At 39.6% G+C, this 72,089-nt stretch overlaps 6 protein-coding genes and 1 pseudogene across 6 annotated transcripts; 3 read left to right on the top strand and 4 right to left on the bottom strand.

Annotated features, from left to right (window-relative positions):
* Positions 1–1,042: 1,042 nt before the first annotated feature.
* LOC138942959 (uncharacterized) lies at positions 1,043–1,657 on the top strand. Its single transcript, XM_070313456.1, has one exon. The coding sequence runs from the start codon at positions 1,043–1,045 to the stop codon at positions 1,655–1,657; it is 615 nt and encodes a 204-aa protein (XP_070169557.1).
* Positions 1,658–9,184: 7,527 nt separating this feature from the next.
* Positions 9,185–12,378, top strand: LOC138942958 (uncharacterized). Its single transcript, XM_070313455.1, is given in 6 exon segments — positions 9,185–9,578; positions 9,666–10,195; positions 10,197–10,455; positions 10,509–10,565; positions 10,790–10,882; positions 12,155–12,378. Coding segments are annotated over 6 exon segments (1,557 nt in total).
* Positions 12,379–18,028: 5,650 nt separating this feature from the next.
* Positions 18,029–18,787, top strand: LOC138942957 (uncharacterized). The gene has a single exon (XM_070313454.1). The coding sequence runs from the start codon at positions 18,029–18,031 to the stop codon at positions 18,785–18,787; it is 759 nt and encodes a 252-aa protein (XP_070169555.1).
* Positions 18,788–24,086: 5,299 nt separating this feature from the next.
* Positions 24,087–48,084, bottom strand: LOC138942956 (uncharacterized). The gene is made up of 3 exons (XM_070313453.1): positions 47,412–48,084; positions 24,492–25,124; positions 24,087–24,226 (listed from the first exon to the last, which is right to left on the bottom strand). Exons 1-3 carry the CDS (start codon positions 48,082–48,084, stop codon positions 24,087–24,089), a joined length of 1,446 nt encoding a protein of 481 aa, XP_070169554.1.
* Positions 48,085–48,252: 168 nt separating this feature from the next.
* LOC138942955 (uncharacterized) lies at positions 48,253–48,837 on the bottom strand. Its single transcript, XM_070313451.1, has one exon. The coding sequence runs from the start codon at positions 48,835–48,837 to the stop codon at positions 48,253–48,255; it is 585 nt and encodes a 194-aa protein (XP_070169552.1).
* A 255-nt stretch (positions 48,838–49,092) lies between these two features.
* Positions 49,093–51,813, bottom strand: LOC138942954 (uncharacterized). Its single transcript, XM_070313450.1, has one exon. It carries the CDS (start codon positions 51,811–51,813, stop codon positions 49,093–49,095), a length of 2,721 nt encoding a protein of 906 aa, XP_070169551.1.
* Positions 51,814–68,425: 16,612 nt separating this feature from the next.
* The window catches only part of LOC138942952 (uncharacterized), a 5,667-nt pseudogene continuing 2,003 nt past the window's right edge, over positions 68,426–72,089 (bottom strand).

Genomic DNA, 72,089 nt, shown 5'->3' with positions numbered 1-72,089 from the left:
TTATTCGTATAGAATGCAGCGTAACCACTGGCGCGTACAGCAATGACAAGCGCGTACACACGATATATGAATTTTCACCGAGCGTGCCGCCAGGATATAAAATATCGGGAACGCCAGCACAGATCATTTATCTACCGATCGTTGCACGGAGCATTACTGATATAACGATTCGTATTGTTGATCAAGAAGGACATTTGCTCGATTTTCGAGGAGAGGAAATTACCGTAAGATTGCATATACGGCGGCGGCAAAAATAAAGCCTTTGACAAATGAAATGCTTGTGTTGAACAGAAGTACGGAGCACGCGAGAGACAATATCTTTGCGAGGGACAATATTTTTGCGAGAAGGCGAGTGACAATAATCAGATATCTGGTTACGCTAAAAAGAAGCTCAGCGCGTTGAATCGCGAGTTTTTAAAATCATTGGGATTCGTCGTACGAAATACATAACAATATGATTGACATCTTGAATACTGGAGATGAGCCGATCTTTGACGACCGTATCATCAAGATTGAGACTCATACGTACAATCCATACGCCAACACAACGCTTGGATATAGCGACGAGATACGGATACCGATACAACATCAAGATTTGTACACGTTACCATGTGAAAGTTTTCTATACGTCGAAGGAAAGTTGATGGTGCGTAAAGTAGCTGAAAAGGGAAGAGTGGTATTGGGAGACAATTGTGTCGCGTTTATGTTTGATGAACTTCGATATGAACTCGACGGTGTGGAGATTGACCGCAACAGAAACGTTGGAATAACTTCCACGATTAGAAACTATATCTCTCTAACAAACGAGAAAGGTAAAATCTTGGGGAATGCTGCGTGGAATATGTCACATAATGTTGTTGAATCTTACTTCAATTTTTGCGTGCCGCTAAATATACTATTGGGTTTTTGCGAAGATTATAAGCGAATTGTGATCAATGCTCGTCACGAATTAATTCTGATACGTTCGCGCAACGACAACAATTGCATATTTGGACATGCTTCGACTGAAGCTAATATCGAATTATTCAAGATACAATGGCGTATGCCATATGTAATATTGAGCGAGGTCAATAAACTATCCTTGCTGCGCGCGTGGGAAATCGGGCGATACTTGAATATCAGTTTTCGCTCTTGGGATCTATACGAATTTCCTCTATTGCATAATACAACCAAGCATTCGTGGACCGTGAAAGCCTCCTCTCAGCTGGAAAAGCCGCGATACGTGATCTTTGCGCTGCAGACTGGTAGAAAAAATGCTGTGTCAAAAGATATTACTACACTCGACGACTGCAAATTGACCAACGTTAAACTCTATCTAAACTCGGAATTATATCCCTACGCTGATTTGAATTTAGATTTCGATAAAAATAGATTCGCCCTCTTGTTCGATATGTACTCTCGTTTTCGCAAATCTTATTACGGGTGTGATAATGATGATGTGCTATTAAACATTTCAAAATTTCTACATTGCGGTCCTTTCGCGATTATCGACTGCTCGCGACAAAACGAGTCCGTCAAAAATTCCACCGTGGACGTGAGATTAGAGTTTCAGTGCAAAGAGGATATACCGACAAATACTACCGCCTATTGTTTCATCTTACACGATCGCGTTGTCGAATATTGCCCATTGACCAACGTAGTTCGTAAAATTACCTAAATCAGCAAATATCCCCTCCAATGTCAAAATATATAAAGATTGAGATTTTGACGATCGACAACAGTCGTACATCGTTCTTGCAATCGTACGGTAATATTATCAGCATGATCGCGCCAACGTTTGTGGATCTGCAGGGATTAATTATCGGGAGAAACTTTGTCGTGAAGGAAGTAGCAATATTGAGAAATTGATCTGTTCTCTCTCATTACTTTTTTGCAAATCCCGTATCATGGCGTGCGCTTACAAAATCTGAGAGATGTCAAGCTTCATGGCTAATCGGACATCACCATGGACTTCAATGGGAGGATGGAAACGTTCCATACAGCTTCGCTAGGCGTTTGATTACGAGAGCTGTGATGGGTGCGACGGAAGAGGAAGATGGAGCATCTCCTATCGTGTACGTTAAAGGATGCGAAAAACGAGAATGGTTGGTCGATATACTTGACGATGATGCGAGAAACGACGTTATTATTGAGACCTTGGATGCGGACTATAAAGATATCACTTCGTTAAATAAGCTAGATGTTACTAATACTATGCGCTGTGAAAAACATTTGAAAAATTGCGCTTTACAAAATGTATTTAAAATATTCAATTGGTGGACGAATCATCATAAAGATTCACCCAAACATTATTTAGAATAAACTATTGTTGAAATATATTTTATTCTCTTTTATTCTTCCCTTTTCCTCTTTCTTATCCCAGTATGCGAGTATTAAATTTCAGTACGTGACGTTACATAGCGGCGTCAGCCACTTTATCAGGCTACGGATGTTACATTTCAGTACATGCACATAGACTTTAAATATTTGAATGGTGTATAAATAATTGTTTTGTCGTTTAATTGTCGTTCGTTAGCCGTTTGATAGCCGTTCAATGGCTGTTCGATTGCCGTTTAAAGCCGTTCAAAAGCCGTTTAATGGTCGTTCGATAGTCGTTCAAAGCCGTTCAATGGTCGTTCGATAGCCGTTCAATAGCCTTTCGATTGCCGTTCGATAGTGGTTTACATATTATAATATATTATTCATATTTAAAAGACTTTAGATATTTGCTCGTGAAAACATGCTAACTTTTGTTTTCTTATCAAGAGCTGAGAGTAAGCGTTCTTCGTAAGTGATACATCTCCTACTCTAAAATGTTTGAGACAATGTCTATCCGTTATGTTCGTCACAAAGTGTTTGACGGTCAGAAGTGAGTGACATTTAAGTTAAAACGACGAATAAAAATGTTTCGTCTTAATCTGGTAAGTAGTGTTCAGTGTTTGGGCATGTGTGTGCGACATTATGTGTGATATGTATTAATTATTAATATTTTTCAGTTCGTACAAATTGATGTCATCCACCGCCGATATATGCGGTGGATGAGAGGAAATTTGCGTTGGGCGCACGCAAGCTTGTGGGGTGACACTCGAAGCCCGCGAGTGTGCATGCGTGCACCCAACGCAGTATGAGGACATTTTCTATTTACGGCCTCTTTTCGGCTTGGAGCCGTATGAAGAAGAGGAGAATTGGGAGCCGGAGGAAGAGGAAGAGGAAGAGGAAGAGGTGTCGGATGAGGAAGAAAATTTAGAGGAAGAGGTAGAGGAGGATTGGGAGGAAGAGCTTGCGGCTCCAGGAGGATAATGTAAGTATCTATTTAAAAAAATATTATATTAATATAAATTTAATTTTTAATATTTAATATTTTTCTGTTTCAGAAGGAGCGCCGCCTATATATATATATTTTTTTATTATTATTATTATTTTTATTTTAACACACACACACACACACACACACACACACACATTGTAATATACACACAATTATGAAATAAACTTATTATTATTATAATTATAATTAAAGTATCAATTATTTCTGCACCTTCTTCTTTCCTTTTCCTACATGCATACCTCGCGCTATCTCATCGGTACATGCATGCCTCGCGTTATCTCTCTTTATCTCTTTCTCCCGCGAACGTCATCCTTTTCCAACACCAATGCCACACCTACTCGCGGCATCGTACCTTCGCGTTCCCTCTTCCCCGCGGCCCCCGCACCAACCATTCCGCCGCGGTCCCCCTTCCCCTCTCCGCGGATCCCGCGCCTACCGTTCCGCCGCGGTCCCTTCCCCCTCTCCGCGGACCCCGCGCCTACCGTTCCACAGCGTTCCCCCTCCCCTTCACCGCGGACCCCGCGCCTACCGTTCCGCCGCGGTCCCCTCCGCCTCTCCGCGGACCCCGCGCCTACCGTTCCGCCGCGGTCACCCCCGCGTGACGTCATTCCCACCCTCATGACGTCATTCCCACCCCCGTGACGTCATACCCATCCCCGTGATGTCATACCCCCCCGTGACGTCATACCCCCCCTGACGTCATTCCCACCCCCGTGCCGGTTTCCCCTCACCCCTCACCCCCCTCAGAGGACCATGGCTTAGAACCGGCCTAGATACACTACTGATATCTGTTAACTAAATCTTTTCGTGTGTCTCACCTTTTCACGAGCCCGGATCCCGACCGAGCTCATCCACGCACTCGCGAAAAGTGACCCCGTTACAATGTTAATCATGGAAGCAATGCTGAAAACGAACATATGGAAATCTTAGTTCCTTGTAAGTAACTATTATATTGTAAGTAATTATTATATTGTAGAAAATTTTGCATATAATATGTTTAATATTGTAATATATGTACCTACTTTCTTACTTGTTACGGACCAAATGTAATACGATAGACAATATTTTACGGATTACAATAGCAAAACATGTTGTTTTATTTTTGTAATCAGTAGAAATTAAAAAATTTTTTTAAATTTTAGTTTGTGGTATAAAACAATTTTTCTTATGTTTATAGTTGCATATGATGGATCCAAATCTGATAATATAGAGAAATGTGTTAAGAAATTAAGATTCAGCACTACTGGTATGTATAACTCAAGCATATAACTAGAGAGATATCTGAAAAGTAAGGAGATCAATTGAAAACACGAAACACGATATAATAAACAAAATATTTCAGGAATATTATAGTAGTACCGACATAATACATATCGTTACTGTTATTTTGTAACGTTAATCCCATTCAATATAAAATATTTATTTTAATGTAGCATCAATGGTTTTCTCTCTGCAAAGAAGTTCTTTGAATATTTTTCGATAGTAATAAAATATTTTTAGATTATGTTGCTTTTTTGCAAGTAATGGTTTTTTTACATTTTCGACATTCTTTATAATTACTTTTTTGCAAGTAATGTTTTTTACATTTTCGACATCTTTTATAATTAATTTTTTTCGGATTATATATACTGTTCAGAAAATATCGCGACTTTTGCGCAATCTTATCACCATCATCTTACTCACTCTAGTCCTCTTTAGTGTTCTTTCTCTCTTCCTTTTCTCTCTCATACGCGACCTCAATCCAATCCCGATGCCGGTCTTATCAATCCAATCAGCATCACACCACGCTATCAGCCAATCATAATCAAGCTCTTAGGAGCTTTTCCGCGCTCCTGCGTCGATATCGACCCTTCCGGTGATCCTCGAGCATTCCTCGAGTAACGGTCTTTCATAACGCACGCTGTCTTTGGAAAAATCGACAAAGCTCTCGGAATTTGGTTGCTATTCGGATCGGATCTAGAAATCAATCTCACGGTGTTCGCAAGAATCTCAGTGCACGAAAGGACATTATCAACCGGCACACAGTGGGGAATTTCGGCGAAAAGCTAGCCAAAAATCAAAAAACGAAATTTAGATTTGGGATCAATTTTCTATGGAGATCAGTAAAGGACTATTCCCTGCATAGAATCCCGTTGTCCTTAGCCCCCCACTATTTTAAGTTGAGCAAGTATGTTAGTTGAAAGTAGACCTTCGCCAGCGACAGACGTTTCTCGCGCGTTTCGTTAATATTTTCAATATATTTTGAGTGGGAATAACTTTTTAGATAAAAGTGAGAATAAAGTTCTGCAAAATGGATGCTCTTCCTGGAGGTATGTAGAATATTTTATATTGTTTACATTTTTGAAATAGCGTTTACCATGTTAATTTACGACGTATAACCTTAATCCGATAAAGTTCCTACTTTCCTGAATAAATCTTTACTTCGTGTAGACTTTTAGTTGCAGATCCCACAAGATCCCATGTTCTTTCTTTTTTTTTCTATTAGCCTATACTATTAGCAATTAAAATTCGCAATAATTAGCTGCTAATATTTGCTAGCCTTGTTGTACGATATTTTTTTGTAACAGTATGCGCGTCCCGAAAAGGTTAGGTTGTCGCCCGTCTGTCATCGTAGGTAGTCCCGTTTAGTTGCAGATGTGCCCGGTTTGCTCATAACAATAGTGTTTGAAATCCGGTCTATAAAAATTATCATACCTGAGGTTTTAAGTGTCTTATATCGGGTGTTTACCAAATACAAACAAATTTCTCAGAACCGGTATTCAGAGCGCGAGTTTATTTTGAATATAACATTATGATATATATATGAATTTCGTATATAATATATAATAATATGCGCTTTTTTTCATGCATTTTTTACAGGATCTGGCAATCAGTTAATTACCTATAAAAGGAAAGAGATATTCCTTATTATGCAGAATTGCTTAAGCAATGAATTTAATAACCAAATTAAACATTTGGAACAGGAGTTGTCCGAACGAATTAACTGTCCTATTCAAATCCATCCAGATGCCAGATCACACATGTCAAAATTCTTCTTCAAACTGCGCACAAAATGGCAAGAGGCAAAAAGGAACATGAATTTTTTTCTTCAGAAAAATGAGACATGGCTAGAAGTAAATATGTCATTCCCTACACGTTCAAATACAGATAAATTAAGCATACGTGGTCGTCCCTCGCTGGATTTCAGTTCATGTAGTGAACGATCAAAACAGCGAAAGACTGAAGAGCTTCGTCGAACTTTTACAACTGAAGAATTGTCATACGCTACGCAAATGAGTCTTCGTTCTTCCGGAAATTTACATTCAGCACAAGTTGTACAGGACTTATTGCATGAGTGCTTATTGCATCTTTCTTATAAACTCAGCCTCAAAAAGTGGCAAGCACGAACGGAAGACGAAAAGAAGCTAGTTAGCCAACGTAAATCAGATATCCAAAAAGGCTTCAGATCAGAATTGGGGCTCATTGTAGATCGCCCAAAGCCTGGGTATAGTAGCACAAATGACGGAAATACTGCTCGACGCTTTTTTGAAAATTCGGCAATAAGCGCCTTGATAACTGGTTTAAACGAACAGATTATTAAGAGATTCCACATAATTCTGCAAACTATTTCAAGTGGATACGATATTAATATGGATAATTACAAAGAATACGCCCTGGAAACTGCGAGGATGTTTGTATCTGAATATCCATGGTACAATATGCCAACTACAGTTCATAAATTATTAATTCACGGTCCTCAGATAATAGCTTCCGCCCTTTTACCAATTGGGCAATTATCTGAGGAAGCTCAGGAAGCCCGAAATAAAGATATTAAAAAATATAGAGAGGGATTCTCACGAAAATGTTCGCGTGAAAAAACAATGGAAGATGTTTTGAATTGGCTGTTGGTGTCGTCAGATCCTTATATATCTAGTTTGAGGAAACTACCTCAAAAAAAATTAAAAGAGTTATTGCCTGAAGCTATTCAATTGCTGTCGAACGATAATATCGAGGATATTATTTCTGCTAATGATTTCGATTCGGATATATAATACATAATTAAAAAAATTGTAATAATAAAGTTTACCTACCCATATTGAGTCTAACATTATTTTTCTAGAAATTCTCGAATTTGATTCGTAATCGGCAACCTCTAAAATTCATTGATATTGATTTTCAGCCAAGATCGGATGAGTATTCGTAATTAGCGACCCGAAAACATTAATCTATCAATTTTTGTGCAATTCTGGTGAATATTTAATGATTTGGTCCGTTATATTGAGGCCGCCATTTTGTTTTTGAGAAATTAAACACCGGATTCGTAATCAGCGACCCCGAAAACATTAATCTATCAATTTTTGTGCAATTCTGGTGAATATTTAATGATTTGGTCCGTTATATTGAGGCCGCCATTTTGTTTTTGAGAAATTAAACACCGGATTCGTAATCAGCGACCCCGAAAACATTAATCTATCAATTTTTGTGCAATTCTGATGATTCTTCGATTTATGGCCACGTTTTGGCCGAAATTCCCCACTGTGCGGCAGACAATCATCGAATTGAGTGTAAGTGCGAATATTCGCGAGGTGCGGCTTGGACCAACGTACGTGTGCGTGGACTCTGAGTGTTCTTTCCGACACCCCCCGAAACCAGAGACTCCTCTGGTACATTATTCAACATATACCATCTAATTATATTTTATAAGAAATAATACTTATGTTTAGAAGAGCTATCGGAAGATGCAGGAGATACACGCATATTATCTATGTGTCAACAAGATGTCACGAATGAAAGAACTATCGATATTCTTACATTATATGGTGCGTATCAATTATTTTTTAGCTCTTATAGCTACTCTTCAGTTTTTTAAAGAAACAAATTGGACAGATTATATAATCTATGATAATATAAGAAAAATATAATAAATATATAAAGATATATAATATATAAAATATATAAAGGTATATAAAGATATAAAATATATAAAAGTATATAATATATAAAGATATATAAAATGGACATTGCTCTCATAATATTTATTTTGCTGCATGTGTAAAGTAAAAATATCGAGTAATGTTTACTAATAATATTCTTATTCTTTTTATAATATATTTAATATTTCTTTAAATATATGTTTAAAAAAATTTGAATACCGCAACTCTGTTATTTTCTTAGTAATTTTTTGCATCTTGATAGATCTGATTAATGAATATTGATGAATATTGAAGAAGCATACATTATACAGTACATTGATTGTATATATATATTTTTTAACGTCAACGGAATTGTATCTGTTACATATCAGAATCCGTTTTACATGTTTAACTAATTTTTTTTATTAGATAACGAGAAAGAATGTAGCGACAAAGAATCAGAATATGTACCTTCAGAACTAAGTTCACATAATAATGAATCTTCACAAAATAATGTGTTAAACAAAACGATATTATCCGCTTCTAGTTTTAATGCATCAGAAATTAATATTGTTGGTTCATGCAATGACGAACTAATGTATGTTGAAAACTCTAAGATAAAATCAACCAAACGAAACTGTTGCACTTTTTGCATGAAGTTGCAATCGCAACTGGCACGTCATTTGGAAACAGTACATTATAATGAACCTGAAGTAAAAAAATTTGTCATTCTGCCAAAAAAAAAATCCGGAAAGGAAAGAAATAATAAATACCATACGAAAGATGGGTAACTTTAAATTTAATACGAATTCCGAACTTAATACTGGGAAACTTATTGTATCCAGACGTCCGAATGAAAAAGTTAATAAAACTGCAACTGATTTTATTGCTTGTGCGAAATGTAAAGGTTTTTTTTGCCAAAAGTACAATACGCTATCACGCTCGAAAATGTTTGAACAAAGATTTTCGAAAGAATAAAAGCATTATGGTTATGGGCAGAAAAATTACAGGCAGAATACATCAACTGGCAAATGAGACTTTAAGAAATATGGTGTTTCCAGTAATGCGAGATGATATAGTTACACGAATTCTGAGATATGATGAATTGTTGATCTTATATGCTAATAAATTGTGCATCAAATATAAATCCCAACATCAACATGATATAATAAGAGCACGATTGCGCGTCCTTGGACGTTTCTTTTTGGCATTGAAGGAAATAAATAAAAATATAGACGATTTCCAGTCACTCTATCATCCAAAAGTATATGATGATTGTATTTTTGCAATTAATATAGTAGCTGGATACAATAATGAAAAACAACTTTATAAAACTCCTGCAGTAGCGGCTAATTTGTCAACCTTTGTTAAACATATAGGTAATCTTCTCATTACAGAATGTATCAAGAGAGAAGATGAAACGAAAAAGAAATTAGTTAAAGATTTTTTAAAATTATTACTTGTAGATGTTGGCTCGAGTATCAACAAAACTGTCTTAGAGACACAATCCACTTATAAAAGACATAAAAAGATAAATCTTCCGTCATTGGAAGATATCCAAATATTGTATACATATTTGGCGAAAAAAAGAACAGAAGCTTACGCAGCCTTAAAAGAATCTTTTTCATATAACAAATGGCTTTCTCTGGCAAAAGTGACATTAACTTCAATACATGTCTTTAATAGACGACGAGCAGGAGAAGTAGAACGAGCCCTTATTCAAAATTTCGAAAATTATGAAAAACTAAATGAAAATATGTACACTGATATATATAATTCATTATCGGTGAATGACAAAGAAATTGCACAAAAATATGTTCGATTCTGTATAAGGGGAAAATTAGGTCGTACTGTACCCGTTTTATTATCAAACGATCTTTTCGAATGCGTTAATTTAATTTTGAAATTTCGAAAAGAAGCTGATATACCCCAAAAAAATCCTTATATTTTTGGATTACCTGGTTTGAACAAACATAGATACAGATACCTTAGAGCCTAGTGTTTTAATGCGGAAATTCGCAAAAGATTGTAACGCCACTCATTCAACTACTCTGCGTGGTACAACATTGCGTAAATATATAGCCACACATTGCATTCAGTTAAACCTCAATGACACTGATGTTACGGATCTTGCTACATTTATGGGTCACGCGGATAAAATACATAGAGATCATTACAGACAACCACTAGCGAGCAGAGATATCCTTAAAATATCTCAATATTTAGAAGCTGTACAAGGAAATGTACAAGATATAAGTATACAAACGCACAGGATTCAAACGATGAATCTGATATGGAATCGGATATAGAACTCGAAAAGCAAACTAATTCAGAAGAAAATATTAGTTTTAACAATGATGAAATAGGTAATTAAAGTAATGTTTAAGTAGATATACAATCATAATAATAATGATAGTAAAATAAATACAATAATAATATAAATATAATAATATAATATATGAATATAATATAAAAAATATAAAATATTAATTGAAAATTCAATATTTTTACATTTTGTATATTTTGTGTTTTTGTATAATTACTCTTAATTTATTATTTTTGAAGGTTACAAAATAAATTATTATTTCAGATATAACAACATCATCAAATCATATAGATTGCCACGAAATTCAGAAAGATAAAAATGGCCAGAAAGATAAAAATGGAAAACGGAAACGAAGTAGTAAGTAGTTTTTCTTTTCATGCCTTTCCACAATCTTCTATTATACCAACATTATAAACTTTTCTTTTTTACCTTATGTCAAAATTCTTTCTCTATCAATTTTATCATTTCTAAAATATACTTATCAGGACAGTTGTAACAAAAAAGAATAGAAAAGAGTTCATTTTATTTAGCGATACAGTTTTGCTTTTATTTTATGCATTACATAGTAATTTAAAATAAAATAAAACTACAATATTTTGCGTTTAAAAAATATATATAGTAGCTATTGTACAAACGTTTAACATAAAAATTTTGATTCTAATAGATAATTTATATATATACTGGGTGTAACTAAACAAACGCATATGGACAATACTATCAGATACAGAACAACAATTTAAATCGAAAAGTCCTGAACCATTTTTTGATTTGAGCTTTCTTTTCGTTGTTATATGATATTAAAGTTAACTAATCAGCGCTTGTCTACAACGGAAAACAGAGAAGATACGGGGTCGGAGTAGGGAGACGGCTTTCTGGTGTATAGACAGGCGCTGATTAGCTAACTTTAACATCACATAACAACGAAAAGAAAGCTCAGATCAAAAAATGGTTCAGGACTTTTCGATTTGAATTATTGTTCTGTATCTGATAGTGTTGTCCATATGCGTTTGTATAGTTACACCCTGTATATATGTATATATATATATAAATATATAACAATATATGAGTGATTTAGAACAAAAATGATCCAAGTCACATTCTTAAGATTGTTAGAGAAACATTAATTTATAAATTGTATTCAAGTAAATTGTAATCTAATTATTTGAATCTAAAATTAACTTAAAATCTTCTAAATTAAAGAAATTGAGACTAATTTTTTAAGTGCAATGCTTAAATTATTTGTTTTCTCACAATGTTAGAAATGACTTGGATCACTTGTTTCAGTGATCTATTTATATGAGCATTGAAAAATTTTACTATATATTATATTTTATGATATTTATTTTTAAAATCTCTTCTGTTAATTTGACATTTGCGCTCATAATGTATCTTTTTTTTTACACATATTATTCATTCTGAGTATAGACATAAATTTGACAAAAGATTTAAAAGAAGAAAGTGCAATAAAATATATTGAAAATTCAATAATCTAATGTCGTTAAACATGGAATTAAAAAGTTTAAGTGTGGAATTAATATTAAACTTCTTATGTTGTATTGTAATAGTATAACAAATAATATAATATTTCTGTGCATATATACATGTATTTTTATAATATCTATATTTTAGCATCCCCTTATGGAAAAACAAAACGGGTACGATGGACCGAAGAAGAAAAAGAAACAACGCTTCAAGCATTTGCAAAATATATGGAAAATAAAACATTGCCATCTCTAAAAGAGATTCAGAAGATAAGGAATAAATATGGATCTCTTATTCGTCGTACATCGCCGCAGATCAAAACATGGTTGCATAATATGCAAAAAAAAAATACGACAATAATGGCGTTTTAAATTTTAAGAATTTTATATGAAATATTTATTATAATATTACATTTTAATTTATGTGTTATATCTAATTTGATGTTTGATTTGATGCTTGATTTGATTATTTTTGTATTTTCTTTTTTAATTATTTTGTGTTCATTAATATTGAAATAGTTTATAAGATATTCGCTATAAAAGCATTTTTATTTGATTTTTGTTACAAAACGTGATATTTAGTTTAAACTGTTGCAATGTGGCAATATAACTTAGATTACAATACTGATTTTATATTCTAAGGAATCCGTACTATTGAATATGTTGCTTGAGTTCATTAATTATATAATACTATTGTGCTTGATATTATATTTATTAATTTTATAATACTGTGCCTGATACTATTGTGCTTGAGTTTATGTTAAAGGCGGAAAATTTATATTTATAGTTTATATATGAATACAATTTTTTACATATTTCTTCACTCAAAAAAAAAGATAGAAAAAAAATATTATATATACATACCGTTATACTGTGATAAAGTGCGGATCTTTATTTATAAGTATATCGTTTGCAATTTAACATTATAACAAAATATAAATATCTAAAATATAATATTTATAATATTCATGATTCATAAAAAATAAATATTACATTTCAGATATTTTTATTTCGTATACCTTTTTAGATTGCTGATATGTTCTAAGTACAAATAGATTCGCAGTCATATATGTATGTAAATTTTATATACGAAAGAACTTTTCTATCTGTATTATAACGTTGTTTTCTATGTATAAGGTAGTCTTCTAAGTAATTAATCTGTAATTTTTTAACCAATATATGTCTTTTTTTAGGATTAGTCTCGATTAATCTTAATTATGTATATGTCATTCTATTAGTTTATATATTCTTTATCTAGATATCATTCTAACAAGAAACTTAATCTGAAAAATAAAAATATACTTTATTATAAACTATTTTCTGATACACTTCATAATTAATAAAAATAAATTTAAGTGTATACTCACAATACATAATATTGGTATATATCCTCGAGACGCACAACAAATAATCTTTTCCCCTTTTTTTTCTGCCACTTTTTTCGTTTCTGCCATCGGATGACTAATATGATCCACTTAGACGGCCATAAACTGATTTAAAATGTTCTTTTTCTTCTATTTTTTTTTACCATCAATGATTGTCTTTTAATTTAACCAATATATGTGTCCTTTTTTTAGGATTAGTCTCGATTAATCTCGATTATGTATATGTCATCCTAGTTAAATTTGAAAAAAGTAGCTTAAAAATTTGTTTAACATTCGGTGAACAACAAGGATAAGTAATGCATCATGCGCATCGTGCATGAAATGGAACGCAGCCTATATAGGACTCTAGTATGAGGAGAATACTCGATTGTGATTAGTCAATTTCTTAAGGCTTAGGGCTTATTACACCTATTGTAGATCCGGACTTATCAATATCATTATGTTATTATTGTTATTATTTATATATTATATATTTATATATTATTTATATATATTATTTATATATTACTTTCTCCTTTTCTTAATATTTACTTGGAAACAAAAACAGATTTTCATATAAAATTAATAGTTAATCCCATATATTTGTTTCTCCTAGAAATAATTGTGCAGACTACGCATATATACTAACCAAAAATACAAGCATACAAAAATTTTCTTGACAAAAGTAGTGCGATTTACGGCTATCAATTTTAACATACATTACATCACGAATCTCGTTTTCTTATCGTAGTTATATAGAAAATAAAATAGATTTTTCTATATCTTCATTCACGCCGATTAATCCTCGACTCAATAAAACAAAATTAATACTTTAAAAATCTCGTAAACTTTTTATATGGTTTATTACATCTTACACGCACTTTGGGTTAAGAAACGCACAGAGCGCATAAATAGATAAGCCGCATAAAAAGTTTATGGGATTTTTAAAGTATTCAGTTTTATTGAGCCGGGAAATGTAGATATATAAAAATCTATTTTATTTTTTTTGTATAACTACGACAAGAAACGAGACTCGTGATTATTACCTATGTCGAAATTGATATCCGTAAATCTGACTATTTGTCAAAAATATTTTTGTGTGTTTGTGTTTTTAGTTAATATATATATGCTGTCTGTAATTATTTCTAAGAGGAAAAAGAATATATAGTTAATTACACATTTTATATGGAAATCTGTTTTTGTTTTGTAGTAAATACCAAGAAAAGAAAAAAATATTATATAAATAATAAAACAATTAATTAATAAATAATTAATAATGAAATTGATATATATAATCCTATCTCTGATTGTTGGGATTACATTTGTAATATATCTAATGTAAGATATCTTGAGAATTTAGTGACGAAAAGTCGTTGGCCTCGCAATAGTGTGTGATCGCCTATCTGATTTACAGATAACTCGGGGTTGAAATATCGTTGATGCGAAAGCATGGTGACGTAGCGAGACGATTGTTCGTTTATCATGAGTTTTCGTGCGCGGACGGGAACAAACCTGTTGAAGCGTGTTACAGCGCGTGTCCTTTGTTTGGACCCTATTTTTTGAGCGTATATCAATTCAAGTCTTTAAGTACTTGGTCAACTGTAATAAATATTGTGTTCGGCCGTATAGAAAATTTCTTATTTCGAACGCTTTGTAAAATATTTCAATCTACTAGGTAGATTCAATTTACTACATTTATAACGGAAAACTCCCAAATTTTTAAGCTACTTTTTCAAATTTAAGTTATTTCAAACTAATTTATGGCACTTTGAGTGAATCATGCTGGCTATCCAGAGGCAGAAGCCCAAAGAAGTAGAGGGAACAAAATCGTTCGTTGTACGTCTCGAGAATGCGTCAATATCAGGTACCATGTATGGTGAGTATACAATTATTTAAATTTATTTTTATTAATATGAAATATATTAGAACTGATTTATAATAAAGTATATATTTTTATCTTTCAGAATAAGTTTCTTATTAAAACGATATCTAGGTAAAGAATATGTAAACTAATAAGATGAGGTATTCACAATTGAGATAATTAATCCTAAAAAAAAGACGTATATTGATTAAACTAAAAGGCAATCACTAATGCTAAATAGAAAGAAGAGAAAGAAATATGTGATAAACTAAATATCTTGTAAGTAACGTATAAAAAGAAATAAATGTATTATAAATATATTGATTTTTTATATGTATATAACATATATGAAAATAAATATATTATAAACCATTTTTAATATAAATATTCTTTACAGATGTTTTAAAATAAGCATTTCACTGTGTAATTGTCCAGATTCTTTGATTATTGGACGTATCCAGGATATCAGACCCACAGGTGTATCCCATTAATCTTGAATTAACCACCTTCACAAAGCCTTCTTAAAATCGTGCAACGCCTATATTTCCAGCAATGATGAGCATTATGTGTTTCCTGAAATAGCTCAGTGAAACTAAATCTAAGGTAGAAAGAATTTTTCTTATAATACTACTTTTAATAGGTAATCTAATGATCTACTTATAATAGATAGTAATAATCCCAGTAACTTCTAAGTATATTGATAATATCAACTAATATTTACTAGAATACTAGTTGATATTATCAATATACTTAAAAGTTACTGGAGTTATTACATCATAGTTGTCTTGAAAATCCCAGTCTTCCATAGAAATTACTGTTTCATCGTTTGCACTTGTGTCATCAAAATATAATATTGTAATAATTTCTGATATATACAAATATATAAATGATCACATATATATTAAGCATTTATAACAATCCATATTTACAAGACAGGACTTATACATAATGTACATATATTAGACGTATATTAGTACGTATATTAGACATATATTAGTATGTATATTAGATAGTGAGCCGCTGCTAAGAAACACCAAAACATAAATCAAGACCAAATTGATATAAACTTGCTACACTTTATGTTTATTTTTATATTTCAATCAATATTAATATTATTTTGTTTATTGATAGGATAAAAAGACACAAAACGACTACGACTATAATACTATATATGATTATAGGTTATATGTTGAAAATAAAACAGAATCAAGTGAGTGGAAAATTGACTATGTGAAGAAAAAAAGGAAAGAAAGATAAGAAAAAGAATAATGCTGAAAAGAATGATATCAAAGATGAAGCTACAGACAACGATTACTTATATGAAGATTACTTATATGTTTAAACAAAAGTTGATAAATTAACCACTACTGCAGGAGTTTTTAAAAATTATTATTATATCCAGCTATTATATTAAAATTGCAGAAAAACAATCATATATTCTAGGATGATAGAGCGTTTGAAAATCTTTCATACATTTATTTCCTTTAATTCCAAAAGGAAACGTCCAAGAACGCGCAATCGTGCTCTCATTGTCATGTTGATGTTGGAATTTATATTTGATACACAGCTTATTAACATTTAAGATCAGCAATTTGTCATCTAATTTGTGTAACTATATCATCTCGCATTATAGTTATAAAAAATGTCTACAGTGTCATTTATCCTTTAATTATTCTCAGGTTTTGTACTATTTTTGTATATGCATAATATAGTTGTATATTAAGAGTTAAATTAATATTCCTTTGTTTATTCATTATATCAAAATATCCATAATGTACTGTAGCATTTACTTTTTCTTCTTATATTTTCAGCAGAAGTATTTCTGTATACGTTTGGTAGGAACATTCTGTATGATATCTTGTTTATGATGTTTTCTATCTTATATTATAATTGTAATTAGCAATATCCTTAGTTTTCTTGCGACAATATTTTAAATTTTAGCATATTTTTTATTATGGCTTTCGTATCTTCTTGTTTTTCAAATACTTTTTTTTTAACTATATTTGAAAATATACGAACAAACCACAAAAACTCGAAATTTTAAAATTGAATATTGTAATACTTAAATACTGATAAAATTGTGTAACCTATAGTAAACTTTCCTTCAAGAATTTTATTTTTTTATAAGTTAAAAGTAATAGACAATTATGTTGCAATAAAATCTAAATACATAGCAATACACAAAGATAACCTCAGCATAAGTAAAATATTATTTTCTTTTATATTTGATAAGGTTATATGAATTGTCAGTTATATTATATATATATATATATATATATATATATATATATATATATATATATAATATAATCATATATATTAGGTATCATTGTATTTCAGTTCATTATACGTGTAGTAAAATATAACAACAATATAACGCGCTTTGTATATTATAAGCGCTGCAATTTGCATATTGTGTCTGCATTTCTTATATTTTACAATATACTTTACACCTGTATTTGCTTTTATGAACAACAGTTAATATTTTTATGATATACATATATATGACTTCCGGTTGGAGAGTGACGAAGGAAAGTTAGAGTAGTTATAGAAGGAAGGAAAGTGAGGTGATAATTGTGGAAGGAAGAGGAGAAAAACGGAGAATAGGGTGAAGTGAGAGAGAGGGTGACAAAAGGAAAGCAAGGAAGTGGAGGGAAAAGAGGAGGTGAAAGAAGAGCAGAGAAGAAAAGAGGAAAGTAGAGAAGGCGGTTTTAGGTTAGGACAGCAACCATTAAGGTGGAGGAGTGCGAGAAGCGGGAGCAGTAAAGAAGGTCGGAGTGCGTAGAGGAAGAGATAGATGGCAGCTAAGGTAGGTAGGCCCACGGGAAGTAAAAATAAACAAAAAGAAAAAACACTAGAAAATTTCGGAATGAGCAGAGATCCGGAGAAGGAAATGGAAAGGAGGATAGAAGGTATAATGAGGATTTGTAAAGAGGAAACAGTGTCAGAAATGAGAGAACACTGTGAGAAACTAATGGAGAAACTAATGGGAAATATATTAAAGGAAATGCAAGAAGAAAGAGAGGCGAGAGAAGAGGAAAGAAGGAAGTGGAAAGAAGAAAGGAAAGAGATGCTAGAAAGAATACAAAATTTAGAGATGGTACAAGAAAAGAAAGAAAGAGAAGAAAAGAAGAAGAACATAGTTATAAGAGGAATAAATATTGAAAAAACAAATATAGAGAAAAGAATAGAAGAATTTGTAAAGGAAAAATTGGGAGTAGAAATAAAGGTAGAGAAAGCATATGAGATAAAGGAGAGAGAAGGAAAGAAAGGGATAGTAGTGACAGTAGAGGAATGGGAGATGAAAAGAAACATAATGGTGAGGAGAAAGAATCTGGATAGAGGAATATATATAGACGATGACCTAACCAGGAGGGAAAGAGAGATCCAAGGAAGATTAAGAAGGAGGGCCAGAGAGGAGAAAGAAAAAGGAAAGGAAGTGAAAATAGGGTACAAGAAAATAAGTGTAAATGGAAAATGGTTTAAATGGAACGAAAAGGAAGATTGTTTAAATGAAGAGAAAGAGGAAGAGAAAGAAAGAAGAGGAAGGCAATAGGAAAAAGAGAAAAAAGAGAGAAGAGGAGAAAAAGGGGCAAGAATGTGTTTTTGGAATATAGCAGGAGTTACAAATAAAGATAAAGAGGTGTGGGAATACTTAAGCGGATTTGAGATGGTAGGGTTGATGGAAACGTGGATAGAGGAAGAGGGATGGAATAAAATAAAGGACAAACTGCCGAAAAATCTGGAATGGAAGTGTAGACCAGCAAAGAGAGAAAACAAAAAAGGGAGAGCAAAAGGAGGCATTATAACAGGAATAAGTAAAAGGATAACGACCTTGGAATACAAAGAATGGAGTGACAACATAGTGGAAAGGAGAATAAGATATGACGGGAGAGAGTGGAGAGTGATGACAGTGTACAGTCAGAATGTAAAAGAAACAATGCACACAATTTCAGAAGGAATGGAAGAGAACGAGGAAGACGTATTGTTAATAGGAGGAGACTGGAACGCCAGAACAGGGGAGGAAGGGGGTTGGATAAACGAAGCGGTAAAAAAGGAGAGAGAAAGAAAATCGAAGGACAAGGTAATAAACGGAGAAGGAAGAAGACTAATAAGTGAAATTGAAGAAAGAGGATGGGTGATTTTAAATGGAAGCAAAGGAGAAGAAGGAGAATGGACATATATAGGAGAAAACGGAACATCAGTTATCGATTATATAATAGGAAACCAAGAGGCTACAGAGGAAGTAGAGAGTCTGAAAATAGGAGAAAAAACGGACTCGGATCACGTACCGTTGGAAGCGACATTATATGGAACAAGGGAAGAAGAAAAAGAAATAGAAGAGGAGAAAGAAATAGAAAGAAGAGAATGGAAAGAAGAAACAAAGGAAGAATACTTGAGGAGCTGTGAGGAGTGGACCAGTAAAGAAGAGGGGATTGAAGAATTATGGAAGGAAATAAAAGAGAAAGTAGAGGAAGCAATACCAAAGAAGAAGAAGAGGAGACATAAATGGAAGATAGGAGATAGAGTATGGCATGACAAGGAATGGAAAAACAAAAAGAGAGAATTAAGAAGGAGAATGAGAAAATGGAGGAAGGGAGAATGTGAAACGGAGGAATATATAAAGATGAGAAAAGAGTACAAAGAATGGTGCAAAGAAAAGAAAAAAGAATATGAGAAACAGGAAGAGGAAAAAATAGGGAAGATCAAGTCAGAACAAGAGGCATGGAAATATATAAACAGATTCAGAAAAAGAAGAGAAGAGATAAACGAAGAAATAGGCGAGGAAGAATGGAAAAGGCATTTTATGGGGATACTGGAGGGAGAAGAGCAATTGGCAGTATTAGAGGAAAAGGAAGCGGAAAGGGGAGAGGAAGAGGAAGAGGATGAAATAACAAGAGAGGAATTGATAAAGCAGCTGAAAAGATTGAGGAAAGGAAAAGCGCCAGGAGAGGATGGTTTGGAAAATGAAGTGTGGAGATACATGCCAAGAAGTATAGGAGAAGCAATGTGGAAAATGATAAAGAAAATATGGAAGGAAGGAGGAATACCGGAGGACTGGAAGAAAGGAGTAATATGCCCCATATTCAAAAAAGGAGAAAAGAAGGAGGTAAAGAATTACAGAGGTGTAACACTGATGGACACAGCATATAAGATTTACGCTAGCATTCTAAATGAGAGATTAATGGGAGAGATCGATGGCAAATTAGAAGAAGGTCAATTCGGGTTCAGAAGAGGAAGAGGGGTTATGGATGCTGTATATGTATTAAATCACGCAGTGGATAGAGAGGTAGGAAAAAAGAAAGGCAAGGTCTTTGCATGTTTCGCTGATTTGAAGGCGGCATTTGATAGAATAGACAGAAAAATACTGAGAGAAAGGATGGAGGAAATTGGGGTATCGAATAAGCTGAAAAAGAGAATAATGGAGACGTATAAGGAAACGAAGAACGTAATTAAGGTGGGAGAGAAATATACAGAAGAGTTTTGGACTAGGAAAGGAGTTAGACAAGGTTGTCCAATGAGCCCGACGCTATTCAACATCTACGTAGCAGATCTGGAAGAAGAAATGGAAAGAGGACAGACGGGGGGAGTAATGGTAGGAAGAAGAAAGATATGGACGCTAATGTATGCGGACGACATAGTTTTACTGGCAGAGAGAGAAGGCGAGATGAAGGAAATGCTGGGGAGATTTAAGAAATATTTAGAGAAAAAAAGTCTAACATTAAGCTCGGAGAAGACAAAAGTGATGGTATTCGAAAAGGGGAAAGGAAGAACAAAGAAGAGGAGATGGAAATGGGGAGAGGAAGAATTGGAGGAAGTAAAAGAGTTTAGCTATTTAGGATACATTATGCAAAAAAATGGAGGAGCGGAGAAACATATCTTAGAAAGAAGAAGAAAAGCAATGATTGCAATGAAGAAAACGTGGAGCATAGGAGAGAGATTATTTAGGGAGGACTACATAAGAAGAATGAAGATGTTTGAAGCATTGGTGGAGAGTGTGAGTTTGTTTGGAGCAGAAATATGGGGATGGAGAAAAGAGGAAAGACTGGACGGAATTCAGAGAAAATACGTAAAATGGATACTAGGTCTGGAAAGGACAACGCCGAATTACATAGTAGTAGAGGAAGGAAAGTTAGTGAAAATTAAAGAGAAGGCGTTGAAAAGAGCACTGAAGTATGAAGAGAAAATAGGAACAACGAGGAAGAAACTGGTGGAAGAATGCTGGAAAGAGAGGAAGAAAGAGTGGGGGGCAGGAAGAGAAGGAAAATGGGCGAGAATAAGGAGGAAAATATTAGAGGAGGAAGGAGATGGTACTGAGATAAGAGAAGGAAGCAGAGAAGAGGAGGAAAACACAGTACAAAAAATAATAGGGAAGATAAGAGAGAAAGAAAAGGCGGAAAGAAGGAAAAAGATAGAAGAGTCTACGTACAACAGAGAATACAAGAAGATAATAAAAGAAGAGAGAGCAGAATATCTAAGTAAGAGAATGAAGCAAAAAGATAGAAAAACGATAGCAAGGTTCAGGTGCGGCAATGAAGCAAGAGAAAAAGAATACTGGAAAGCAGAAGAGGAAAAAGTATGCAGGCTATGTAAGAAAGAGGTAGAAAGCATGTGGCATGTACTCAAGGAATGTGAAAAGACGGGTCAGAAAGAGGAGATAGAAAAAGTGTTGGGGGAGGATGGACAAGGGCTGATAGTACTAAGGAGAATAGAAGAAGAAAGGAAGAAGGCGGCAGAGGAAGGATAGAGATGCGTTTATATTTATTTGTATATTTATTATTTTGATTTTGATTGTGTTTTTGATTCTTGATTTTATTTTATTTTATTTTATTGTAAAGTTTATCCAATTCTATTTTATATAGCTCCAGCGTCAATTGGAATTTGAATTTTGAATTTGATTTTGGTTTTAATTTTGATTTTGATTTTAATTTTAATTTTAATTTTAGTTTTAATTTTAGTTTTAGTTTTAATTCTAGATTTAATCGAGTTCCTATTAAAGGCAAATCTAAGTTTAAGTTTAAATTTAAATTGAAATTTATATATAAGCGCAGAGTGGATGAAGAAAATTGTGTAACCGGAAGTCCGTCCTAAGCCGAAAGGCAAGGACTAAGCTCAAATAAATAAATAATATATACACACACACATATATATATATATATATATATATATATATATATATATATATACATAACAAATATTTTAAAATTAAATATCTAATCAATCTCCTAAATTTGTTTTTCTTTCTCCTTTATTTGTATTAAATAAATTGATATCTTCAATAAACTTGTCTAGTATATAAAATTACATTTAATCTTAATATTTGATAAATGTTTTTTGCATCATACATAAATATTCTGTTTAGAAATTCAATATTAAATTTATTTTGCATATTTATGTTCAATTATATTATAGACAGATTGTTTCTAATATAATTTCATCAATTCCATTTAATATGCATAAAATGCATAAAAATTTAATTTTTCAGTGAGTGTTACATATAGTCTTTATAATTTTTAATCTTCTTATAAATTTGTTTTTTTTTTAAGTTGTTGAAAAGCTTACTATTTAAATTTATATTGCGGCCAAAGAGCCTGATGTCTGAGCGCACCGCAATTACTTTTCAAGGATTATAAATATGTTTTCTCGCGAATGCTATACATGGGCACAATCAGTAGCGCCATTATGTTGCGAGATGGCTCTGCGGCGAACTTTTTCCGCAGTCAAAATTCTGCCACGGAAGGCATATAAGGCGATTAAACGTTCAAAATAATAATTTTTCTGTTAAAAATACGTGGTTTGCGTGAATCATAAGGTCGTTATAGTTTTGATGTGTATAGACATAAATAAATATATATGTATTGTCCGTTGTTAGTTGCCAACTGTATATTTTAAAGACTTGATTTTTGATGAACAAATATTCGGTAAATTATTCTTGTTCGAAATAAATTTATATTGAAACGATTATAAATGATAAAGATTATTTTTAAAAATTGTACTATTTGTATTGATGCGTTTGTGTTGAACACAGGACCCAGTGATGCCAGAATTGAGACGCGAGCAACATGCAACCGAGGTGGAAGGGATAACACACAAGCGCAAACCGCGTACGTGTGAGCTCGGTGCTTCGGCTGGCTTCGGATAGCAGAAGAGGACAGATATACTGTTTTCTGTCTCTCTTCTTTCTATCGAGCCGGCAACTATAGCGACGGGCGTACGGCCGACGGCGACGAGCGATGTGACTCGCTTTTCGATTCTTTATATACATGAGCGTTAAATGTTTTTTTACAGCCTTTTTATGTCATATATCAAATGTTTTTTCCAATTTTCCTTCCTACATTATATATTAAATGATTTTTCACGCTTTCGATTTTATATATTTATATTAGACTTATAAGAGAAAATACATTATTATATTAAAACAATATTGCCTTACTTAATTTTTTTTTTATTTAAGTATACTGCATATAAAAGTATTCGAGTAAAATACTCGAAGATTGAACATTATATTAAACATTTCATATTCTACATATCGCGAAAAAAAATAATTTGATAGTAAAAAATTTTATTTTACTCGAGAAAACTATTTATTCGGTGAATTTTAATAACGTTTTTGTTTATATTTAAATCTTTAAGTTTCTTAAGTAAAATATATTTATTTATATTTGTTTATATTTAAATCTTTAAGTTTCTTAAGTAAAATATATTTATTTAGTAATGTTGGGGCCGTTTCTGGTGGTGGAAGTTCGGAGAGGTGAACACGGTGGAACAGCGTATAAATATACACGTTTTTAAACTGAGAGAAGCTTATTTAATACTTGAATTCCTTTGTGTTTTCTCACTACAATTAATACGTGTCAACGTCTTTGATCACAAGTCGCCATTATGGATCTTTTGTTCGCTATCGATAATCCTTCCGATCCATACAGTATAGATGGCGCCACTATACTGTGTGTGTCCTTACATATACTAGCGTAAGGACTAACATTCTGCCTCCCTTGAAAGGTTTAACCTTTCAACAAATAAATAGCCTATAAGCAAAGAACGGAGTCGTACATCCTTATATAAATAATAAAAATACCATATAATATGTCTTATACTCGGTAATAATATCGATATAACAAAAAAAAAACTCTTAACATAAACATAAACTCTTAACATAACTCTTAACACAAACAAATTTAACTTAAAACTAAACTTAAATTAATTTGTTGCCTCTTCGTCGATTGGCAAAATACATATTTTAGTTATCGCTCGCTTACATAATCCACGACTAGTTTGTATTGTGACTATTCGAGTAATTCCATCTATCCCGGGATGTATTTCTACGATTCGTCCCAGTGGCCATGTCATAGGACATGTGTTTTCATTTTTTAAGATTACCATTGTTCCCGGGCTTATGTTAACCGATGGTTGTTTCCATTTAACTCGTGGTCGTAACTGCGCGATATATTCTTTGGACCATCTAACCCAAAAATGTTGTTGTGTTTGACTGAGTAATTGATAACGCGTCAAACAATTTATCGATAAATCCATAAGATTATGTTCCGGAATCGCAGTTATAGCATCTCCTATCAAAAAATGACCAGGGGTTAAAGGTTGCAGGTCTGACGGATCGTTTGACAACGGTGTGATAGGTCTCGAATTTAAGCAAGCTTCAATTAAAGTCAGTACAGTATATAATTTCTCGAAGCTCAACGGCGTTGTGCCGATAATTTTTCGCATATGAGTTTTTGCCGACTTCACGGCTGCTTCCCACAATCCGCCTATATGAGGTGAATACGGAGGAATAAACTTCCAGCTAATAAACTGTTCTGCTAAATATTCATGTATTCGTTTTTGAGTCGTTTCTTCTAGCAAACAATTTTTAAGTTCTGTGAGCTGATTATTAGCACCTACAAAGGTAGTGCCATTATCCGAATATAAAGTTATACATTTACCTCTTCGAGCAATAAACCGTTTCAGTGAGTAGTGTATCTAGGCCGGTTCTAAGCCATGGTCCTCTGAGGGGGGGGGACCGGCGCGGGGGGGTATGACGTCACGGAGGAGGGGGGTGACGTCACGGGGGGGATGACGTCACGGGGGGTGACGTCACGGGAGGGGAGGGGGATGACGTCACGGGGTGGAAATGACGTCAGGGGGGTATGACGTCACTGGGTGGGAATGACGTCGGGTGGGGGGGTGAAGTCATGGGGGTGAGTATGACGTCACGGGGGTATGACATTACGGGGGTGGGAATGACGTCATGGGGTGGGAATGACGTCACGCGGGGGTGACCGCGGCGGCACGGTAGGCGCGGGGTCCGCGGAGAGGGGTAGGGGGACCGCGGCGGAACGGTAGGTGCGATGGCCGCGAAGAGGGGAAGGGGGACAGCGGCGGAACGGTTGGCGCGGGGTCCGCGGAGAGGGGGAAGAGGGACCGCGGCGGAACGGTAGGCGCGGGGGCCGCGGAGAGGGGAAGGGGGACCGCGGCGGAATGGTAGGTGCGGGGGCCGCGGGGAAGAGGGAACGCGAAGGTACGATGCCGCAAGTAGGTGTGGCATTGGTGTTGGAAAAGGATGACGTTCGCGGGAGAAAGAGATAAAGAGAGATAGCGCGAGGCATGCATGTACCGATGAGATAGCGCGAGGCGATGCGAGAGAGAGCATACGCGAGGCGGTGCGAGAGGGAGCATATGCGAGGCGGCGCGAGGCGATCACAGGCACGAGGGAGAAGGATAGCGTCCGCATTGGTTTTGGAAAAGGATGACGTTCGCGGGAGAAAGAGATAAAGAGAGATAACGCGAGACATGCATGTACCGATGAGATAGCGCGAGGCGATACGAGAGAGAGCATACGCGAGGCGGTGCGAGAGAGAGCATATGCGAGGCGGCGCGAGGCGATCACAGGCACGAGGGAGAAGGATAGCGTCCGCATTGGTGTTGGAAAAGGATGACGTTCGCGGGAGAAAGAGATAAAGAGAGATAGCGCGAGGCATGCATGTACCGATGAGATAGCGCGAGGCATGCATGTAGGAAAAGGAAAGAAGAAGGTGTAGAAATAATTGATACTTTAGTTACAATTATAATAATAATAAGTTTATTTCATAATTGTGTGTATATTACAATGTGTGTGTGTGTGTGTGTGTGTGTGTGTGTGTTAAAATAAAAATAAAAATAATAATAATAAAAATATATATATATATATATATATATAGGCGGCGCTCCTTCTGAAACAGAAAAATATTAAATATTAAAAATTAAATTTATATTAATATAATATTTTTTTTAATAGATACTTACATTATCCTCCTGGAGCCGCAAGCTCTTCCTCCCAATCCTTCTCCCAATTCTCCTCCACCTCTTCCTCTAAATTTTCTTCCTCATCTGACACCTCTTCCTCTTCCTCTTCCTCCGGCTCCCAATTCTCCTCTTCTTCATACGGCTCCAAGCCGAAAAGAGGCCGTAAATAAAAAATGTCTTCGTACTGCGTTGGGTGCACGCATGCACACTCGCGGGCTTCGCGAGTGTCACCCCACAAGCTTGCGTGCGCCCAACGCAAATTTCCTCTCATCCACCGCATGTATCGGCGGTGGATGACATCAATTTGCACGAACTGAAATATATTATTAATTAATACATATCACACATAATGTCGCACACACATGCCAAAACACTGAACACTACTTACCAGATTAAGACGAAACATTTTTATTCGTCGTTCTTTAAGTCACTCACTTCTGACTGTCAAACACTTTGTGACGAACATAACGGGATAGACATTGTCTCAAACATTTTATAGTAGGAGATGTATCACTTACGAAGAACGCTTACTCTCAGCTCTTGATAAGAAAACAAAAGTTAGCATGTTTTCACGAGCAAATATCTATAGCCTTTTAAATATGAATAATATATTATAATATGTAAACCACTATCGAACGACTATCGAACGGCCATTGAACGGCTATCGAACGGCTTTGAACGACCATTGAACGGCTATCGAACGGCTTTGAACGACCATTGAACGGCTTTTGAACGGCTTTGAACGACTATCGAACGGTCATTGAACGGCTATCGAACGGCTATCGAACGGCTTTGAACGACCATTGAACGGCTTTTGAACGGCTTTGAACGACTATCGAACGGTCATTGAACGGCTATCGAACGGCTATCGAACGGCTTTGAACGACTATCGAACGGTTTTGAACGACTATTGAACGGCTATCGAACAGCTATCGAACGGCAATCGAATGACTATAAACGACTATTGAACGGCTAACGAACGACAAAACAATTATTTATACACCATTCAAATATTTAAAGTCTATGTGCATGTACTGAAATGTAACATCCGCAGCCTGATAAGGTGGCTGACGCCGCTATCTAACGTCACGTACTGAAATTTAATACTCGCATACTGGGATATGAAAGAGGAAAAGGGAAGAATAAGAGAGAATAAAATATATTTTAACAGTAGTTTATTCTAAATAATGTTTGGGTGAATCTTTATGATGATTCGTCCACCAATTGAATATTTTAAATACATTTTGTAAAGCGCAATTTTTCAAATGTTTTTCACAGCGCATAGTATTAGTAACATCTAGCTTATTTAACGAAGTGATATCTTCATAATCCGCATCCAAGGTCTCAATAATAACGTCGTTTCTCGCATCATCGTCAAGTATATCGACCAACCATTCTCGTTTTTCGCATCCTTTAACGTACACGATAGGAGAAGCTCCATCTTCCTCTTCCGTCGCACCCATCATAGCTCTCATAATCAAACGCCTAGTGAAGCTGTATGGAATGTTTCCATCCTCCCATTGAAGTCCATGGTGATGTCCGATTAGCCATGAAGCTTGACATCTCTCAGATTTTGTAAGCGCACGCCATGGTACGGGACTTGCAAAAAAGTAATGAGAGAGAACAGATCCATTTCTCAATATCGCTACTTCCTTCACGACAAAGTTTCTCCCGATAATGAATCCCTCCAGATCCACAAACGTTGGCGCGATCATGCTGATAATATTACCGTACGATTGCAAGAACGATGTACGACTGTTGCCGATCGCCAAAATCTCAATCTTTATATATTTTGACATTGAAGGGGATATTTACTGATTTAGGTAATTTTACGAACTACGTTGGTCAATGGGCAATATTCGACAACGCGATCGTGTAAGATGAGACAATAGGCGGTAGTATTTGTCGGTATATCCTCCTTGCACTCAAACTCTAATCTCACGTCCACGGTGGAATTTTTGACAGACTCGTTTTGTCGCGAGCAATCGATAACTGCGAGAGGACCGCAATGTAGAAATTGTGAAATGTTTAATAGCACATCATCATTATCACACCCGTAATAAGATTTGCGAAAACGAGAGTACATATCGAACAAGAGGGCGAATCTATTTTTATCGAAATCTAAATTCAAATCATCGTAGGGATAAAATTCTGAGTTTAGATAGAGTTTAACGTTGGTCAATTTGCAGTCGTCGAATGTAGTAATATCTTTTGACACAGCATTTTTTCTACCAGTCTGCAGCGCAAAGATCACGTATCGCGGCTTCTCCAGCTGAGAGGCGGCTTTCACGGTCCACGAATGCTTGGTCGTATTATGCAATAGAGGAAATTCGTATAGATCCCAAGAGCGAAAACTGATATTCAAGTATCGCCCGCTTTCCAACGCGCGCAGCAAGGATAGTTTATTGATCTCGCTCAATATTACATGTGGCATACGCCATTGTATCTTGAATAATTCGATATCAGCTTCAGTCGAAGCATGTCCAAATATGCAATTGTTGTCGTTGCGCGAACGTATCAGAATTAATTCGTGACGAGCGTTGATCACAATTCGCTTATAATCTTCGCAAAAACCCAATAATATATTTAGCGGCACGCAAAAATTGAAGTAAGATTCAACAGCATTATGTGACATATTCCACGCAGCATTCCCCAAGATTTTACCTTTCTCGTTTGTTAGAGAGATATAGTTTTTAATCGTGGAAGTTATTCCAACGTTTCTGTTGCGGTCAATCTCCACACCGTCGAGTTCATATCGAAGTTCATCAAACATAAACGCGACACAAATGTTTCCCAATACCACTCTTCCCTCTTCAGCTACTTTACGCACCATCAACTTTCCTTCGACGTATAGAAAACTTTCACATGGTAACGTGTACAAATCTTGATGCTGTATCGGTATCCGTATCTCGTCGCTATATCCAAGCGTTGTGTTGGCGTATGGATTGTACGTATGAGTCTCAATCTTGATGATACGGTCGTCAAAGATCGGCTCATCTCCGATATTCAAGATGTCAATCATATTGTTATGTATTTCGTACGACGAATCCCAATGATTTTAAAAACTCGCGATTCAACGCGCTGAGCTTCTTTTTAGCGTAACCAGATATCTGATTATTGTCAAACGATACAGCAGCCACTCGCCTTCTCGCAAAAATATTGTCCCTCGCAAAGATATTGTCTCTCGCGTGCTCCGTGCTTCCGTACAACACAAGCATTTCATTTGTCAAAGGCTTTATTTTTGCCGCCGCCGTATATGCAATCTTACGGTAATTTCCTCTCCTCGAAAATCGAGCAAATGTCCTTCTTGATCAACAATGCGTATCGTTAAATCAGTAATGCTCCGTGCGACGATCGGTAGATAAATGATCTGTGCTGGCGTTTCCGATATTTTATATCCTGGCGGCACGCTCGGTGAAAATTCATGTATCGTGTGTACGCGCTTGTCATTGCTGTACGCGCCAGTGGTTACGCTGCATTCTATACGAATAATATTTACGCTAATAATATTTATTGGTACATCCGATTCGTGCCATTTCCGAGGCTGTAATATCGTATAACGATCGTTGTTGGGATTCGACGAGAATCCCAACAACGATCCAACGTTGCCCGGTTTACTAAAATTTATTCTATAGACACATTTGATTTCACTTTTTAGCGTATTATGATTAGCGCGAAGCGTTATTGGATATTCATCGTGTTCTTCGTCATCAACAATATCGTTGGAATCAACTACGCGTCGATGTCGTAAAATTGCATGTCGGAGATATTCGTTTATAGCGTGTAATTCGTACGATCCCTCGGGAATCGTAATTTCCTTATCGTCATCAAAATAAAATTTATTATTCCAAGAATTCACGTTCGATATCGTATGATACGTTTCAAAGTCCGTTAAACCAAGCTCGTAATCGCCATCGTCTAAATCTATAGCCGGAAAGTAACTTACAGCAAGCGCGCTACTCTTGCCGGTCAACGTAAGTGTAAGTGACATGCTGGAAAACTGTCAAACGAATACTGAGTCGCGATGGTGAATTGTCAGGCTTTAAATTTATATCGATCATCGACCGTTTGAAGAAATCCAAGACACAATTGTCCACAAATACTTTGATTATAATTTTGATAGGCCGTGTGATTGTATTCTATATTTGCAACATTCTGTCCAAAATATCGCACTAATTCCTTGGGCGGTCGCAGATTTTCAAAACTATCGAAATATACTACACGATCTCCCCTCTTTGCATACGCAACTCAATGAGTACCGGAACCATCGACCTCATCCAAATTGACGATACCGCTCTCATTTCGTCGTACACTGTTTATCGGTAAATTATTGCGCATGAAAACACCTCTAAAAAATTGTATACGTATACGTCTTGCAAGCTGTTCCAATTGTACATTGGTTGTTACACCGGCAGGCATTTTTATTTTGACATTTTTTTTTTTCTTGGCTGCTATTGAGAACCCTCGTCCACGCTTGTATGGAGCGAGATAAAGTCCGTGACCTTCCATGGCGCGATTATGACGCTGCATTTCTTCGAGCTGACGTTGCGTCGCCTTGCTATCGTTCACCGCCTTCGCGATTCCCGCTGCTCCGCCAGCCAACGAACCGAGAACTCCCAATAATGGTAAAATTGGTAAGATACCACCGCGCTTCGCTATAGGAAGTATTCGTTTTTTCGCAGTCTTTTTCTTCATCGATGATTTTTTTGTTTTCAGCCCCATACCGAATTTTGTCTTTGCCTTCATAGCCGCCCAAACAGCTGTAGCGGCTGCTCTTTCGCTAAGAGTCGAATCTCTCGCGGTAATACGCGTTCGCGCTTTTGGCGAGTATATTATCCGCAACGTGTCGTTGACCAAGATTGCTTCGGGAATAAGCTATGTCGTGCTCGCGACACGCGGCATCCAATGGATTGATACCTCGATCGCCTTTAGCCAATCGTGTTTCTAAATGAGTTCCTGGTCCGCAAAACTGATAGCCTGGAATATGTAATTCGATAGGAAGTGCGTTTATCGCACGATTTAACAAACCGCTATCTCTTATAATTTTTGCTGACATTTGTCACAATTTTTTATTAACGGTGTCGAAATGTGTTTGTTGCCACGACAAATTATAATGTCGCGTGCATCGACGATACTGTTGAACCTCTGAGTCAGCTTTTATATGTTCGGGAAGCTTGTCCCACAATTGTTCCACGTAGCTACCAAAGTCTCGCAGTAAAACAATCTTGGAGATAATCTGTAACTGCTCGGTGGTAAGCTCGAGAATATCGCTGTCAACCGATAGAAGAAGAAACATTTTTGAGACTGAGCGGTTTCGATTCGGTGCGCCTCTATAAATAGGGCCCCGATGACTCATTTTCCAAAATCTGATTTGAGATTTGCGAGAGCAGACATGCGGTTCGCGCGACAAGCGACGATAATCAAAGTGATAAATTTTGACGATAAAACACGAGTAATGTCCGAGAAAGAAATACGCAAGCATGGAAACATGCTGCCGACTACTATACGCGGTATCAGTTGCGGTCCTCCGAATTGCGGTAAGACTAACGTGTTGATAAGTTTGATAGAAAGTCCACACGGTGTACATTTCGAGAATGTATACGTATATTCGAAATCGCTTCAACAACCGAAATATCGATACTTGGAAAATTTGCTATTATCGATCAATGAAATTGGCTATTTTACATTCTCTAATAATAGTGACGTTATTCCACCGAGCGAGGCGCTTCCGAATTCCATTTTTATCTTTGACGACGTGGCGTGCGATAAGCAAGATACGATAAGAGAGTACTTTGCAATGGGTCGACACTCGAGCGTCGACTGTTTCTATCTTTGTCAAACGTATGCCAAGATACCCAAGCATCTTATACGGGACAATGCAAATTTACTGATTTTATTTAAACAAGATGGTACAAACTTGAAACATGTATACAACGATCATGTAAATACTGACATGTCTTACAGCGATTTTCGCGCATTCTGTCAGAAATGTTGGCAACACAAGTATGGATTTGTAGTGATTGATAAAGACAGTTTACAGACTAATGGAAGATATCGAAAAGGATTTAACGATTTTACAATACCCTAAAGTGGTTAGTCGCTATCGATACATCGATCGAACAACGTCTAAAAAATTTTCGTCCGAGCGCAACATGACGACGACGATTGACAGCGACGATCGTGAGAAGATTGCGAGAGAGATTGTAAAAACGAGCGAATCAATCCGCAAAAAATATCGTTCTTTAAAAACCGGTCAAATGCAGGAAGACGTCGCATTGGAGAGGCACTTTAAACCAATTATCAAACTTCTAAAACAACTTGTCGAAAATACAATCAATGTGGAATCTAATGAAGCGAAAATCGAACCATCGAGTATGCTCGAAGACAAGCATCTGAAAAAAGAGTCTGGAACAAAGCGAACAAGGTCAAATATATCATTGAACGGTTCGCTAATAACTTCTACTCCAAATCAATCGAAACGTAAGCGAATGAAACAATTATCGAATGTGATTACTTCTACTCCGATAAAAGATGTACAATCGAGTCAAATATTGCACGAAAGATCGTCTCCGTATGTGGAAGAAGTTTTCGAAACCACGCCTGAAACGCTTGTGACATCGGTTCAACATCTGCTACAAACGTCCGAGGGTCAAAATACATTGCGCACACATCTGGGTCCACTAGGGCAAAAATATGTTGGAGCTATTTTGAGTCAAGATAAAAATAGTATGGATTATGTTTACGGTGTTAAATTTTGCAACGAAGGAATGATGCTTGGTGATCAAATTTTTGATGTGGATAAAGATAACAATATAATTATCGGTGGAATAAGATACATGGGAACACCAGGTCTCTATGAGTTGATTTTCAAAAGAATACCCGACGGTAACGTATACAATGATGATGATAAAATTAAATACAAAAATATATTACTGGCGACAAATGCACATAGACGTGGCAATGATATGCGTAATCCAGTGTTAAGTAACAAGAGATACAAGTATAAAAATATAATAGCACCATTAATCTCTATTAAAAATATAATAGCGCCTGGAAAAAAAGCTGGAAGAGGTATAAACATACCGCGCGCTATGACGTTAAACGATAATAAGATCGATTACGTGCATTGGAATGATCCCAACGAGTTGGTAGATCGCTTGCGATTGCTGGAAGCTTCGCGTCAAGCCGGCAACAATGCCCACGACAATGAAATATTATCAATTATCGAGGAACTTTGCGAAGTTGGCCTTATTATAAATTAATCTATGCGTCGGCGAAACGAGTCAGTCTGTCATTATTGTTTGTATCGAAATGTCGATTAATAAATTTGTAACGATGCACCCTCCATCGTTACCCGGCACGTAGCCAGCCAGAAGTCTGCCGCCCGGCGAACACCAGCCGGGCAGTGGCAGAGGCGCCTAGCGCCCTTTTTTTAATCTCTCAAAACCGCGGTTGTGATAAACAATCATACGGCCGTTATACGGCCGCCGTTACGCCGAAGACCGAGCATCGCCGAGCGCTGCCGGAAGATCCCGAGCGTCACCCGCCGAAACTCCGCGTCGTTTCGCCCAGGGGAAGCGACGCGTTTACCGTAATTTACCCGCCGAAAAACAACGCGTCGTTATCCCCACCCGGGGGCGAACGACGTAATTACCGATAGACGCTCGGGTATAAGAAGACAGCGTTTCGGCATCTCGGGACCAGAACGATTCCTGACTCCGCTCGAGCAGTACGCTCCGAGACACCAGAACGATTCCTGAATCCGCTCGAGCAGTACGCTCCGAGATACCAGAACCGATCCTGAAAATCGTAGCAACGACGGAACGTGAGGTTGACGAGTTCGCAGCCTCCGCCGAGCATTCTCGGCTTCCGTGCAGTCTCCGAACTCCTGACACAAATCCGACCGACTCAACGAGAGCGGAGTGTTCGCCGCTCTCCTCGACTACGGTCTATCACTCGACCGCTCCAGCTAGCCGGACCGTGGGTTTGCGAGTTCGCTGCCCCGTCGAGTTTTCTCGACTCCGCCACGCTATCCTCAATTCCGCGAACGGAAGCAGGGACGGAGAGTTCTCCGCCCGGTCGAGGGTACTCGATCTCCGCTCGAATTCCCCGACCACTGGGAACACGCGAATTAATCCCGCGACCACACTAATACTAATATCACAATACTATAATTATAATTATCGCACCGAAATATCTACCGCCTAATAGTTCATTCTATTCCGCGCGCCGTCAAAATAAACACGGCCTTGCCGTATACGCGCCGACCGACCGCGCCCAATTTCTTGCGCGTCTCGCGCGCCGTCAAAATAAACACGGCCTTGCCGTACACGCGCCGACCGACCGCGCCCGATTTCTTGCGCGCCGTCAAAATAAACACGGCTTTGCGAATATTGTAAGCGGTTCGATATATCGAACCTCGCGCACCGAATAATCTACGCGCATTATATTTAGCGCGCTGCACCATCCGCCGCGCGCTCACGATTATAAATCGACCATTGCCGAAAGAGGCAAATAAAGACAATATCTAAAATCTTTCGTGTGTCTCACCTTTTCACGAGCCCTGATCCCGACCGAGTTTATCCACGCACTCGCGAAAAGTGACCCCGTTACAAATTTGGATTATCGTTGGGAACACCCAACAACTCATACTATCAATGGAATGGATTACTAAGAAATTACGTGCGCGATAACGCTCTATGTCAGACAGCCTCCGGCTTTGACGAAAGGTCGCGCAAGATACGACGCGTAGCGCAACCGGAAGATGATACTGATGCAGCAAACAAACAGTACGTGGAAATACGTGTCAAGCTTTTGGAAGACAGACAGGAAGAACTTGAGAAAAAAATAATCACGCTCGAGACGAATGTGCAAACGCTGCAAATAATGATGGATGAGATGCAGAAAATGCTTCGGTATGCAACTCACGCGCAGACTACATCTAATTCAGCGCAGGAGAAGAAAGATATAAAGAATATATGTGGAGGAATTATCTCATTATTGCAAATTATGTCTCGATCAAATATGTCGCAAAAGATCTCTGAAAAACAGCTGCTCGTGGAAGAATTGCATGCTCCAGCGAGAAAAAATTTCCCACGTAGACGTGTCATAGTACGCGGATACGACGATCTGTGGCAGGCGGACGTGGTCGAGATGCGTCCATATGCACGATTCAACAAAGGTTACAACTACATACTCACAGTTATCGATGTGTTGAGCAAGTATGCGTGGGCTGTACCGCTCAAGAGCAAGAGTGGAAACGAGACGGCTGATGCTATCGCAAAGATAATTCGAGACGATGGAAGAAGTCCGAAAAATTTTCAAACCGACAGAGGAAAAGAATTTTACAACACAAATGTACAGAAACTCGTGAAGAAACACAGCATTAATCATTATTCGACGTACTCTATTATGAAAGCCTCGGTCGTGGAACGATTTAACCGAACGTTAAAGAGCAATATGTGGAAAATGTTTACGTTTAATGGAAATTACAAGTGGATCGACGCGTTGTCCCGGCTCGTTAGAGAGTACAATGCGCGAAAACATCGCACTATCGGCATGAGACTTATCGATGTTACCCCCGCGATCGCCGATAAACTTTTAAATACGGTATACAGCAACGTAAAGATTGCGGCACCGGCAAGATTCAAAGTAAGCGATCCGGTACGCGTGAGTAAATTTAAGACCATCTTTGACAAAGGTTACACATCAAATTGGTCGACCAAAGTGTTTAAGATCGTTAAAGTGCAGAAAACTAATCCCGTGACCTATGCACTCAAAGATTCGCGCGGAAATTCCGTCGCCGGCGGATTTTCCGAATACGAGTTACAACGCGTTGCGAATCCCGACATACATCTCGTGGAAAAGGTAATACGCAAAAAGGGCGATGAGGTTTATGTGAAATGGCTGGGATTTGATACAACACACAATTCTTGGATACATAAAAATAATATATTATAAATACGTTAACAATAATACATAATATTAAAGATATTTTCCAAATATATAAACAAAATTGTACACTTTATAAAATATACATATAATTTACAATAAATATACATATAATTTTAATTTACAATAAATATACAATTTTTATTTACAATAAATATACATGATTTTTATTTACAACGATATTTTGTAATGTCCCCACGGTAGCGTGTCGGTGGTTTCGGGTACGATATACCGCTTGTCATCGTACGGACTTAGAGCAATTTTTGTCTTGCGAATAGTGTATACTTCGTGTAATTTAGATCTTATACAAGACTGCTGACGCGTCATTTCAATCTCTTCGTTCAAACACCGCGTGTAATCGTTGAACGTTATCGTTCTCGCGACGACGTTACTCTTGACACCTTTTACCTTTTTTGTGTCTTTTTTACCATCTACTCGCAACGCGTACATTTTTGCCCTAAGCCCGACGAATTCGGTCATGATGGCACCATTATTTTCATCCTTCATTAAACCCGGTATCTTTTTATTCGCGAGCGGTATACCGTACACATTGTCCACCGCATAATCGCTGGTATCGAATCTGTCAACGTTGCACTTTATATTCTCATATACATCTTCACACTCGATGTGATATATGAGACTGTCGGTGTCAGTGTACATGACTTTACATTTCTCTCGATACATAGGTATCATATAATCGTGGTGAAACTCGTACAAACATATCTTGGATATGTCGAGTATACACATACCCACGTAGATTGGTTTATTAAATTTCACCTCGAGATTGCGCAATTCAACGGCGATCAGATTCTCCGAAAACACGCTTCTACTATGAAAATTTGGTTTTGCGATCATTGCCTCTGCGCCATATCTTCCATCCCAATGTGTCACGAGCTTAATATTAACGTGATTGCGCACATTTTCCATTGTTTTGCCAAATACCGCATTATTCATTAATTTATATAAATTTTTTTCAAAATCATTTTTCGCGAATGTTCGGAATTGTGTATTAAGTTCGATATAACTGCGAAGCCATGGAGATTGCGAAAACTGTAATATTCGATGTATTTTTGTAACGCGAAGTCCGTGTCGCGTGCATTGCTGCAGGTTGCGGTAATGTATTACGTAACGTTTCTTATCGTATAAGGTTGCGAGCAGCTTATCCTGCCGCTTACCAGGTGGTTTGTCGCGTGTCGGGCAAAACGGTAGATCAGTGTGCGCATCGTGAACACGTTGCGGATACTCGAGATCGACTTCAAGGATGTAGCCTATAGGCGAATCGAGCGCGATCGATGATGTATCAAAATCGGATACGTCGTCGACCCATCGAAAATCTGCATAGGGCAAGGGTTGGCACATTGCCCATCCGTACAAATTATTTACATCAAAGTACGTAAGATACGTTGAAGGTTTCGATGGGTCGTACGACTGCATATACTTGTTATTAGCATGTGCGTATCTGTTGGAACATTGACTCAAACCACCGCGTATTCCGCGTTCGATAAATAAAACCATGTCGATATCCGTAAGCAATTCGAATGTAATATTTGTATGCTTCAACATGGCGTCCCACGTATATCCGGGAAGAGTGTAGTAATACGCGGGGTCGAGCCCATAACTTTTAATACAACTCTCGCGGAAATTTTCAAAAATGTCTGCTAATAACAAGACATCAATTTTGAGATACAAGTCGCTATATTCGCCCAGCGTTCGAATGGAGAACCGCTCCCACACGTTCTCGGCGTGCGCGTAATCGCTCTCGGATATCGTGTCACCGGTCAAGGAACTGTAAAATGATTCGCGCGGCGGTAAACACGTATCTTGCAACCTGTCGACGCAGTCAATATATTCGTACGGAAAGACGCCCTTCCGTGTTAATAAATTGAAATTGTCATTCGATTAATTTTGAAATTCAGATTTTAAAATTTTGAGTTTGTCTTTATTCAAGAATGATGCCAATTTATCGAGACTAGCTGTGAGAAATTTATACGAATCGATAAAACGCAATTTAATATGATGTTTTGATTTCTCTTCAGTAAGATTAACATTTTTCGTAAATGATATATATTTTTCCTTTGTTATTGGAAGTAACTCGATTCCCCCTTCGAACGCTGTAGCTATTTCCTTGATAATGAAGTGCGCGTCGTAACCGGATAAATTATGAAAAACTATTGGAATGCAAAAAGAATCTTTATAATTTAGATTACAATTTGAATGCGCGGGACCTCTGTATCGCCCGGTCAGATGGCAATGATCGCGTACGAGTGTATCGTCTTGTACAAATGGTTTCTCGCAAATGTGGCATTGTGTCGCGCTATGAAAATTTTCCCATTCATCAGATGTTAAATTTACCAGGGGACATTAGCTGATAAAATACTTTTTACACGCAGTGCTAAATTTTTAAGTTCTTCGACGAACCATGATATGCAATCGATATCGCGACGAGAATGATACGCGGATAACGAATCATCGTACAAACAATGTACATAATATGCTAAGCTAAATACTTTGTGATGTTGGTAGTTTCTCTCTTCCTCCGTCTTCTCTAAAACGCACTCCAGATCGGCGTACACGACGAAAGGAAGCCGCTCCTTCCGATTATAGTTGTTGAACGTGAGCCACTTGTCCTTATCGCTCGGTAATCGGATAGCGCACTCGTTCATCTCGCGACAGTCCACCGTATGTGATTGTAACTTGTTGTTCGAGCCAAAGTAGTGAAAACATTTGTAAAAGAAATAATTTTTAATTTTTGTTCAAAGATTTCTGTAATATAATTTATTAAATATATACGTACCGATCGCAGATATATTTCTTGTGTTCTTTTTTGCTCAATTGCGAGCTCACGAGGCGGGATAGATTCTTGATCCACGCGAAATGTCCAACGTTGTTGTCCACGTACAACAGGTTGACGTGTTTGTCTTTTTTCAGCTCACTCAGACGTATCGGGACAATGTTCTTTTCCTCGATACTATATACATTGATTGAGATATTGTTGGCATGTTCGAATTTTTTAATTTGATTCACATTCACTGGAAACTCAATGTCCTGGAAATTCAGCACTGTCGTGTAATGCGGGTACGAAGATTCCCGATAAACATGATCTTCAGCTGGGTATAGAGCGGCGACCACAGACCACGCGAAACACGCATTGTCATTAGATTGCACGTTGATTACTGCTCTCTTCATCGTTATTTCTCGCGGTAATTTTATGTGGCATCCCGCGCGCAATGGATTATATTTATTTATATTTACATTTAAATCGAGTATTCGCGATAATGCCCACCCGCTATCGCGTTCTTGAAATTCTTCGAGCGATGCTAGAGTGGGCTCGACAACGCGCCGCTCGTACCATTCGCGTAAATCGGATGTGCGAAAGAGTTCATAGTTTCTCGTATTGATACTTTTATTTGCGCGTTTATCACCCGTTACAAATTCACCATTGAACACTGTATTAATTTTCACATTAAAGTGTTTTTTCAGCATGGTTTGCACGTGTTCGAACACAATGTCTTTAGCATCCTCGAAAAATTGACGAGGCTCGATGTGATTATGATTTATAACCGCACCAGTCAATATGCGGCTCTCGAACGCCGTATCGATCTCTCGCCAAATTAATCCGTATTGCCGCGTGCTGCATCCTGCACCCGCGTGTACAAAACGTGTGCGTAACGAGTTCTTCAATCCCTCGAGTCGTGCAATTCGGGCAATCAGCGATTGTCGAATCCCAATCGATAATCGTGGCCGTTTGATTCGACTTTGTCCTTCTAATGATTCGATATATTCGTCGCATCGTTGCTCCCACGCAACGTACTCCTCTATCGAATTCACCCTTGCAGATTGCTCGCGTAGATTTCGTTCGGCATTGTTTTCCGCCATATTTCCAAATTTATACAAAGAATTTTTTGCTAACAAGATGTGCTTATTAACAGCTCTTGTCTCGGAACTCTTGGCGAAAATACTGACAGGGTGTGCCTCTTTACCATGATTTTATATTCTATCTTGATGTCTCTTTCCATCATGTGTATCTAAATCTTTATTTCGCGATTTGTCACGTACATTTTGGCTAATGTCGATTATTGCATTTTGTCGTCTAGAGATGATGTCAAATCCCAGATGTATCGCAAAAGTTTCAAATTACATGCAGCTGTCCAATGTTAGTGCAATTTAATCATGAAGATTATCCTTATATTATAAGATTTTGTCATGTTTTGACACGCGCGTTTGAAATCTGATATCTATAGGCGATGTCATCGCGAAGCAGCCGCACATCGGCGCTTGCAAATTTTATATTACGTTGCATTTTTGTGCATTCGGCTAAATCTCACACCTGGTGATGATGTCATCGCGAAGCAGCCGTATATCGGCGCTTGAATGGAAAAATTGAAAAAAATATCGCGTCATCAATAATCCCCCACCACATTGCAATTTTGAAACGCTAATACATATTTTAAATATGTTCAATACGTTCAGTATTGCATCAACCACTTGTGTGAAAGGTTCATATAAAAATGTATCCCACTGAAGGAAGCCGCATGAATTATTACGTTCCGATTCAAGATGCTGATGAAACTTCACCGTGTAAGAAGAAATGTAACAAGTAAGTTTTAATTAACTTGAATATTTTTTATACTTTTTAAATATTTTTTATACTTTTTAAATATTTATATAAATAATATTGTTTTTACTCCCTAGCATTTCATCCGAGTCTCGTCGCGCGGTTCGTATACTCGGAAGACGATACGCCTTAACTCCGACGTCGTACAAATATTTGGACATTGGAATAAACGTTGGAGCTGTATCTTGCGTGGAATTGGTTCTCGGCGATAATCGGGGCAATCAAATAATATTGCCCTTTGAAACGTGGAAATCGCTAATGCTGAAACGTGCGGACATTGAACGACTTCTACAATCGGCTGAAATCCCATTGCGGATTCGAGATTTGACATTCGAAGTGGTTAAAATATCTGATTCGAATATTATAAAAATTGGATTATCAAATAATTCCTTATATATGAAGCCGCCAACTCTATTCTATTTATTCGATTTTGAAAAATGTATAGATCATATGTATTACTGGTTATGCGAAAATACGCATATTGTAAATGAAAAATTCAAACAATTTGTAACTGTTTTACAACAGAATAATATCGTTAATGTATGCGACGCTACAAAAACTATACATGAAAGTGATATGTTTAACAGCGAATCGCTCATAGATTGCGAGTTATTGACATGTGCTGTAAATGATATTCTTCACGAGACTTGTAATAAATAAGTGATTTTACTAATTATCTGTGAATTTAATTATTTATCCCATTCTTTATGTATGAATAAAACTGTGTAATCGATATGCACAGTCTGCAAAACTTAAATCTTTCTCTCGACACACTCTGCTAAAGATGTAGAAAAAATGATGAGGTAGATGAGACGTGATACTCCAGTTAGAAGGAGACAAAAGATATGAAACTACAATATATAATTGAGAGGAGTGTGTAACGTTATAATATGCAACCGTTTTCATCCTTACGACGATCCTAACAATATGTGTTATGGCTGATCAAGAAGTTATTATTATTGAAGATGACAACTTGATGGAAATTGAGATTTTGTCGGACGATTCATCAGACGAAGACCGCATACTTTCTGAGGATTCCGATTACAATAGTGATTGCAGTAGTGTTATTATGGACATAAATCAACGTACTTTAAACCGAGTTGAAATAAATAGTTTAGGTGAGGTAAAAATGTGCGGTATATACTTTTATTATAAAAGTGAAGACAACAAAAAATTTTGCACATGCTGTTTTATGCGTATTTCAGATTTATTTTCGAATATTCGTGTTGTGCGAGAGCATGAAAGTGCAATTTATGAACTAATCCTGGGATCGTTTTGCAGAGAATGTGGAAAACCGCTGTACCAGATAATGCCCTGCAATATGTGCCCAATTTGCACAGTATAAGCTGGACAAAACTTGTGTTGTGAAAAGACTTAAATAGGAAATATGGGGGCCTCCGAACATTTTGTGGAATTATAACAATTTCTATAGGAGGATTTCATACAGGTGAACTCGGTGTGTGCATGTGAGTTATGGGAAAGAACATGCCTTAAATGTCTCGAGTGGTTGGAAGAACAGTACCGACACGAGATGTTACAACAGGGGCATGGAATTCAATCGCTGGCTAGCCGAATCGCGCGACTTGAAAGTTTAAGACATTCGTTACGCACAAAATACAAACCTTTAGATGTCCGTGTCCCAGCGCTATCGACAAACACTCCTGTCACTTCAATTGTACAAATGGTGCAAGGTCAAGCAATCGGTTTGAAGAAATCTCGTACAATAGATTTGGATCATTGTCTGCGAGATCATTATATAGTGATGTCCAAGGATTGGGATTTTGATATATAAAAATGTAAGTATCTATTTAAAAAAATATTATATTAATATAAATTTAATTTTTAATATTTAATATTTTTCTGTTTCAGAAGGAGCGCCGCCTATATATATAGTAACCGTATATTTCTTCTTAAATTATTTAATTAATAATTATTGATTCGCCGGGCGGTTCTCCGATGCCCACGGTACACCTTCGGCGCGTATTTCGAATATCGATCTCGCGATCCACAAAAATTCCCGGAATCACAAATAAACTAAGTTGGGCGCCAGGTACGGCAGGCCGCACCATTCACGAAAAACGCAACACCAAAAGATAATCGCGCGATCGATAATTAACGCGACGGCAAAATTCCGCGGCTATTCAGTATACCCGAAATGGTAGAGGGGGGGGTTCGGGGAAGACGGGAGAAATCTTGAGAGTCGAGAACACGGGAGCCAAAATGAGCATTCGGTCGGTTAAAACAAAGATAATAATAATATATTTAAAACGAGAGAAACAAGAGTATAGAGTAGTTCGTATAAATAATAGCCTTGGATGACAGTAATTATTTTACAGGCGAATAAGATATCTCATTTCCGCGGAGATCGGCACGACCGTGCGCAACAGTATCAAATTACCGGGCGTCTTACGCGCTTTAACTCGACTTTTCGGCCGCGAGGATTTCCGCCGTACGAGACTTAATTGGGCCGCGACAGCTAAAGAAATCTCTCGAATACGACGGTAACTACTTTACGCACGCTCGTGAATCCGCTTCGATATAATAAAAAAATACTAGATTGCACGACTCAAATCGGTCCGTTGGTCCGGCTCGCTGTAAGCCGATATACGGCTCAATAACAATGACGGTGACCTTTGCGTTGAAATGCCTAATCTCTAGCTCGAATAACTCGCGGAAACTAATAGCGGGCTCAAAGACACCCGATAGATGTATGGTGCGAATTTTTAGGATTTCGCTTCCTCCTGACTCTAATTTCTTACAATACTCACAAAAACACGCGCTAACAATACACCGGAACAAGACGGAAACTATCGATAACGACTGTGGTGTACGAGTCTCGCGGCACAATACTTTGCGCGAGTCGGAATATCGATCGCGTGAACGCAAAAATCCCGATAATTTACAACATTTTATACAGACTAACGCGAAAATAACACTAATGACTGTCGGCGGCGGCGAAGTGAATAGAGAGAGCCTATTTTATCTAATTCGGATGAGCGACATGTGCCCGTCGGCCGTGCGACTTAATCTACCAAAATTATTCACCAAATTAATTCACCAAAACGCGTGGCTCGACAACTATTTAGGGCGCAACTCATCCGAATTAATTACCTACAGTTATGCGGCAACAAAATCGGGTCGACGACGCTCGTCCCACCGGCCGGAAGTTCTCTGTGCTTCTCCTAAGCGGTTCGGTGTGTTCGCTCGCTCCCGGAAAAGCCTGCGTCTTCTCTAACGGCTCGCCGAACAGTGCCGAGCGAGAGTCCTGCAGGAGACACGTCGGCGCGATAAATCGCTATCGCGCCACTTGTGGATGCGCCACAAATGGACACGTTACAAATGGACACGAGATTTTGCACACGGTTCAATTGGACACAGTGCATTTGGACACAGTAATTTTGGATACAGTAGCTTTTGGACACATAAGAAAATACGCATCGTTTACTTGGACACCGCTCAATTGGACACTGTTCATTTGGACACCGTTCGTTTGGATACAGAAAGATGCGCACCGTTCATTTGGACACCGTTCGTTTGGACACCGTTATTTGCCCACCGTTCGTTTGGACACCGTTCATTTGCCCACCGTTCGTTTGACACCGTTCATTTGCCCACTGTTCGTTTGGACACCGTTCATTTGCCCACCGTTCATTTGGACACCGTTCATTTGCCCACCGTTCGTTTGGACACCGTTCGTTTGGACACCAAAATTTGATTTAAGTTATACGACGTAATCCGCACCAAATTTTTGTTTTAAATAAGAAATAGGTTTGGGTTAGGTTATATCTTCCGGAAGTGGAGCCCCCCCGCAGGGGGGGCGGAACCCACTGTATCCATGCATGACATCCAAATATGCGAAAGGCTAAACAAAGTGCTAAAAGCAATGTAAAATTAATGACATCAGTATCAGAAATATATAAGTATGAATATATTTTATTTTGACAGATATTATAACCTTCAAATGTATCTCCTTTTCACGATTTCATATTTTACATAGATTTACCAGTATAAAGTGTTATAAGAATACTGATTATATTTTCCCAAAATGATTTTTATTTCTCTCCATCTGTTACATATTCAAACAAACAGTGCGCATGTTTCTGTGTACAAATGAACGGTGTCCAAACGAACGGTGGGCAAATGAACGGTGTCCAAACGAACGGTGGGCAAATGAACGGTGTCCAAACGAACAGTGGGCAAATGAACGGTGTCCAAACGAACGGTGGGCAAATGAACGGTGTCCAAACGAACGGTGGGCAAATAACGGTGTCCAAACGAACGGTGTCCAAATGAACGGTGCGCGTCTTTCTGTGTCCAAACGAACGGTGTCCAAATGAACAGTGTCCAATTGAGCGGTGTCCAAGTAAACGATGCGTATTTTCTTATGTGTCCAAAAGCTACTGTATCCAAAATTACTGTGTCCAAATGCACTGTGTCCAATTGAACCGTGTGCAAAATCTCGTGTCCATTTGTAACGTTTCCATTTGCACCGTGTCCAATTGTACTGTGTCCAAGTGAAGGCCACTCAGCGTTACGCAGGGCCGTCCTGCGGTCCTCGCGATCCTTGTTGTCCTCACGGCCGTGTTGGTGGATCCTCGCCCCGAAATTTCCTAAATCGGTTGTTGATTGACCGACAGATGCGGAATTTCGGCAGCGTCCGAGCGGTTCTCCCTCCTATTTCGAAAAATAGGTCCATGGTGAAGAATCCTCCCGCCGCTCCGTCCGTGGGACTCCCTCGCTTCGCGCGGATGGAGTGGCCGCCCCTTCGGCCGGTTCCTTCCGGTCCTTCGCTTCTGTCCCTGTTATAGTAATATTAAATTATCGGTAGCGAGGTATATTGGCCACCATGAGGGTAGTTAATACTGAAAAACTACGACCTGATGTCTCCTGTGTCCTGGACTCCCGCCCTTGGCCGTCTCTCTTCTCTCTTCCTCTCCTTCCGCCGGATGGGATCCCGCCGCTCGACCTCGTGCCGACAACTAATTCGCGGGCTCATCTCGAGCTTACATTTGCGATTTTTCCTACCGAAAGTCAGATCGCGCTGATCTGACCATCGGGCCGCTCTCTCCCTAAATTAGGAAGACGCAGGCCCCCCAAAAACCGCCCCCGATCGGGCCATTCGGCCCTTGTGACGAACGTCCCAAAAACATCACGTCACAACATATATATTTTTATTATTATTATTTTTATTATTATTATTATTATTTTTATTTTAACACACACACACACACACACATTGTAATATACACACAATTATGAAATAAACTTATTATTATTATAATTGTAATTAAAGTATCAATTATTTCTACACCTTCTTCTTTCCTTTTCCTACATGCATGCCTCGCGCTATCTCATCGGTACATGCATGCCTCGCGCTATCTCTCTTTATCTCTTTCTCCCGCGAACGTCATCCTTTTCCAACACCAATGCGGACGCTATCCTTCTCCCTCGTGCCTGTGATCGCCTCGCGCCGCCTCGCGTATGCTCTCTCTCGCATCGCCTCGCGCTATCTCATCGGTACATGCATGCCTCGCGCTATCTCTCTTTATCTCTTTCTCCCGCGAACGTCATCCTTTTCCAACACCAATGCGGACGCTATCCTTCTCCCTCGTGCCTGTGATCGCCTCGCGCCGCCTCGCGTATGCTCTCTCTCGCATCGCCTCGCGCTATCTCATCGGTACATGCATGCCTCGCGCTATCTCTCTTTATCTCTTTCTCCCGCGAACGTCATCCTTTTCCAACACCAATGCCACACCTACTCGCGGCATCGTACCTTCGCGTTCCCTCTTCCCCGCGGCCCCCGCACCTACCATTCCGCCACGGTCCCCCTTCCCCTCTCCGCGGCCATCGCACCTACCGTTCCGCCGCGGTCCCCCTTCCCCTCTCCGCGGACCCCGCGCCTACCGTTCCGCCGCGGTCCCCTCCCCCTCTCCGCGGACTCCGCGCCTACCGTTCCGCCGCGATCACCCCTGCGTGACGTCATTCCCACCCCATGACGTCATTCCCACCCCATGACGTCATTCCCACCCCCGTGATGTCATACCCCCGTGACGTCATACTCACCCCCATGACTTCACCCCCCCCCCCCGACGTCATTCCCACCCAGTGACGTCATACCCCCCCTGACATCATTCCCACCCCGTGACGTCACCCCCCTTCCCTCCCGTGACGTCACCCCCCCCTGACGTCATTCCGACCCCGTGACGTCATCCCCTCCCCTCCCGTGACGTCACCACCCCTGACGTCATTCCCATCCCGTGACGTCATCCCCCCGTGACGTCACCCCCCTCCTCCGTGACGTCATACCCCCCCGCGCCGGTTTCCTCTGACCCCTCACCCCCCCTCAGAGGACCATGGCTTAGAACCGGCCTAGATACACTACTCAGTGCATTAAGAAATGATACCGTACTCAGATCAGACACTAACTCGAAGTGCACCGCTTTTGTGCTAAGACAAATAAAAATCGATAAATACGCTTTGCTTGTTTTATTACGCGATACCTTTATTGTAAATGGACCTGCATAATCCACACCTGTATATAAAAACGCCCGCGACTGTTGAGTTACTCGTACCGCCGGCAAATTGCCCATTAACTGATTTGCAGTTATCGGTTTTGAACGAAAACATGCTATGCAAGATCTTAATACGCGACGTATTGCTCCTCTGCCCGAAATTGGCCAATAATTGTTACGCATCATCGCCAAAACAGCTTGTGGTCCCGCATGTAGATTTTTATAGTGTATGTCTCTAATTATCAATTTAGTGAGATGATGTTTATTGGGTAAAATGATGGGGTATTTCTGTGAATATTCTATGGATGCGTTGCAAAGCCTTCCCCCCACACAAATGATACCATCTTCATCCAAGAACGGATGCAGTGCAATTATTTTGCTTTTTGAATGCAATTGCGATTGCGCACGAAGACTATGTAACTCTTGTGCAAAACTATGGCCCTGACAGCCTCTGATGAGTATCTTCATGGCATGATCTAATTCTTCTATAATTATCATCTTCGACTTTGGTAACGTATGTTTCTTATCATTATTTTTGAAACGTAAACAATACGCGACCACTCGCTTTAATCGCGACAATGACGAAAATCTTTCGATATCTAGATAACCATTTTCCTTTTCACCATAAACAAATAAATTTATAGTTCGTTTTTCTATTATATCTTCTTAAAGGTTTTCATTGCTAAATGGTACAAATGCTGTATTTCGATGTAAGAATTGTGGACCTTCCCACCAAACTGTTTGATTTTTTAGTTTTTCAGGATTCACTCCTCTGGATAAAAGATCCGCAGGATTGTCTTCCGATCTGACGTGATACCACTGTGCATCTTTCGTCTCACGTTGTATTTCGGCCACCCTATTTGCTACAAATGTTTTCCATTGCGTAGCTTCTCGCGCTATCCATGATAGTACTATGGTTGAATCTCTCCAATAATATACTTTATGTATTTGTATTGTCAGCGTCCGCAATATATTTTTACCTAATTTGGCCAATAGCGTTGCACCGCATAATTCCAATCTTGGCAGTGATAATTTTTTAATGGGCGCCACTCGCGATTTTGCACATAGTAGCCTAATGGTATATTCCTTTCTTGACGTGGTGCTACGAAGATACAAACAGGCACCATATGCTGTTTCCGACGCATCACAAAATCCGTGCAATTCTATTTCTAATGGGTTGTCACAGAGTATTCTTCTTGGAATTCTTAGCTGCTCCACATCAAAGATCTGTGCTTTCCATTGCACCCACATATCTTTTATGTCTTTTGTAACTTCTTCATCCCAGTTACATTTTAATTGCCATAGCCTTTGTATGAGTATTTTAATTTGTATGATTATGGGACCTAATAGTCCTAGCGGATCATATACTTGTGCTATGCTAGCTAATATGTTGCGCTTCGTAGGTTTATTTTATGTTATTACTCAATATTTATTTTGATGTGATATTGAAAAACGTCAACTGAAGTATTCCACAATAGGCCTAAAATTTTATTTGATTCGCTCAACTTAATTGATCTGTTTCAATTGCTTGAGTGCGTTCACTGTGTCCGCTCCTGTTAATAGGTCGTCTACATAGAAGTCTCTCATTATTACTTCACCAGCATTTTTGAATTTATGCATCATCTGCTGTGCTATTTCTTGTAAGCATCTAATTGCTAAAAAGGGTGAGCTTGACATGCCATATGTGATCGTGTTGAGCTCAAATATTTGTATGGGCGCCTTTCTATCCCATCTCCACAAAATACGTTGCAGTTTGCGATCTTCTTTCTTTATCATGATTTGGCGATACATTTTAGTTATGTCGGCTGCCATCGCGTATTTATGTTGCCGTAAACGTATAATTATGTTGAATAAACCTTCTTGAATAATTGGGCCTACCATGAGTATGTCATTTAAGGATTTTTTAGAGGTAGTCTTACACGATGCGTCAAACACCACTCTTACCTTCGTGGTTGTACTCTCTTCCTTTGTTACTGCATGATGAGGAATGTAATAAGCTGGTTTATCTAATTTTACATCAGCCTTCATCTCTGTCATGTGCCCAAGTTTCAAATATTCTGCCATAAATCCATGATAATGCACCTTTAATTCCGGTTGCCTCTCTAACCTTCTCTCTAATGACTTTAATCGCCTTTCTGCTATGTCTAATGATTCTCCTAACTCTTCTGCTCTACCCTTTAGCGGTAGCTGTATTGCGAAGCGACCCTCTTCGTCTCTATTGTGAGTAAGAATAAAATGTTCCTCACATTGTGTCTCCTCATTTGATCGATGTACTACTGGCTCTACTTTTTCAATTTCCCAAAATTTTTCCAATTGTTGGTGTAACACGGTATTGATTAAAACCCCGCAATATGATCCATTGTCCCGTGGCTTCACGTCTTCGATATGCAACGGGCCTGAAATTATCCATCCGAATAATGTTTCCTGTAAAATGGGAGTATTTTTTGCTCGTCGAATTTGTCTGCTGCCCAATAACTCCCAAAAAATAGATGCGCCTAATAGTACGTCTATCTTCCCAGGAGAAGAGAATGTCGGGTCGGCTAATGTTATGTTGAGTGGTATATCTAATTTGTCTTCGTCAATATTACCCATTGGCAAGCGCTCAGTTATTCTATTAATTATTAACAGAAGAATTTTAAATTGACATGCATTTATTCGAGATTCAATGGTCGCATGGACTCTTTGAACAGCTTTAACAGGAGTATTACTAATACCCGTAATCGTAGTGCTGATAGTTTCTTGTTTTAGATTTAACCTTTCACTTAAATCTTTCGTTATAAAATTGGATTGCGATCCATTATCTAGAAGCGCATGACATTCGTGTACGGTTCCATAAGCGTCGCGAATGTAAATAATAGCGGTAGCGAGAAGAATCTGACTAGTTCCCCGAATACTACAATGATTGAGAACCGTGGCTGACTCCTTTAACTTTGACCCAACATCTAACTGTGATGTCTGAATATTATTATTAATGGATTGCACTTCGAGTTTATCTGATCTTTTGATATTAACTAAATCAATTCTATGTAATAGAGTATTATGATTACCTTTACATGTTTTGCAATTAGAAGATTTGCAATTTCGCCCATGAAATCTTTTAAAACACTTTATGCATAAACGTTTCTTTTTTACCTCTGCTATCCTGTCATTTATCGACATTTTAAGGAACACCTGACAATCCTGTAAACCATGATTGCCGGAACATATCACGCACGATGAATCGCTTGAGGTTACATAGGCTTGCGTTACATTTTTATGATAGCCTGGAATGTATTTACCATCCTTCCGATGGTGAATTGCGTTCGCACTCTGCGAATTTTGATTTGCCCGATTTACCGCTTCTAAAAATGCGCTGCGATTAATAAGATAATCTATAAATTCGGTTAATGTAGGAAACTGTTCTATTGTCGATCGTTTGGATTCCCATTCTCGACGAGATCCCTTGTCAATCTTTGGTAAAAGAATGTGTATGATTATTGTACTCCAGCTCTCTACAGGTTGCCCGAGTTTTATCAGTGATTGTGTATATTGTGAAATATTATCTACTAATACTCTAAGATCTGCATGTGACTCTTTAATGATGGCCGGAATATCAAGTAACATCTGAATAAGATATTGCACAATTAATCGTTTATTTTCAAATCGCTGCTTCAACAAATTCCATGCTGTTACGTAATTATCATTTGTGATCTCTAATGAATTAATAACCTTCGCAGCCTCACCCGTCAAAGCAGATCTCAAATAATGTAATTTTTGTACATTAGGTAATGAAATATTTGAAGCGATGAGCGACTCGAACAAATCACGAAAAGGAATCCAACGTTCGTAAATTCCATCGAATTTTGGCAAGTCAATATTAGGTAATTTTACCATCGGACGAACTACTAACTGTTCTTCGTGTACAATAGGTTGCGCACTCGCATGAACAATTTGAGGAGCGGGCATCTGTACCGTCATGGATAGTATTCGCGCTTTAGTAATTAATTCATGATACGCAGCTTCAAAATTAGATCTTTCTGTTTGTTGCGCGTCGGAATCATCTATGTCTTCAATTTTATTTTGAATTGCGTCGAATTCTATCCATAATTGTTCTGCCTTTTCTAACCTACTATTCAATTCTACTGTTTTTTCAGGTTCATCTTCCAGTTTTGCAATAAAAGTTTTAAAGGTAGTGAGTCTCGCCCGGACTCTACCACGTTGTCTAATTAACTGTGGCAATTGTTCCATTATCGCTCTCTAATACTTAATACTGATACAATATTTAATGACAAGCTCGTTATTATATTTAATTTCAGGTCATTATTTATTTCTTAATATGTACCGTAATATTTAACGCAATATTTATACGTAACCTTATTAGAATACAGTCTTCCTGATCCAGTCTTCGTGAGAAAAGGACGGCAATAACTCGCTTGGATGCGAGAGAGAGAGAGAGTCGCACGTGGTCCGTGCGGGAGAAGGACGGCGTAATCTGCTTGCGTGCCAAAAGAGAGCCGCGCGTAGTCCGTGCGAGAGAAGGACGACGTACCTCGCTTGCGTGCAAGGGAGAGCGTCTGGCGTAGTCCGTGCGGGAGTAGGACGGCCTGCCTCTCTTGTGTGCGAGAGAGAGAGCCGCGCTTTGTCCGTGCTGAAGAAGGACGGCTTACCTCGCTTGTGTGCGAGAGAGAGAGAGAGAGAGCGCGTCTGGCGTGTCTCGCTTGGCTAATTATTTAGCTCAATTTAGCTCAATTTCACTTAGCTGTGACGACTGTGAAGACCGGGCTGACGAATGATGCTGATCTCGTGTTCACGTAATGGCGATTCTTCCTGCGCAGCATTCTACATTCTTGCTTACAGAATCCGGCTCGAAGGACCAATGTTGGGGCCGTTTCTGGTGGTGGAAGTTCGGAGAGGTGAACACAGTGGAACAGCGTATAAATATACACGTTTTTAAACTGAGAGAAGCTTATTTAATACTTGAATTCCTTCGTGTTTTCTCACTACAATTAATACGTGTCAACGTCTTTGATCACAAGTCGCCATTATGGATCTTTTGTTCGCTATCGATAATCTTCCGATCCATACAGTATAGATGGCGCCACTATACTGTGTGTGTCCTTACATATACTAGCGTAAGGACTAACAAGTAAATATAAAATATATTTTTCTTATCAAAAACAATATCTATATTATTAAAAAAATATTACTTAAATGAAAAGAAATTATACAAAGATAAAAAATGAATATTGTTAGAACAAATCAAATAATTTTTGTTAATAATATGCTGGAAGAATAAAAATATATATATTATGCGAGCACTTTTATATATTTAAATAAAAAAATATATATTAATTAAAGCAGTATTGTTGTAATGTAATAATGTATTTTCTTATAACTCTGGTATAATATATAGTATTAAAAGGCTATAAATATATTTTTAAATTGGAAAAATAATATTTGCAATTGTAAATATATTTAGAAAGCATTGCGATTTAACTTAATAAAATAAATAATAAATTTTGAAAATAGTTACAAATTTCATTTATACAATTCGAGATATATCATTTATATGGGAATTAAACTCCTACTTTTTGTGCTTCAAACAAACAGTTTACAAATATTTACCGTGCTCAATTCAATCAGTTTAATATTCTGAATCTTGTATTGGGCTTATATCAGATATAATCAGAAATTAAACTGATTGAACATTACTACGCTTTAAATCTTACATTACTAGCCAAACCTTGCAGACTTTATATTCATTTGCAAGAATACAAGAAAATACATCAGTGCTGGGATTTACTTGCACATTTCGGCCCGATTCCGTGGCTCACGCCTATTGCCCCCCACTCACCGCTCGTGCGTTAGCAACGAGTCGCCAGATATGCGTAACTAAGGACCGCGACGCTTCGTCTCAGGAGCGTTTATATGTAAGAATGCCTAAATATAATAATAAGACAATACTTTTCTAAATACAGCGCGAAAATTCTTAGAATTAAAAGTTTTTCTTCAATATTTTATATCAATGAATTATAAAATATTGAAGAAAAACTTTTAATTCTAAGAATTTTCGCGCTGTATTTAGAAAAGTATTGTCTTATTATTATATTTAGGCATTCTTATATACGGACGCTCCTGAGACAAAGCGTCGCGTTCCTTAGTTACGCGTATCTGGCGACTCGTTGCTAATGCACGAGCGGTGAGTGGGGGGCAATAGGCGTGAGTCACGGAATCGGGCCGAAATGTGCAAGTAAATCCCAGCACTGAAATACATCATCTAACGAAGAAATTAATAAATCGTTCGCATATTTAAATGAAATGAATCGATTTTTAATAACAAAAAATCTAATTATCTAAGATACATATTTGATTAAATATTATATATTGATTAATATTATGTATTTGGGATGGCTTTACATAATGAATGGTGCTTTTCCACACCACCCATGGGGTATCACCAATGGCGCGTTCGGTTTTTTAAAGTGGACCTTCGCCTGGAGCCCTATTATACCACTGTATGTTACATATTTTATTGTATCTTTCATTTACAAGTGTGATGTCTTTTATAGACAAGATATTTTTTACACACTTGTTTTTTGCAAGTGTGATGTCTTTTACAGACAAGATATATTTTACACACTTGTTTTTTACAAGTGTGATGTCTTTTATAGACAAGATATATTTTACACACTTGTTTTTTACAAGTGTGATGTCTTTTACAGACAAGATATATTTTACACACTTGTTTTTTACAAGTGTGATGTCTTTTACAGACAAGATATATTTTACACACTTGTTTTTTATAAGTATGTTTTTTAAAGACAAGATACTTTTTATTTTATTTTCAACATTATTATTACATATCATTAACCGATGATGGACCAGCAATGTCATCAATGTCAGCAGCATATAATGTAAGACTGTTCATTTTCTTAGGGCAAGTAAAATATAATTTTTCCGATGACATGAGAGATAAATGCTTTTCATTAATCTCCATGTCTAGAACAGTTTGTTTTCTCGTTTTTAATGCTGATTTTAATACACAAATAGCATTTACACACGCGGGCGAAAGTTTATTTCGTTTTTTTGTTTTTATATCAGATAGAAAAGAAAACATTCTTTCTGGGTCAGCATTTGAATTTGGAAGTGATCTTACAGCATTCAAAAGAGACTTCAGGTTGGGATATTTACGTTTCAAAATTTCTTTTCACATCTCATCAAAGCTTAATTTAGAAAAATGTCTTTTTTCTGCTATTGTAAAATCGAGATGTAAAGCATGCCACTCTTTTTTTAATGCATTTTCGTCAAAACCACCGAGGGTTTGAGCGATAAAAGAAACATCATTAAATGATGTTTCTCTATCGATGCTACATAATGCTGCGTTTAATTGAAAAACCTTTAATTTATATAAAAATTTATCTTTAATGGGCAATCTTTTACTAATCTCCTCTGCAGCAGTCACTTAAAATTGCAAACAATTATCTCGAACATTTCCAATTATGTCTGCGTGTCCTTCTTTCATTAAACTCTCGAGATATTCTTCACATTCAAATCCTACATTTATATTATTTAAAGATTTTTGGTTTTCTTTTTCAGAAAATTTAAAATCATCATTACATACATATTTTAGAAGCTCTGGTTTCAAAAAGTGTTTACAAAATGTTATTAAAAGCTCTACTGATTTTGGCTGCAATAAATGAATTCTTGTTTGCAGAGCTTGGAAAAATACATTGAAAGAATTAAAAAAATTCAAAATATGTTTTAAAAATAGCAAGTAAGCTTTTACATCAGGATTTTGCATTATAGATAATAAATTTTTTCCTGACTTTGATTTTTCACTTACGACCATTTCGGTCAAAAAAAGCTTGGTAGTATCCCACAACTCAAGATGTCTTTCAACACATGAATGGCTAGAAAGTCACCGTGTATCAGATAACTTTAAAATTTTATGATTTGTTTCTTGAAAACATTCGCTAAATTCTTGATAAATAGCAGCACGCTTGGGATTACTGTTAATATAATTCGCCATCTTTTTTATAAATTCTTCACAATATTCCGGTATTTTTGCACATGCAGCATGTGCAGCCAATGCAGCGGAATGGCATGGACATGAAAATATTAATAAATTTTTACAAACTTCTTGTAACTTTTTTTTTGAACGATAGATGTTTTCCTATCATGACAGACGCATTGTCGCATGATAGGGCAACAATATTTAAAAATGGAATGTTTAATTTCCACATTTCACATTTAAATGCATTAAATAATTTTTCCGCGCTGCTATTTCTCGCATCAATATTAATTAATTTAACTAATTGCGTGCGAATATCTAATGTTTCAGAATCAACATATCGAACAAGAAATGTCATCCATTTTTCATTACTAATATCAGACGTTTCGTCAATAAAAATTGTAAATTTCGTATTTTGAATGTTACTAATCACACGGGCCGTCTCAACCGGACACAATACATTGGAAATTATACTTTTACATTTTGTTCGACCCATGGTCATACTTTTCAATACGTTACGATCTTTTCCTACTTCTTGGAAAAAACTAAGAATTTCTTTTGCCGTTTGATGCGAAACATTCTTATCAGCAATTAACGCGGCATATCGAATTTCTGCTGATTTCTTTCGCTCTTCAAATGACAAAAGTGATTCGTCCGTCATGTTGATACTTTCATCCGTATTTTTTGTTTCTGTTTTATTATTTTGACATATTTTTATGTGTGTTATTGATTCTGCATGACGATAAATTTGTGATAAATCATAGATTTATTACAAAATGAGCAAAAAAACGAATTTTTTTCATGTGATACTTCGCGTAGCCATGGCTTAAATAATTCGATCTCTAGCCATTGTTGTTTAAATTTATATTTTTCTGTTAATTTTTTATTTAAACTCTTATTGTCAGCATTTAATAATAATGATGTACTTTCTTTCATATTATTTTTATAGCACGCAGAATCCGCATGTCTTAAAACATGTGTATTGCAGGAAATATTTTCATTACATATAATTGTTGTGCCTCCGGAGAGGCACGGTAGTTGGGATCGTTTGCCGGAAGGAATTTGGGAATTCGGGCTCCGCCTGAGAACTTCACTGTTTTTATTTGTTTAAAAATTGACACCTTCTCAGTTAAATAAATATATTAATATCTATTTTATTTGTGACTTGATTACAATGTTCCCGCACTTTCGCTCGCGTCGCGTATCATGATAACGGGTATCTTAACGTGCGCGTGTCTAGAGTCGAGTTTCGATCTCGAGACTCGCCTCTCGCTTCTTCGTATATATTTCTGCCGACTGCGTGGCTATTTAATATTATAATAATTATTGATAATCGTTTTGACACTCGCGGTTGTTAGAGATATTGCTCGCGTAAAGGAATAAAGATTGCCCGTTTGGTAGTTATTGTGACTACTCGCGTAATATTAATTAATGATCAAGACTGCCCGCCGTTCGTTAGCGGTGGGCCTTTTTATTAACTCCCCTTGGCTTCCCGGGAGGGGGTCGTTTAGCGACAAGGCTGTGTGTCGTGTCGCTTGATTTTGGCAATATCCGGATGCAAGCTAAGAAGTTCTAAGTAGGGCTTCTTTGCTTGCACTTTCGCAATTTCTTTATTCCTTTTTATTTCGCCTTTAAGTAGGACTTCGACGTTGCATTTTCGCAATGTCCTTTTTCCGCTTGCCCTGATTTCCGCGTTTTCGCAATGAAATGATTGCACGGTCGCTCGGGCTTAGCGCGTGGCTCGCGTTGTCAGCGCTTTGTTCGGTCAACGCTCGTAACGTGATCTGTATTCGCGTTACACGTTGAGCAATCATATAAAATAATATGTATTTAGAATAATATATTTAATAATTCGTGTATAGCCTGTTCGGGCTATAACATAATACAATGATAAAAACTATCATCAGAAGATACTTTACGTATCCAAGATTTAATTCTATCATCACTAAGCCAAGCTTCTGAAAAGCTTCGCTTAGATGTTTTTCTTAATTCATCACACATTTTTATATACAGCAAAAGATAGGCAGAAACAAAGAATTAAAGAAGAATGAATCAAGTAAAAGATAAACAATAAACAATAGGGACTCACAATCAGAATTGATTCAACTTCTTAGATATCAAGACTTCACCAGACACGTATCAAAAAATACGTTGACTCACAAATACAAAGCAACGAAATTATCTCACAGAAGCGCCGTGAAACAACAGATCGCATATGAAACAAATGCACGGAGTACGAAACAAATGAAAAAATACCGAATACTTCAGTTCACTAAGAAACGTGCTGTCATAGAACATATCATGTCTCGTAAGTAGTAAATTAAATCATTATTATTTGTATCTGTTAGAAAAGTTTAAGAAAGTTTCAGTTTCAGTTTTTCTTCTTTGTAATTATACATAATAATCTATTTATCAAAGTTTTATTTACATATTTTATATTTTGCAGAAGAAATTAATGAAGAAATGCCGCAATTGGTGGTGCAAAATGAAGGTGGCAACATGCAGCAGTTGATGCAACAATTATTGCATCAACAAAGAATGCAAGGAGAAATGCAGCAACAACTGCAGCAACAGCTGCAATATTTGCTGCAGTAGCAGCAGCAGCATATGCAACAGCAACAGCCGCAAGAAGTGCAACAGCCGCCGCAGCAACAGCCGCCGAAAAATAATAAAAATGGTAAATTATTTCTTATTAACTTATCAATTTATATGCATGATTATTGTAATTTAATTATTATTTATAAATGTATATGTTTATTTTTCAGACAAAGAAAAAAAAGAGGTCGCGGTAAATCGCGAGCTCGCTGGTACAACCAGCGAGGGGGCAGAGGATGGGGCGTACGTGGCGGCCAGGCCAGTAGAGACGGCCCTGAAGCAGCCGCGGCCGCGGAAGAGGCAGAGGTAGAAGTGGCCTCACCATTGTAAAAAATTTTTATATCAAATATTAAAAATCTTAAAAATAATAAAAAATAAATATAAATAATTTTGGGATTAATTATTTTTACCCCACATTCTTATCATTAATCTTTCTTGTCCTTGGTACAATATAATATATAACATACAGTGGTATAATAGGGCTCCAGGCGAAAGTCCACTTTAAAAAACCGAACGCGCCATTGGTGATACACCATGGGTGGTGTGGAAAAGCACCATTCATTATGTAAAGCCATCCCAAATACATAATATTAATCAATATATAATATTTAATCAAATATGTATCTTAGACAATTAGATTTTTTGTTATTAAAAATCGATTCATTTTATTTTATGCGAACGATTTACTAATTTCTTCATTAGATGATGTATTTTCTTGTATTCTTCCAAATAAATATAAAGTCTGCAAGGTTTGGCTAGTAATGTAAGATTTAAAGCGTAGTAGTGTTCAATCAGTTTAATTTCTGATTATATCTGATATAAGCCCGATACAAGATTCAGAATATTAAACTGATTGAATTGAGCACGGTAAATATTTGTAAACTGTTTGTTTGAAGCACAAAAAGTAGAAGTTTAATTCCCATATAAATGATATACCCGAATTCTATAAATGAAATTTGTAACTATTTTCAAAATTTATTATTTATTTTATTAAGTTAAACCGCAATGCTTTCTAAATATATTTACAATTGCAAATATTATTTTTCCAATTTAAAAATATATTTACAGCCTTTTAATACTATATATTATACCAGAGTTATAAGAAAATACATTATTACATTACAACAATACTGCTTTAATTAATATATATTTTTTTATTTAAATATATAAAAGTGCTCGCATAATATATATATTTTTATTCTTCCAGCATATTATTAACAAAAATTATTTGATTTGTTCTAACAATATTCATTTTTTATCTTTGTATAATTTCTTTTCATTTAAGTAATATTTTTTTAATAATATAGATATTGTTTTTGATAAGAAAAATATATTTCATATTTACTAAATAAATATATTTTACTTAAGAAACTTAAAGATTTAAATATAAACAAAAACGTTATTAAAATTCACCGAATAAATAGTTTTCTCGAGTAAAATAAAATTTTTTACTATCAAATTATTTTTTTTCGCGGTATGTAGAATATGAAATGTTTAATATAATGTTCAATCTTCGAGTATTTTACTCGAATACTTTTATATGCAGTATACTTAAATAAAAAAAAAAAATTAAGTGAGGTAATATTGTTTTAATATAATAATGTATTTTCTCTTATAAGTCTAATATAAATATATAATATCGAAAGCGTGAAAAATCATTTAATATATAATGGGAAGGAAGGAAAGTTGGAAAAAACATTTATTATATGACATAAAAAGGCTGTAAAAAAAAACATTTAACGCTCATGTATATAAAGAATCGAAAAGCGAGTCACATCGCTCGTCGCCGTCGGCCGTACGCCCGTCGCTATAGTTGCCGGCTCGATAGAAAGAAGAGAGACAGAAAACAGTATATTTGTCTTCTTCTGCTATCCGAAGCTATCCGAAGCACCGAGCTCACACGTACGCGGTTTGCGCTTGTGTGTGTTATCCCTTCCACCTCGGATGCATGTTGCTCGCGTCTCAATTCTGGCATCACTGCACAGGACACATAATTATTGAGAATTTATTTAATTTATGTAAAATAAATATATAAAATAAAGATTCTCACGAAAAACAAACAAAGGAAATCAGACTAATTAAGAGCCAAGCGCGGTTACATTTCCGAAAATATTCTAACTAATAATTATTTATTGTGGTAAATTTTGAACGTTTCGGTCCCCTGGATCGGACCATCATCCTCAGTGAGTGCTGTACAAATAGACAAAAAAAACATGTGGATCAAATAATATGTGAACAAAAAAAAGACATACGGCGGTTACATACGTATTAATTAAAGTATGCGCATATCTTGAGTCACGGCTCACAGTATCGATGGGAAAACGAGAAGAATCTTCCTCCGGTGCCAGCCGTGAAAGATGAAATTCCTTGAGTCACACAAAGGACCATTCTAATTTTCTTTTTAAGACCCAATGTAACACATGTATGGAAAGTATTAAAAAAGAGAAATATAGTACAGCGTCGGAAATGAAACAGAAGAGATTCACCTCAACATCGAGAACACCGCGGGCCAATGAGAGCAAGACACAACTATCGGCTGCTAAATCAAACTCGCGTATGATAATGTCAAATATAAAATGTTCGCGTATGACATTGTAACAAGAATAAATAAATAATAAACACAGACTATCCGCAAGAAGAGAAAAATAAGCGTCTATGACATATCATCGCGCGATGAATATAGATTTTTAAATTATTGATAAATTTTCCGTGATATACGCTTGATGCAAGCGCTTCGTGGAGATTTAAACTGTTAGTTTGTCGTTTTATAAAAATCATCTCCGACATCAAACGCCTTTCATATATGTGTTCTTCATCCAAGATTTCCACATTATCCCATTCAAAATCATGATTACTTAACCTTTTTTTTTTTTTTGTGACGGAGGGGAAATGCTTTTACGCATACCCCGCCTCGATGGGGTTCGAGGCGGGGTTATGTGGGGCTCGCCCCGACCTAAACAAACGGCCGGGGAATACCCACTAAAACCCCTCCGGGTGGTCTTCTCGGGCGTTTCTGGGAGCCTCCCTGGAAACTGGCATGTGCACTACCTCAGGGAGGCCCCCCGCCCACAAGCCTAACCCGCTGGAGGAGCAGTTATTCCTCCCCCAGTGCCCACATTAATGACGTGGGCATCGGCTTCCCTATCTAGGCGAGAGGGGGACCACCGCCCCTCCCGCCTCCCTCCCGTTATGAGTCCCGGGGGGGGCGTGGCCGGGCCCAGGTACCCCACCTGGGCTCCGACCACCGGGCCCGACCTCGGGGGTGTCGTCCGCGACGAGTCAGCGGACGCCCCCCGGTTTCGTCGGGGCCCTGCGCTAGCGCTGGGGGCCTTCGATGGGGCCGGACCCGATCGTGGCCCGGCCCCCTGCCCCCGCGCGCGCCCCCCCCTGTCTGGGGCGGGTCTCCGGGGGTGCCGGGGGCCGATATGGCCCCGGCCCCCGTCGCCCCATCCCGGGAGGTCCGTGGGGCGCGGCGATGTCGTGCCGCGCCCCCCTGACCAGGGGGTGCGGGGGGTCCGCGGATCCTGCCCGTTGTGGGCCCTCCCCGCGTCCCCCCCCCCAGATCCCCCGGCCACCACTCCTCAGTCGCGAGCTCCCCGGCGTCCGCCGGGGAGTCGCTCCCGCTCTCTCTCGGCCTCCTCCTTCTGCAGCATTACTGCCTCGCAGAAGGAGGAGACCGCCCCCCAGGACTCCTCGAGCATAACGCCCACGATGCTCGAGAGCGAGAAGTCATTAACGCCTATTAAGTCGACGAGGACACGGCGCTCTTCCGCCCACGCTGGGCACACCTCCAGCGTGTGCTGCGCCGTGTCCTCGTCCCCCCCGCAGTGATGGCAGCGCGCGCTGTCCTCCTTCCCGATGCGACACAGGTACGCGCCAAAGCAACCATGGCCCGTAAATACCTGTGTCGCACGGTATGACATCTCGCCACCCGCCCTCGTGACCCACTTGACCAAGTGGGGGCGGATGGCCTCGACGACGCGCCTCCCCGTGTTATCACGGGGGTCGGAGAGGTGCTCGTCCCACCTCTCCAGAGCGCGTCGCCTAGCCTGAAGCCTCACGGCGGCCTTGACCTTGGGGGTCAAGGTCACGCCTAGCCCGCCGAGCTCCCGCGTACGCCTGTACACGAATGCGTACATTTCGGCGTAGAGCTCGACGGGCGGCGTCCCGGCCAATACTGTGGCTGCCGTGTGCGACACCGTCCTATATCCGCGGACAACCCTGATGGCCACCCTCCTAAACACGCGGCGCAGCAGCATCCTGCTGCGCCTATTGGCCATCAGGGCGTCCGCCCACACTGGCGACCCGTAAAGGGCCACCGCTCGGACGGTGTTCGCATATAGGCGACGCATCCGGCCGTCCGGGCCCCCGAGATTGGGCAGGAGTCGGCTAAGGCTAATTGCCACCGACTCCGCCCTGGGGGCCAGGCGCCGAAAGTGCTCGCCAAAGCTCCAGGCCGCGTCCAGGCAGAGACCCAGGTACTTCAGATGGTCTCCCACCCGGACGGAGATGTCGTCCACCGTGACATAGGCCTCGGGGGGGGGGGGGTCGTGTCCTACGTCCCCCCCCGTGCATGAATAGCGCCTCCGTCTTTTGAGGCGCCACCTGCAGGCCCATGTCACGGATAGCGCGGACAGCGCACGCTACCCCTACGTTGGCGGTGTATACCGCATCCCCCCAGCTCTTTCCCCCGGCCAACAGCAGAGTGTCGTCCGCGTAGCAGACGACCCTGCAGCCGGGGGGGAGAGCAATGCCCAGCACTCTATTGTACGCGAGGTTCCACAGAGTGGGGCCCAACACTGACCCCTGTGGAACCCCGCAGTACACGTCCCTTCTGCACTGGAGTACCCTGTTGTCCGGGTACTCCAGCCACCTGTCCCGGAAGTAACTCCTAAGGACCTCCACCATGTAGGGGGGGAGGCCAAAGTTGTCGGCGGCCTCCCCTACCCTACTCCAGGGCAGGGTGTTGAACGCGTTGCGGATGTCCAAGGACACCGCAACGACCACCCCGCCCCCCTTCATCATGGATTCCGCGAGGGACCGCACACGCAAGATCGCGTCCACGGTCGATCGCCCCCCGCGAAACCCATACTGGTCCTGGTGGAGGCCCACGCCATCCCGAGACAGGTGTTGGACGAGGCGGTTCGCCAAAACTCTCTCCAAGAGCTTTCCCGCCTCGTCCAACAGGCATATCGGCCTGTAGGCAGAAGGGACGCTGCCAGGCTTGCTCCCCTTTGGGATGAGGACCAACCTGGCCCTCACCCACGCTGGGGGGAATACACCCTGCCTGAGGCAGTTGTTGAACAACTGCCTCAGGCGCCCGGACAGGTGGTCCAAGGCTAGGACCCAGACCCGGCCGGGGATCCCGTCGGGGCCCGGGGCCTTATTGCCCCTGAGCCTCAATCGACGGATCACTCCGGCCATTTCGTCCTCTGTCACCTCCAGGTCCTCCGACCACGGGATGGCCGCCTCCTGGCGCCAGGGTCTCCCGGGACTCCGTCACTGGGGGCGCCCAAGATCTAAGCTTGTTCATCACAAGCTTGTATGGGCGCCCCCATGGGTCTGCGTCCAGCGAGCGTAGGTGTTCGTCCCACGCTCGGGCCTTGGACCTTCTGATCTCGGCGCTGAGGGCGTTCCTTGCGGCTCGGAACCCCTCATACGTCCTCTCGGCGTCATTCCGACGCCGAGCCCGGGTGAAGCGGCGTCTGGCCGCGACGGAGCATCGCCGAAGTTCGGCGAACCCCGCGCTCCACCAGTACGCCGCTCGTCGCGGGCGGGGGCTGGTCCGGGGCATCGCGAAATCACACGCGTCTCGCAACGCACCCCGGAACCAGTTCACCTCTTCGGTGATCCCCCGCCCCTCCCCCCCGGGACACGGCCAGCCCGCCGCGAGGACGGCTGCCATCAGCCTGTCCGGGCTCATCTTGGTGAGGGCCCATCTCCGTGGCCGGGCATCTCCCCGGCCTTGGGAGCGGCCGAGCACCCCGTGGCGGGCAGCGTGCAGGACCACCTCTATATAGAGGTGGTCCGAGAGTGTTTCGCACTCCGCTACCCGCCAACTAACGATCTTGCGTGCGGCGGAGGGGGTGGCCCAGGTCAAGTCCGGGACCGATTCCCCCCGCCGCCGCACTAGGGTGCTCCTCGACCCCGTGTTAAGCAAACACAGGCCGAGTGCCGCCGCCCAATCCTGCAGGGCCTCGCCCCTGGCGTCCGTGACCCGGGAACCCCAACGCGTCGATTTCGCGTTGAAGTCCCCGGCCACGATAGTTGGACGGGGCATCTGTCGGCGAAAACAGGCCGACACCCCGTCCAAAAACGCCTCGAACTGGGCGAGGCCCACGTTGGGGGAGATGTACACTCCCAGCACAGAAATGGGCCCCCACCTGACCGCCACCACTCCCGCCCCGGCCTCGACCGGTGTGCAAGGCGGGAGTGTGGGGTCGTGCCTCCAAGTGATCGCGACGGAGCCCGTCCGGTCGCCAATCCAACATGGACTGGCTTCCGGAACCCGATAGGGCTCCGCCGCGATCCCCAACCCGAACCCCCGCTCCGCCAGGCTATGCAGGAAGAGGTCCTGCGCCCGGCGGGCGTGGTTCAGGTTGGCCTGTAAAATGCCCAGGGACATTTATTTATGTGCCCCTGGGCTCCGCCATCACCACCTCCGTCATTGAGGCGGGGGGCGTGACGGCGGTTGTCGTCCTGGCCCTAGGGGGCCTTTTCTCCTTGGGGGCCTCTGTCGGGGTCCCCGTGTCTTCCGCCCCGCGCTTGCGGGTGTCGGGCGCCGCGGTGATCTCGGCCAAGTTGACCGACCGAGACGGCCCCGCGGCGCCCGCCGGCGGGAGGGACTCCCGCTGCCTGCCCGGCCGCTTCTTGGGGGGGGGGTGCATCGTGCGCTCCCCACCCTGTGGTCGGCCGGGCGCCCCAGCCCCGCGCAGACCGGACACCTGACCTTTCCGGCGCAGTCACGCGCCAGGTGCCCGGTCTCTCCGCATCTATAGCAGCAGCCCCTACGATCGATGGGGCTGCTGCAATGCTGCTGGACGTGCCCCCTCTCCAAACATTTGTAACATTGGAGAGGGCGCTTGTCCAGCAGCTCCGCTTGAGCCCGGGACCATCCCACCTGGATGGTCCGGGCTGCTGCCGCCTTGTTGGCGGCTTTTAGTGGGCACTGCACCCACACGGTGCCCAGGCCGCGGGTTGGGAACTTTATGTCCCCAACCCGCACCTCTGTCGCCTCGCAGGCCCCCAGCCCAGCGATGGCCGCCGCAATGTCGGCGGCCACGATGGACCGATCGAGGCCCCGGAGCCTGAGCTCTGCCTTCCTTACCGGGCGGGCGAGACGGACCCCCTCGTCGCCGACGAAGACCCGGCGGAGGTCGGCGTAGAGGGCATCCGCCCTCTGCGACGCCGTTGGCCCCTCCCTCTCGCCCGACCCGGCCAGCTCGACGATCATGGCCCCGGTCGCCGCCTCCTGGACCCGGAGGGAGTCTATTCCCAGTTTCGGGAGATCAATCTCCCTCCGGGCCCTGGCCATTGTCGCCTGGTATGCCCCGTCGGCGCACGTTATCGTGACCGCCGCCGATCGGAGCACCCTGCGCCTCGAGGCATCGCCTCGCTGGCGCCTCCTCTTCCGCCTCCGCCCCCCAGCGCGCTGGGTGGGCGGTGCCGCTCCTGCGGCTCTTCCTTCGGCCGGGGGTTGGGCCGCCTGAGCGGCCCTCCCCCGAGCCGTCCTCTCCCTCCTCCCCACAACCCTCGACCAGGATTCGTCCTGGCGAGGGACTGCGGGGGGAGGGGAGGGAACCCCCGATCTCTAGCCACCGGCCTGGGATCGCTAGGGGGGGCGGGGCTCTGCTCCGCCCCCCCGGGGTAGCCGGTGCGCCGCGAGGCGCGGGTGGCGGGGGCCTCGTGCCCCCGCCCCCCGCCACGCCGCGCGACTTCTTCCGCTTCCTCCTCTTCCTCCCCTGCCCCGGCGCTGAAGCGCCGGAAGGGGGGAGAGGCGGGAAGTCCCTCCCGGGCAGGCGGCCGGCCATGGGTATGGGCCCCCTAGGGGGTCCGCCCCGGCCTAGCGCCGCCCGCATGTCGACGAGGGTGTTGATCTGCTCTGTGTACCATGCGTACCAGGCGCGTTCACCCTCGCCGACTATCCCCGGCGGGTAGCTCACGGGGAGCGGTGCAGAGGAACCCCCCAAGGGGGGCCTCATCACCGCCGATCCCCGGCCACCCGCCGACGTTGGGGACCGCAGTCCCGTTCCCCCCCTCGGGGGGGACGTTGGGGGCCCCTGCCCCTTACCCCCCCCCCCGAAGAACGTTGGGGACGTAAGTCCCTTTCCCCCCCCCCCCCCGTAAAACGTTGGGGACGTAGGTCCCTTTCCCGCCACCAACGTTGGGGACCCCGGTCCCGTGTTCCCCGCTGGACGCTCCACTCTCACCGGGGCGTCCAGCTTCTCCATCGACTTCACCCGGGGCGCCCCCCGCCTTTTGCGGGGGGACCCCCCGGGCGTGCCAATTGGAGGGAAGGCTTGGCGGCCCGCACCGCCGCCAGCTCCCCTCGGAGCTCGCGGATCTCTTTTTCGAGCTCCGCGTTGCGGTCTCCGAGGGACTTAATGTCCCTACGGAGAACCGCCAGCTCCCCCTCCCCCTCGACCTGCTGGGCCCTTCCCGCCAGGGTGCCAATCGCCACCCTGGTCAGGACCGCATCCCGCCTCAGCTTCCGTTGGAGGCTGCCCTGCAGGTTGCCGGAGAAGTGGGCTATATTCTCGATGGAGCCCGTCGCCTCCAGAACGCGCGACGCGATGTCTGGGGTGGGGGCCAGCTCCATCTCCCCCGCGCACTCCGTCTCATAGCGCCGAAGCTCTTTGCTGGGCGGTGGGAGGGGGGTGTCCTTCGCTAGAGCTTTTTGGGCCCTTTCCCCCTTCTCCCTCTCCTTTCGGCGGGCAGTCTCCGCTTCCTTCTTCTCGCGAAGGCCCACAAATTCACCCGTGGTGGGTGGTCGCCCGCGACCTCGCTTCTTGGGGAGGTCCTCCTCCTTCACCTCCTCCTCGCCCCCCTCGGGGGACATGTATCCCTCCGTGTCCTCGCTCGCGAGCGAGGTCCGTGAGGAGGGGGCGGGGGTGGCGCATCTGCTGCCCCCCCGCGAGGAGTCCTCGTCCCTCTCTTTCGAGCGGGTGAGGCTCTTGCCTCGACCCGCCTCATCCCTACTATAGGGGTGCGACCTAGCGGCCGAGACCGAGCGCGACCGGAGTCCCGATTTCGACGAAACCGGGCCCGGTCGGTCGATCCCCCGTGCGACCCCCTTCCTTCTTCTACCCTCAACGATAGCCAACTCGCCAGGGGCACTCGTCGGCAATACCCCCGGTGGCCCGTCGTGTGATGACGACGAGGGGGGAACCGGGACTGTATCCCCCCCCCGCCGGTCGCTGTGGGGTCCGAAGCCCACTGCGGCAGTAATCGGTATATCTTTATTTGTACCCTCCATGTTGTATCAAGTAAAGATGGTTTAATTTCGGTGTTTTCCTTCACCTAGGTCGGTTGGCTTCACCGCGCCTGACGAGCCCGACCTGCCCGGGATTTTTTACCGAGGTTACCTACCTCTCCTCCTCGCTCGATCTCTCCTTCCCTTTTCATACACACCCCCTTCCCCCCTTCCCACAGAACCCCAATACCCTCCCCACCCATCCCCAATACCCACATACCCCCCCTCAACCCACACAAACCCCCAGAAAAATGACCCCCATAACCCCCCTATAACCCCCCCACAATATCCCAATGCAACCCAATAAACATTCATCCAGAAATAAAGAAAAATAATATACAATCACACGACGATCGAGTTGGTGCACTCTTAGACCCCTTCCAGGAATGGAAGGGGAGCCCCTCCACCACGACAAGGTGGTGCACCATCGGAGGGGATGATTACTTAACCTGTAGTGTGTCGATAACAGAATATTGTGCGGTTCTTCTGATGTGGTCCCGATGTTCCGCTACTCGAGTTTTTAGAAGTCTGCTTGTCTGGCCGACATAAGATGCATCGTAGTTCTTGCAGGAGATTTTCTAGAGATTGCGTAGTTCTTTTGGCAAATTGTTTTTATCCACGCAGAGAAATTTGCGCAATTTGTTCATACCGGTATTTGATAATTTTGTAAATTACGGACCACAAACCTGAATCGTTCCGAAATAGTTGGAACGTATGGGATGTTAAAAAATGTATGTTTAGAAGTTTCGTCGTTACTAATCGTGGTATCTGTCTTGTCAAATTTATTGTGTGTAAATGACAGAGATTTTGAGCGCTCTTGCAATTTGTTGAATATGAACGTCAATGGACATCCGTTTGTTAGTAGCGTATTTATGAGGAAATGCAGATTTTTTTTGGTGGAAGCCTGGATGTGAAAGCCGGAAAGCTCTGTCGATGAGGCCGATGGCAGTGCTTTTTTTATGGCAAAGAGGATGTCGAGACTCGAAATGCAAATATCTGCCCGAAAAAGTAGGTTTGTGATACCAGTCAAAAGTTAAAAAATTGTTTAAAATTATGGTCACGTCTAAAAAATTGAGTCGGTTGTAAACTCCCTTCTCCATCGTAAACTGTAATCTTGGATGAAAAGAGTTGAAAGTGTAAAGCACAACATTGAGCATAGAGAGAGGGAGCCGCCAGTGCGACATCGTCTACATATCTATAATGAAGAGATAAATTGAACGGAAGAGTCTCAACCGCCTTCATCTTCAGGTCTTATAACGTGATGTCGGCGATGATCGGAGAGAACGATGAACCCATGAGAGTGCCGAAAGTCTGTTTATAGCAAACGTCGTCAAATTTAAAAAATGTGGAGTTAAGAACGAAGCGGACTGCTTCCAAAAATTTGTTACGGGGTATGGCACATTTCTCCCCAAAAAAATTCCATCTCTTTTTTATACTATCTAAAGCCAAGTCTATAGAAATGTTAGTGAATAATGATATCACATCTAATGAGATCAGTTTGTGATCGTCATGTATGTGTATGTCTGTTAGTTTCTCAACTTATTGGAAACTGTCAGATATGTGACTATTGGCTGTTGGTATCAAACTATAAATTATGTCGTGTAAAAAGGATGCCAACTCGCACAGAGGAGTATTGATTGACGAAACGGTAATTCTAAGGGGGCACACCGGCTTGTGGATTTTTAGCAGCTTGTAGGCTCTCGGTAATACGCCATTAGTGTAGTTAAGTTTTTTTGTACGTCAAGTCAGTAATATATTCAAGCTTTTTCCATCTCGCAAGCAAGTCATGGAGATTTCTGATTAATTTCTTGGTAGGATCTTTCTTTAAGATTGAATATGTGTTGCTGTTTTTAAGAAGAGCGTTGATATATTTATTTTGTTGATATATTCTATTTTTTTAAGGGTTACGATAACGTTGCCTCTATCAGCTCTCGTGAAGATCACGTCAGGGTTATCACGTGTGAAACTCCGTGCCGAGAACGAGGCCTCAACAATCTCTTTATCCAGAGGGGAGTGTCTGGGTGGACCATTAGTATATTTATTTATTATGATTCTGTTGCGGATAGACGGATATATATTATCTGGAAGTAGCATTGTTATGTAAAGTTATTTTAGTTTGTATTATATTTTGTACTATAGTTATTTTATTTTATTTTATTATTTTATACTATAGTATTATATTATAGTATATTTTATATTATAGTTTGTTTTATATTCATAATGTTAATTTTAATTGGAATAACAGCGCTAAGTTTTTTTTGCACACGAAATTTTTTTATATTTATTTTTTTAACCTTAATTTTTGAATTTTTATTTTTGTAATTTTAAACTTTTTAATTTTCGAAATTTAATTTTTTGTGTTTTGTGTTTTCTTTTTTTGAATATACGTTTGAGTATGTTTAGATTAAATAAATATGAATAATTATTTAGATATAAATAATTTATTATTTATATATATGTATATAAATATTCTAAAAATATATAGAAATTATACATTTCTACGATCAATTTTAGGTTCTCTTATGCCATATAAATATATTTTGTTGCATTTTATTTGTTTCTGCAAATAGAATAGAGTACAATGTTAAATAAATGACAGAATGCAAAATTTCATAATTTTAATATTTTCAGCATCTTATATGTATTAAATAGATCTATTTTAGTTGTAAAAAATAATTCAACTGAATATTATGCATTATATTTTTCTAGATTTATTAGATTTTTTTTATTTTACTTCTTTTTGATGCTAAGTTGTTTTCCTGTGATTTTAAGTTGTTTTCCTATGTTATTAATACAGATAAGATGTAATTTATAAATATAATTATTAAGAAGATAATATTTTTGATAGCGATAAATTTTTCTAAAGATAAATATAGTTTTTGAGAAGATAATACTTTTGATGGCGATTAATTTTTGTAAAGGATTATTTTGGCTGGAGAAAGATATATTTAGCGATATTTTACATGTGTGATGTCTTTTTTAGACGGATTTCATATATTTTTGTAAATATTTTAAAATATTAATAACTTTATATTAAAAAATATATACGTGTGTGCGTGCGTGCATGCGTGCACACGTGCGTGCAATTATCATCATATCTTTTAATAATTGCAATAATACTTTCGTTCTCACTTTTTCTTTTTGTTTTTTCATGTTTTGCATTTGTTATTATTTATACCTTATATTGTAATAATAAATAAATGTTATTTTGTTGCATGATTGGAAAAGTTACTTTATAAAAGTAACTCGTTTTCATTACCGTTCTTTTTTCTAAAATGTAACTCGTTACTGTTACTCGTTACTAATTTTAAGAAGTAACTTGTTACCGTTATCGTTACTCAAACAATAACGCTTTTTTAATTGTTACAATTTCCGTTAGTTTTTTTATATATAACACAAACATTACATACATTTTTTTAAAATACAAGATCAATTTAAAAATTTTTAACTTACATTATCTTACAAAATAGAAAAAAACGAGATACCAGAATAAGCTTGCAGTAGTTTCCATATAATACTGCATTCCAAAACTTTTATCAATATATTCCTTTGTATAAAAATTATACCGAGCAAATTTGAAAAAAGTAACGATAAAAATAATTGTTAAATTCGTTACTCGTTACCGAAAAATGTAACGAAGTTATTTTTTTCCGTTACAAACAAAATTTGTAACGCCGTTACCGAAAAAAGTAACTGTAACAGTAACGAGGTTACAAATAACGCGTTATTTCCCAACCCTGTTTTGTTGTATTAATAAATGTTAAATAAAAATATTCTTGTACGCGATGAATTTATAAAATGATACAAAATCGATAAGTTCAAAAAATTTCTTTTAAAGAAAGTCAAATATCAAATTTAATGACAGTAAGATTTATTAACTTTGAAATTTCACGCGGCAAAACTAATATTTATTAAATTCACATCTCTCAATCCTACATTATCGTTCTTCTTTTACATTTTCTAATAGTAATAATAACAATAGTAATAATAATAATAAAATATATTTATTTTAATTTAATATTAATGACAACACATTTAAATAATATACAGGGTGGCTCCGAACATTCCAGCCAGACTTTGAGATCTTATAGGAAATTTAATTTTGAACAAAAAATTTTCTATAAACATAGGTCGAAAAATGCTTCCTTAAGAAGTTATTGCTTAAAAACGTCTGATGCAAAGGAAGAGCAAAAGGTAAGAAGAAAATGAAACTTAATAAATTTCTTGAAAAAACGATAAAAATAAAAAATAAAAATCTTTCTTTTATGAAAATAAAATAAATTTTTTTAAACTAAAATAGTACGTAATAGTAGAAAATAAATAAAGACGTGAAAAAACTAACTATTCTTAAAATGTCCCCCCGTAGCTCTAATACACTTTCGGCATCGAGTAATGACCGATCTTGTCGTTTTACGGATTTTCTCCTGATACAACTTTAATCGATCT

This window comes from Polyergus mexicanus, unplaced genomic scaffold (assembly GCF_030449975.1).
Source record: "Polyergus mexicanus isolate NDT 795.1 unplaced genomic scaffold, iyPolMexi1.0 SCAF_24, whole genome shotgun sequence".
In the NCBI taxonomy this organism is placed as follows: Eukaryota; Metazoa; Arthropoda; class Insecta; order Hymenoptera; family Formicidae; genus Polyergus; species Polyergus mexicanus.
This window is presented reverse-complemented; position numbering and strand designations above follow the sequence as displayed.

What these genes read in the sequence shown, in the direction of transcription:
- LOC138942959 (XM_070313456.1), top strand. Translation starts at nt 1,043, where the DNA reads ATGCCATATGTAATATTGAGCGAGGTCAATAAACTATCCTTGCTGCGC.
- LOC138942957 (XM_070313454.1), top strand. Translation starts at nt 18,029, where the DNA reads ATGGCAGCTAAGGTAGGTAGGCCCACGGGAAGTAAAAATAAACAAAAA.
- LOC138942956 (XM_070313453.1), bottom strand. Translation starts at nt 48,084, where the DNA reads ATGATAATTATAGAAGAATTAGATCATGCCATGAAGATACTCATCAGA. An exon ending in CCATGGTCCTCTGAGGGGGG is followed by an intron (nt 25,125 to 47,411) that starts GTGAGGGGTCAG and finishes CTACCTTTGTAG; the next exon opens with GTGCTAATAATCAGCTCACA. An exon ending in ACAAACTAGTCGTGGATTAT is followed by an intron (nt 24,227 to 24,491) that starts GTAAGCGAGCGA and finishes AAACCTTTCAAG; the next exon opens with GGAGGCAGAATGTTAGTCCT.
- LOC138942955 (XM_070313451.1), bottom strand. Translation starts at nt 48,837, where the DNA reads ATGTGGGTGCAATGGAAAGCACAGATCTTTGATGTGGAGCAGCTAAGA.
- LOC138942954 (XM_070313450.1), bottom strand. Translation starts at nt 51,813, where the DNA reads ATGGAACAATTGCCACAGTTAATTAGACAACGTGGTAGAGTCCGGGCG.